This window comes from Myotis daubentonii, chromosome 20 (assembly GCF_963259705.1).
Source record: "Myotis daubentonii chromosome 20, mMyoDau2.1, whole genome shotgun sequence".
NCBI lineage: Eukaryota > Metazoa > Chordata > Mammalia > Chiroptera > Vespertilionidae > Myotis > Myotis daubentonii.
This window is the reverse complement of record NC_081859.1, coordinates 8,749,610-8,821,698: the sequence shown is the minus strand read 5'-3', so window position 1 is coordinate 8,821,698 and position 72,089 is coordinate 8,749,610. Positions and strand designations below refer to the sequence as shown.

The 72,089-nt window shown below is 43.0% G+C and overlaps 2 long non-coding RNA genes across 2 annotated transcripts; both read right to left on the bottom strand.

Annotated features, from left to right (window-relative positions):
* Window positions 1–4,924: 4,924 nt before the first annotated feature.
* LOC132222501 (uncharacterized) lies at window positions 4,925–9,947 on the bottom strand. Its single transcript, XR_009450243.1, has 4 exons — window positions 9,775–9,947; window positions 9,171–9,223; window positions 8,138–8,199; window positions 4,925–5,256 (listed from the first exon to the last, which is right to left on the bottom strand). It is a non-coding gene; the product is annotated as an uncharacterized LOC132222501 (long non-coding RNA).
* Window positions 9,948–13,415: 3,468 nt separating this feature from the next.
* LOC132222582 (uncharacterized) lies at window positions 13,416–46,755 on the bottom strand. The gene is made up of 4 exons (XR_009450265.1): window positions 46,668–46,755; window positions 17,813–17,894; window positions 15,300–15,396; window positions 13,416–13,644 (listed from the first exon to the last, which is right to left on the bottom strand). It is a non-coding gene; the product is annotated as an uncharacterized LOC132222582 (long non-coding RNA).
* Window positions 46,756–72,089: the final 25,334 nt, after the last annotated feature.

Sequence of the window (72,089 nt, the reverse complement as noted above, 5' to 3'; positions counted from 1 at the left end):
TCTTCATGCATCATGGCTGATGGGGCACACGGAACCCTCAATTAGTCTTGCTTTGCCATGGTGCGCACAACTCCATGCAGAAACGAGAACAAACACACCACAGAGCCGCCTGATGTTGGGGAGGGAGAGGTACCCTGTATGACCCTTAATCTCAACTTAGGTCAGAGTGTTACCAACTGAAGGCCTCTAAGTCCGGCATCCTATCTATTGGGGATCTTCCAGTTGGTGTTACCGGGGCGCCCAGGCCTCTGTGTGCTGACTACTTGTCTTAATGAGGTAGAAACCAGGATGTATGCAAGCTCTGGTGACCAGAAGTTAAAGGGTCACAACAGGACACTCAAGACAGTCTTTAGAGATAACCTGATTGACCTCTTCATTAGCATCAACCAAAACACATAGGAAATGTCGGTCTCTATAGCGCTGAAGTCATCCACATGCAATGTCTCCCTGTGCTTGCTTTCAGTCTTGAAGAGAATTTAAAAATCAAACAAATACAAAAATCTTGCCTTCCCACGAACTCCTAATCCCCACACAGAGCTTCATCCTTGCTTAGCTAAACCCGTTTCTCTTTGTCTCAGAGGGGGGCTTGTTTTGTTGTACCTAAAGGACATATGTGATATGTTATTACCGAGAAGAAATTAGAACTCAAAATAGTCAGAAGGGAATGGCCTAAAATACGTAAGTTGGCCCAGAATCTCATGCCAATATGTAATATATAATGTACCAGAGATGGGAAAGGGGGTCGATTTCTGTTAAGCTCAAGGCTTGATACTAGAGGCCCAGTGCACGAAATTCGTGCACGGGTAGGGTCCCCTAGTGGCTGCCGGCTGCCAGCCAGGGCCTCCTTCATTATGTGCCACCCCCTGGTGGTCAGCGCACGTCATAGCGAGCAATCAAACTCCCAAAGGGATGCTTTGCATATTAGGCTTTTATATAGATAGATATTGCATTGACCATACACGGCGTCTGAAGGGAATGACCCCCAGAAAAACAAATGTGGAAGCAGGCTGAAATGGTCACTGATTAAGTGACTCTGAGGATTCACAGTGCCTTCCCAGGAACGCATGTGATTTGAGGTGAGAGCAATTCCTAGGAAAGATGTGTGAGTGAAGAATGAGAGGTAGATGTCATGATAAGACTCTCTAACGTATTTGTCTGGCTCTCTCTAATATTCCCACTGAGAATAAAACTTAAGTGAGTTTTCTTGTTTCTTATGTTGGAGGGCTTTTGAAAATTATCTAATTTGTGAGACACACACCTGGGGTTTTGCAATGGGCACCCCGGGAAACATAAAAAGACGCACATATACACACAGAAATGGGGAGGTTTCACAAGATCCTTAAATAGGAACATATATCTAGTCCAGGGTGATAAAAGAAAATGTTTATGAATTAAAAATGGCACGCTGTTCTTTAACACTATTTGGATATTTCCTAATGCTGGAAAATAATCTTATATTAAAAAATGCTACAAAAGCATTCTTTACAGCCAGCTATGACAAATCTATTTTCATTTATCTGTATGGCTTTTCATTTATGTCCCTCTAAATTTGAGTTTCAGTCATTAGTTCAATCAATGGCAGAAGAAAAGTAACGGATGATAGAGGGAATGCTTTGTTTTTCCATCACCTTCCTGCCGAGAGTTGAGGCGTTTTTGTCGTTAGATGCTTAGATGTGAAATTGTTTTTACGGAGTTATTGATGACTGTATCTACGCAGAGCCTAAGTGAAATTATAGTGTATTATGGAAGCAATCGCTTCCTTCCATTTTTCTGCATTATTGTACCATAGGAGCCACCTAAGCCCATTACCAAGCTGCCATGAATATTGCATCTCGCCTATAAGTCATCTAGGTTTTAACCAAATTAAGTCTCGACTACATGACTCAGATTTAGTATCTTCTGAACATAGCAATGTAATCTGTGACCACGGACTTAAGATAAGGAAAAACGGAGACACAGTGCCTCATGCACAATGGGCGTTCGATAAATATTTGTTAAGCGGAGGATAGAACCGGGACCTACTGGAAATCTCTGCTGTTTTTCTCTTATATGTGAATTAAGAGCTCCCAATCTATAACACTTTTATCATGTCATCAGCCCTGATGTATGAAATGATATTCTCGAAGGGAATTTGGAACGCACATTAGAATAGAATAGACTAACACGTTTTCTAAAAGAATAATGTACACTTTTAATCTACACCCATAGGCAATCAGCTTCTTAATGGTCAATATAGGTGAGCTGTTCTTCTAAAAAATCGCTTCACTGGCAAGGATTACTCCACAAATAGTCACAAACAGACTAGAGAATAAACACTTTTAAACAATAATGTTGAGTGCATTCCATTCATGTTTAGGAAACTATATCACCCATTATTAAGGAGAAACAATATGTTTCAGAAGTCTCAACAATGAGTTCTACTTTCTCTAAATGTTTATAGTTTTACTTGGCAAGGAGTCTCGGACTTATCAAGCCATTGGTATGTTTTGTACCATGAGCATCTAAGGCAGTGGTTTTCAACCTTCTGGCCCTTTAAATACAGTTCCTCATGTTGTGACCCAACTATAAAATTATTTTCGTTGCTACTTCATAACTGTAACGTTGCTACTGTTATGAATCGTCATGTAAATATCTGATATGCAAGATGGTCTTAGGCAACCCCTGTGAAAGGGTTGTGCGACCGCCAAAGGGGTCGCGACCCACAGGTTGAGTACCGCTGATCTAAGGGAATTAACTTCCATCCACAAATGCTTAAGATAAACCTAATCATTTAATTTAAATGGTGTTTTACACAGAAATACACTTACTTGGAATTCATCTCCACTAGGAAGATGGATGGAAGGAAATGATTTGAATAAAAAAGACTAGTTTAGGCAACTGAATTTCTATCTGGATTATTATTTCATGCAATTACTTACCAGGGGCTTTTAAGAAACCCTCTTTTGGAAGGATTTAAAAAAGAAATCTGTTCTCTCTCCCTGGGACAGTGTAAGGGGGCCTTGCCTAAAGGTAGGGAAAAGAACTTTATTTTTGTACCTAAAGGTAGGGAAAAGAACTTTATTTTTGTAGTCATGCAAGTTTTAGAAGTTGGAATGGATTTTGAGTTCAGAGTTGTGATTTTCTCCACAGTCAGTTAATCAGTTCTGTTAGGTGAACTATCATTGTTTTTAAGGCCAAGAACCGCCCAGCCGGGTGGCTCAGTGGTTGAGTGTCGACCTGTGAACCAGGAAGTCACAGTTCGATTCCAAGTCAGGGCACATGCCTGGGGTGCGGGCTTGATCCCCAGTGTGGGGCGTGCAGGAGGCAGCCAATCAATGATTCTCTCTCATCATTGATGTTTCTCTCTCTCTCTCTTCCTCTCTGAAATCAATAATATATTAATCAATAATTATTGATCAAAAAAATGTGCAGTGTATAAGGGGATACTTATACACTCATCCAATCTTGAATAATTCCCCATTGCTTGTCCCATGAAATCTAAGCTGGTGTCTCCTATACAAGGTGACCCCAAACACAGACTGTACTCTCCAACATGAATGCCTTAGTTTCATCAGGACTACTTTATTATTCCCAATATATTGATCAATATATCAATAAAATAGGCCAAGAACCAGTGTGTCTATTTTAATCATATAAACATATTTTAATTCAATGGATATATACTTACAACCATAAATTCCTAAAATATTCAAGGGGACCCAGCCAGAAAGGGGTTATATTTGGAAAGTCTTGTGTGTTGTTGTGTGTGTTTTTTCTGGAATAATCCCTCTCACTTGTGGATTTTTTTCATTGGTGGTTTTTTATTCCCATACATACTAAGACCTTTTGTTTCAAACTCACCAACAGAGAGTCCCAGAGACTTTTCTCATGCTATTCCTGTTCGCTTTTCTAAATCCTAATGATTATACTATTAACCAGTCTCAATGACACAGTAAAGAAGCCAAGATCTTACCTGTCAGGCAAGAATCCAATGCCACCGAGTGTGAAGAGTTAAATGCAAAACACAAGAACTCAAGTTGAGCCGTAACAGCGATAGCTGCCGTACTTCTCTCTCACCCGGGACTTCTTACGTGGGAAGAAACTAGTGAGTTATGCAGACTCGAGGGGACATAAAGAAAGAAATTGTCCCGATGCTATTCAGTAATCAATTGGAGAGAAAAAAAAAAACAGTCAGTATCAGGTAATAAAATATGGGATTCGGGTAGAGTACCTGCCGGAGGATGTATCCTGCAGAAAAGGTTATTTTTCATGATTTACACGGGTTTTGAAAGAAGCTTGCGGAATGCCACGGGAGAAATGAAGACTTCGCCAGGCCTCACATTGTTCTGCAAGTGCTTCCCTAATGCTTGTTTATGTTTGGTGGGGGGGTGTGGACAGTGAGGTGGAACGGTTATTGACCAGATTGATCATGGGAACAGATCTGCCGGCGGTAACCTTGTTTAATGATATGTTGCTGGGCTCAGCACCTTGCTGGAGCTGTGATTCGTCAGGGGCTGCAGCCGCGTGATGGATCGCGGCAGGAAGCTGAAGGCGCAATCACTCACCTGCTGTCAACGGCCTGGCCCCGCCTGTCACCTTCCCCCAGAAGTGGGCGGCCAGGCTGCCCACCCCTGGGAGACAGGAGGGCTGCCCAGAGCCTTGCACCTTCCTCTGTAGGGCATGGCTGCAAGTTTGGGGTTTTGATTTTTTTGTTTCCCAAAAAAATACTTGAGTCCTCTCCTACCTTAGGCTTCTCAACCTCTTCCTCGCACACACAGCCCTTTAGGGTTTATGTGAATGTGGCCAGAGACCAAGCAAGGCCTGTTTACATCAGAAGATCTAAAGATTCAGGGAATATGATTATTTCTAGAAAAACACGAAATCCTATTTTATGACATTTTTCTTTTTTAAAATATATTTTATTCCTTTTTTACAGAGAGGAAGGGAGAGGGATAGAGAGTTAGAAACATCGATCAGCTGCCTCCTGCACACCCCCTACTGGGGATGTACCCACAACCAAGGTACATGCCCTTGACTGGAATCGAACCTGGGACCCTTGAGTCCGCAGGCTGACGCTCTATCCATTGAGCCAAACCGGTTAGGGCCATTTTTCTCTTTTTAATCAATGCCTTAGTGTGGTAGAAGTTGCACAGGGATTGGGCATGGTGGTACCTGGATGGAGGTTACTGGGCTGGAAACTCTCAACTTGGTTCTGCGTTTTCATCTTGGTATGTCCAGCACCTCACACATAATTGTTTGCTCCAAAAAAATAGGGACCTGTGTAATTTGGTTTGAGAAAGGACAGAGTAGAATAAGGGGATATTCATACACTCAACCAATCTTGAATAATTCCCTATTGCTTGTCCCGTGAAATCTAAGCTGGTGTCTCCCGTACAAGGTGACCCCAAACACCGACAGTACTCTCCAACTGAATGCCTTAGTTTCATCAGGACTACTTTGATTCCCACTATCCTTATTCTTTCCCTCTCTGAACCAGCCCTTCTGCAGCCAGCCTGGTGCCACCTCTCACAAGAAGTCCTCCTTGATTACAACAGCCTTTATTCGCCCCTTCTTTCGGAAGTCAGTTCCTTCTTAAGATTTGTGGTTCCAAGGATGCTGACTGCATCCTCAGCTCTAATACTGCCACTCGAAACCTGAACTAACTCATTAACACACTGATGGCAAATTTGGATTAGGGATAGACATACAAAATGTATTCATATTTTGCAAAAATGCTGGGGCAAAGATGTTCTCTTTTCCTATGCACGAGCAAGCACGCGGGTCTAAGAGCTTCTGCGGGACTAGGAGAAAGCTAGGCCTGGAATGAAGCTGGCACTGTTGAAAATAGGAAAAGAGAAGGAAAAAGACACTTGATGAATCACTGAGCTACTCAGGCCTTAACAGATGCCAGCCCAAAGACCATTCAGTTTTAACCTGAGTACGCTCTGGGTTTCAGCCAGTTTCTCTAGGATTCTGTTACTTGCAACTAAGAGCAGTTGCATTTTCTTGGAACTCCATTTTCACTTAGGACAAACAGACACTTCATTTTGGCTTTCCTATTTTTTGAATAAGCACCCATCCTCTCTTCCATGAAACGGAAAACTTTCTAAGTTACTCTTAAGCTAACAAGGAAGCGAGTAAGTCTAATATTCTGAGATGATGCATTGAATTGAAAGGGTAGAAAATCTGTATCCTGATTTGGTTACATGTTACTTGCCTCTTTCTCAGACAGGCACTGGGATCCTGTCTTTCTCACAGTCTCTATATCAGTGATGGCGAACCTTTTGAGCTTGGCGGGTCAGCATTTTGAAAAACCCTAACTTAACTCTGGTGCCGTGTCACCTATAGAAATTTTTTGATCTTTGCAACCATAGTAAAACAAAGACTTATATTTTTGATATTTATTTTATATATTTAAATGCCACTGAACAAAGAAAAATCAACCAAAAAAATGAGTTCACGTGTCACCTCTGACACGCGTGTCATAGGTTCGCCATCACTGCTCTATATCCTAATTATATTGCTTTCACTTGAGAAAGAGTCCTGTGTATATTATTAATCCTATTACTAATAAATCACTATGCCAGTCTTCAAAAATATTTGCACAAACAAGCTATGTGCATAATACCTTATGGAAAAAAATCAAGACAGCCAGCCTATAAGGCACAAAGAAATCAAAAGCTAAAAGACATTCAACAAAAAGAAAAAAATAGCTGCACGGGGATTTGGGGAAAACAAATGATGTAGGAAAGTGGGACTCGTGGCTTTCCGGTGGAGAGCTCGGCGGTGGTCGGTTCCCTCTGGCTTCTTGTCCCTTCTACCTGTATCTTTAAGGCATTAGCCTCGCTCTCAACCCAAAGTTGACAGTGAGGTGCTGCAGGCCCCCAAAACAAAAATGGAAGCAAACGAAAAATAGTATGAAGTTTTCTAGCAGACCAAATGCATTTTGAGGCTCCAGCTTTTCCTGTTTTATATATATAAATTTTTCCTTTTTTACTCCCACCAATGTGGTATTACAGCATTCCTTAAAGAATGCCCGTGTGTTTGGGGGGGGGGGGGATGGAAATGTATAGATGCTTTAGTCACTGAACAGTACTCTCTATCACTTTCCTGCCTCTGAGGTCATCTCACAACCAGCAGCGATGAAGACGATGAAAACATTTCCCTCTGACAGCTTCTGCTCTCTGCTGACACACCCAGTGGCCGGCCACTGTGGCAGCTGTGAACCAGTTTCTGAGTGTGTCACTGATTTATAAAGGCAAAAGGAGGTTCACTTCCCTCCTGTGTGCTATCTTTTTGGCTTCTCTCTCGACTTTTGGGTCTCTGTTTATCCTCTTTAAGCAAGATGTCAAAAACCCAGTGCAAAAAGGACAGACAGACTCGCACCCCACGCCGAAGTTTCTTTCACCCCCTCATCAGGTGTCTGTGTTGTTTAGCCTGATTGTCTTTCTGTCCGTACCCACCTCATTGGTAAGTCGTAAGTGTAAGTCGTAGCAGAGCAGAAACTCAATGCTCTTCTAGAAAACAGCAGGCGTTTCTCTACGTGTACATAAAAGTTATTTCTTATTGAACGAGAACCTTATTACAGTGATATTATAATATAAGGAAGAGGACCTTTTCATCTTATAATAATGGACGACATGCTCAAGGAACATTCTGTATCGTGAACACTATATAACTACTGGTCTTGCACGATGGTTAATATAAAAGAAATGGGCAGAATTAGCTATCAATCTAGTATAGCCTGATGCTAATTACAATAAAGTCGTGTGCATATAAAGTTGCTTCTTAAAGTGGACTGTTCTGATAGCTACAATTTGTAAAGGTCATCCAAATCATATTTAAAGTTCTGTGTGTGTAGGGGCAGGGGGGAGTCTTGTTTTAATGAATCGAATGCACTTCTTCTTAAAGACAGTGGTTGGCACTATCTGTACTACACTCACACATCATCTATCCACAAACACAGCAAACGGAATGTTTACTCCACATCACGATCACTCAAATATCACTAATTCTCTAGTCGTTCGAAGCTTACCAGAAAACATGTACCATTTTAAGCTCCTTTTTAATTCTTACTTTTTTAAACAGAGAAAATGGCAATATAAATGAACTTGATTTCTCAAGATATCTTCAAAAATGGTCTTATATAAATATTTACCCCAAATTGTGGATCAGTTGGCCCATCAGTTGTTTAAACTCCTGGATTACGCCAGCTTGTTGCTATAATAGGTGGAATATAAAAACAAAAATGCTTCAGAGGTACAGGCCTGCTTTCTAGAAAGATGTTTATCAGCTAAAATGCTTCATCCCTTCTACATATAATTTGCCAGTGTAAGACAACTACGCAAAAGCATAAATTTGTGTTTGGGAATATAATCTAATTGGCAAAATTTTTTGGACACATTTAATATTTGCTATAATTATAAAATGCAGATGTACTGCTGTAAAAGAATATTCTGGTGTCCAAAAAAGAGGGAACATTTTAAAGGTGGTCGTGTTGCCCACTCCAGCTCTATCATTTCATTCCATCTCTCAGGCTGAACCTAAAAAGCAGGAGGAAAAATGGTAGAGCATTTCAGCGGGCGTGTGAACATCTGTGGAAGCCACTTAATAATCCCAATGAAAGAAGTTCCACATTTTAAAATCTGAGACCTCCTCATGCAAATCATTTTGCCTTGAGCCATTTCAAAAAGAAATGAAGGACCTAGAGGGTTGTACAGAACACTGGTGAGACCGTTGTCAACTTTGATCTGACAGTAATTAGTTAAGATCTTGACTGATCATAGCGCAAGCAGACTCCAAAATCTGGTGCCCAGCTAATATGAAATAGGGCCGCAATTTCTAAGATAAAAATCCCTGCTTTATCTGACATGGTATTTCCTATGTTAGTGGATTATTGAGTGGCATATAATGAAACCATGAATCATTCAGTGTGTAGTAAAGTGATTCACCATGATGCAAGTACAGTTTTTACCTCATGTAGAGACATCAAGTTCAACATTAGGTAGTTGTTTACTTAAGCTTAAGTATATGTATGTAGGCATTAAGTATATATACATTAAATCAAATATGTCTAAGTTCTTTTTCTGTTTAAAAACTAAGATTTAATCCTAGCCGGTTTGGCTCAGTGGATAGAGCCTCGGTCTGTGGACCAAAGGGTCCCGGGTTCGATTCAGGTCAAGGGTGCGTACCTTGATTGCATATCGATGTTTCTCTTTGTCTTTCTCTCTCTCTTCCACTCTCCCTAAAAATCAATGGGGGGAAAAAAATCCTTGCGTGAGGTTTAACCAAAAAAGAAAACACAACAAAACTAAGATTTAAGGAAAATACCTTTTACACTTAATGTGATTATGGGAAATGAGGTGGTCAGCACGAAATGAAGTCTAAAGTTGATGCTGAGATCAAGCTCAGCGCTACACTGAACTTCTAGAAAAAATGACCTTCCTATTCTATATACGAGGAACTAAAATTTAAAACTCACGCCACAGCCAATCCCTGCAAAGCATTCCCTTCTCCCCACAGGTAGTGGGGAAGGGAGCCCAGATGACAGGACCCCCACCTGAGCCCCAGCTCCCCCAGCAGCCCAGACCCACTCTATCCATCACGGCAGGATAATGCATAGCGGTTGCACCTGTGACAGGCCATGATTGAGTGCTGAACACGGGGCCTGCCTCGCCTGGCGCCTGGCGCATTTGTATTTGTTTGAGAATTTTCAGCACTTGGGGGCAGGGAAGCAGGGATCCCCATTGTATTTTGAAAGAGAAATAATAATGCATTTTGATTATCGAGACGTACCACAAAGGAGAAATTAGGCAGCGGAGCGCCCCGGTCCGCTCAGGTGTGCGCGAGCATCCGTGCAGCACAAAATGCAATATTATCGAGCGGTAATTTAGCTTTGATGAGTCCGGGATGCTGACCACGGCCATTCCTTTGGAGACATCTCACTCACCCAGTCATGAAACAGATATCTGTTCCTTTAGGATCACATGTAAGAAAAAGAACAAAAGGTCAAAGCTCACCGATTGTCCGAAACGGCGATCTAATCCGACGTAGTTTAGGATGGCAAGGGATCCATTATTTTTTCCAGCTTGAAGTTCTCCCTCCATATTTTGGAAACCCTCTGGTTTAAAAGCATAATGAAGCTATTTAAATGGTTTAAGTGGCATCATCTGCTTTTTAAGAAATTGAAATTACAGTGTATACAGTTTAAATCATTTTCTGCTAATTCAGCCGGTTCCTGAAAGCATGTCATTGGTGAAAATGTCTTTTAAAGTGCCTGTTTTACAGCATTCAGGGTTTTGGGTTGAGCCTTCCTAGTAGAACCGTGTTTTTTCTATTACAGAAGAAAAACATATTGATACCATATTGTACTATATACAGTGTTCACATAATTCAAGTTGGGGTTCTTAACTAACTTACATGAATGCTTTTGTTAAAATAAATCAGATTACCTGTCAAGATGGTCTCACAAAGAGAAAAAACCCACCACACTGATGGAAAACTCACTCCCCTTCCCCAAAGGGGCAGGAGGGAGACCATTAACAATAAAAACACAACCAATCTGGCTATGTAAACTCCATTTCTCGGGTTAGCATTTCCACTTGGTCAGAACCCATTCCCCGGGGCACACACAACACATCGCCACCCGCTTGGACTTTTTAAAAAAAAATGTTGTGCTGGTGAGTGAGTGGCTGCGGGCCGCCGTCCTGTCCCGTTATCTTTCCTCGTCGGGACTGTGACCTTCACCCTCCCTGAGTGCAGGCCAGTGGGATGAGGAGGAAGAAATGGAGGGGCTGCGGGTGCGGAGCGCTGCGAGTCGGAGGACAACCGGGTTCCCAGGGTGGCGCGTGTGCAAACACAGGTCCCTTCGCGCCATTGTCCCCACCGCGGGGACTGGCCCAGGCTCCACGCCTTTGCTGACCCGTCGCGGCGAAGTTGCGCGAATATAAATAGACGGAGGCGGCTGATGAAGGGAAGGGGGGGCGGGTTTGCTTTCTCCGGGTGCCTGGGGGCAGGGGCAGAGGCTGAGGGTGTGGAATAAAGTCAAGTGCGGGCCAGTTTGGCGCAAGAACGCAGAGCCTTCGCCCCGAAGCCCTGGCGGCCAGCTGGGCGCGCCTCTCTAGACCCTAAGCCCCTGTCCTCGGCAGCGGGCCACCGGCCACCCCAGGTGGGAGGTCTGGCGCCCCGAAACGGGGAGCCAGGCGGGCGGATCCGCGGGCCATGCGCTCGGCTGGGAGTCGGGAGCTTTGGGGGCGCTCGCTCCCGGCCTGGCCGCGGGTCGCCCCCTCCTCCTCCTCCGGGGCCTGTCGCTCCCTTTCCCGGGAGGAGGCCTGGGGGGATGGATTGGCCCCTGGAGTTGGCCGCCCCCTCCCCTGCCGTCCAAGGTGCGGCAGTTTCCATCCCCAAAGTGGGGGCGCTCCGCCATCACCTCCGCCCCAGCTGAGCAGCCGGAGTCGGTGTCGGTCTGCGGGGCCTGGAGGTGCAGGCGTGGAGGGTGGAGAGGGGGCGGCCTCCGCTCCTTTCAAGAGGGGCTCCCAGCTCTCGGCGGTGCGGGGGGGGGGGCGGAAGGCCCCCCAGCTCACCCCTTAGAGGGTGAGGGCCCTTAGAGCTGGGCCAGCGCCTGACCGCCCCGCACGTCCTCTCCCGGGCAGCCAGCCGGGTGCGCCCCTTTGCGCCTCACTTGGGGGGACTCCCTTTGCGCGCAAAGTTCCCCATAAACCCTGAGGCTCAAAGGAACCTCACGGCCTTCCCCCTGATCACCGATCGGCTGAAAGGGGAGCCGGCAAACAAAAGCCTGGCGGGCAGAAAGCTACCTCTCCGCCGGCAATGAACTTGGGGCGCGCGGAGCCGGCAGGGCAGGCGGCGCGAACGGACCCGCGAAGGGGAAGGGGAGGCGGGATGGAGGGAAGGGAGACACATCTGGGGCCTGGACCATATGCCGAGGCTGCGTCCGTCCTTCAAAGCAGGGATGCCCTTGACGGGATCTGTCAGGCGGCCTGCGGGTGACGGCCAGGCTGTTTGGCGGGGAGGGAGTGGGGGCAGGCCCTGGGGGGCACAGGGAGGCGGGGGCGGGAAAGGAAGGGAGGAAAGAGGGAGTAGCTGCGGAGGGAGAAGCTGCGGAGGGAGAAGCTGCGGAGGGAGAAGCGGGGGCGCAGGGCCAGAGGCGGGAAGCTGGTGGCCCAGGGGGCAGCCAGGTCAGCGGGGATAGAAGCAGGAGGGACAGAGGAGAGGGGAGGAGGCAGAAAAAGAAAAAATGGAAAGGAAAAGAGGAACTCCATTGGAGAAGTAATCAAGGTGTCTTAAGGGTGCAGGTCTCCACTTGTAGGAGATGTAGCTTTGACCTGCCCCCCTGCCCCCCATCACCACCCCCTTTCTTCTTCCTCTCCTGCCTGCCAACCGCCGAACTGATTAGACTGTAATTAAGGCCATAAAGCCCTCAGATTATCCACCTGTTTATTCACCAAAGTCGGGGTCTCATCAAGCAAATTAGCTGCTTCCCGGCTGCACATTGGGCCTGGAGCTCGCCTGATTAATGGAGTTTATTGGGAGCTGTTAAAAGCATTAACTGGAGAAAATCTCGGCAATTCGTCATATTTAAGGGATGGAAATTAAATCTTGCTATGCAAATGAGAGAGAAAAAATGCCAACCATTTTGGGGGGCTCCTCTCTGCGTATTCTTTTTTCCTTAAAATCCTGCTCAGAAAATCGGCATGAACACAGGAAGCCACTGTGTGGACCTAAAGTTAGCAAACCTCTTCCGTGCCACCTTATGTGGCATCATGATGATGGGGCGTGGAGAGATTGCTTTAGGGCACCTATTCCCAACAAGAAATCCCTTTTTTTTTTTTCATTTTTTCAAAATATATTTCATTGATTTTCCACAGAGAGGAAGGGAGAGGGACAGAGAGTTGGAAACATCAATGAGAGAGAAACATCCATCAGCTGCCTCCTGCACACCCCACACTGGGGACGTGCCCGAAAGCAAGGTACATGCCCTTGACCGGAATCGAACCTGGGACCCTTCAGTCTGCAGGCCGACGCTCTATCCACTGAGCCAAACCGGCTAGGGCAAGAAATCCCATATTTAAATTAAAGTTACTAAATCTGCCTATAGAAATGAGACAGGCACAGTAACTTTCACGGGAGGAGTCCTTCAAGCGGTTCAGCATTTGATTTGGGGGGTGAGCGATAAAATCAACAGTTAACAGAGAGGGGGGGTCCCCGTTAGGTAAGAGCCCTAAGGAAGGAGCACGGGAGTAACACGGTAGAGGGACACGAGAAAGCACCCCAAATAACGCAAGATCCTTATGAGGTGACCATGGAAAATGTCTAGGTACCCGGTGTCTGTCCTCACCACTGTGGTTCCTGGGACAGATATGGAAAGGGGTGGTTAAGGAAATAAACCAGGGAAGTAGGGAAAATCACTCACGTGGAAAGAGGAAGCCTCGTGCAAACTGAAGACATAATCCAGACTTTGTCACGTACAGACCAACTGTAGGTGCTGCCTGGTGAGATCAGGGCCGCACAAATGCTTCTAAATGGTGGCAGTTACGGAAGGGAAGGGAGGATGGTTTCAGGATGGTAGTTATTCTTGAAAAGGGGGAAGTCTTTTCTACAAGAGTGAATAACAAAACTCCATGCAGGGGTGTCTTCTATTTCAACAAACTGTGGGAAATAAAAGTGTGCAATGAATACATGTTTTAGTCGATGCAAAACTCACAGTGATGTTAGTATGTCAGAATTTATTTTTCCATCTTTTAAATCATTTTTTTTTGAGAGAGGCATTTTAAGGATTACTGTACTTTGAAATGTTTACATTATATATCTGTTTAAGGGCAATATTACATGTTTCATAATTTCAGTAAAGTGTATTACATTAGAGCATATAAAACCTAAATGCTACATGAAACCAAAAGGACAGGCACAGCTAATAGAAAATTAGGTAAGTTTTAAGAACATTTTACCATGATATCTCTTAGGGATTCAGTTCTAAAACAATGGATGGATTTTTATAGTTTTTCTCACTAATGTTCTTCAAAATAGATTTCTAGATAATGCTAACTTTCGTTATTTTAAAAACTTAGTGTTGAGACTTATTACTTTCTCTCACATTAATGAAGTCAGTTGGCTAAGGAAAGTAACACATCATTTATATTAACATTTATCTTTTAAAAGTTCAAAGAAATCTCACTTTATATTGCCCTCCCCTTTGGTACCTATAACATAGCTTTGTGAAACTAAAAAAATGTAAATTTGACATCTAGAAAATTCAATAGCAACACCCCAAAGCATAAGTAACCTTGAAATATCATCTTCATTTGTCTTAATCTTTAAAAATCTTTACATTATTTGTTTACTGCCTCTGCAAAATTCCAATATATTCTAAATATGACTCACAAGAATCCCATTCTGTTTCTATCAATACTCTGCATAACATTACTTGGCTTATAACGCGATGATTTTGTAACAAATGAACTGTAAACCTTTTAAATGATGATTTTATTTGCAATATTAAATAAAAATAGTTCTAGATAGTGATTAAAATTTCCTGGTAAATGCATCTGATATTACTCACTGAATTATTTAAAATGCATTTTATACTCATGTTCTAAGTATTAAGAGATTATTCAGTAAAAAGGCATATATGTAAATTTAATTCATTTTTGTCCAGGCCTAAAGGACTTATTTCTCCCATTTTTTTCTGCTAAGGATTGTTCATTTGTTAGTTTTGCTTTTAATATTTGGCTTAAACACATAAATGAGAGAAGAGAGACAAGTAAATTCTCTAAGGACCTTTAAAAACACATTTTGCTATGAACGCCATTTTAGAAACTACTTTGTCTCACATTTTAAAAATCAAAACATTTACAAATAACATTAAGCTGGTCTGAGAATACTGGTCATCACGGTATCACGTGCCTAGCAGTTCATTTAGAATATGGGTCTTTCGGTACAGAAATAATTTACCTTTGGAGTTGGCTTCTGAGCTACAAACCGAATGGCTATCACTTATTGTGATTTGTATTTCTGATCTCTCGAGTGGTATAGATAAAGAAGGTCAAAGTGGTCCCGGATGAAAAGAAACTTTTAAAGCGTTAGGAAAAGTTAATGAATTAGATTTCCTTTCACGGGAAGATATGAGGATTGGGAGATGGACTCCCCTCAGCCAAATCAAGAATATTCACAGTTGACAGGAAAACTCCAAGTTTCTTTCTCCCACCAGATAAACGCCCTCCCATAGCAGGAGACGGTAATTCGCAGGAACCATTCTATTAGCTCAGAATACGTTTCATACGCAATAAACTTTAAGTGGACTCAACCTGATTTTTGCAGTGTTCGTTTCACGTAGCTCTTTGTGGCTGCTTCGGAATGCTTCTTAGAGAAATATCCCCTTCACTTGACAAAACATGTTTTCCACTGTGAAGAAAATGACAATGTTACTCTTAATTATTGCTTTTGAGCTTTGCAATAATAATGAAAGTTCCATGAAATGAACAAAAGTAAAAAAAACATCCCTTCTTTCCTTACTAGCCCTTAAATGATTTATGAAATAAAAATGCTACTTCAGTTTGCTTTGTATAACCAGACCTTCCTTCACCAAAGAGCCTCTATCTTATTAAATATTACTAGGATATAAAAGCAGCTCTGTCTGTATCCATTTTGGGGGATTTTGGTAAAAATTCAGTAAAAACATAGTGTTCGGGACAGTGATCATCGGTAATAGGATCAATTGGCTTTAAAAATATTTGTATTTGTTTTCATAGAACAGTATCTGGAATAAAGAAATAGGGCATCTACATGCTTTAAAGAAAAGCCAGCTTGTTCATAATATTCAGCCAGTTCACTTAAAATACTGTATTTCATATTTGGGGTTCTCAGAGCTTCTCTGTGGACTCTCACTTAAATCTAAGCATTTAAGTTCAAACTGTGTTTCAGTCCCTTTAACACTGTAAAATTACTAATGGAAAAATAGGTACAGAAAGATAATGAAGTTGGAAATATTTTCCTTCTCAAGCAGGCAAGTATGGCTCAAATGATGTATGTTTTACTCTTTTATATTTCCAGGGCAACATTTTGAGTCTAGAAAGGTCAGTACTGAGATTTTATTTTGATACATGATATGACCTAATTCTTTCACTTTTTGCAGGAATCTAAAGGGGGTAGGTGGTGTCTCCATCCTTTTTTTTTTTTCTTTCTCTGATGTAAGTGGACCCTGCCACAGCTACGATGCCTTCCCATAACTGTAGTGTGATCAGTGGGTTTGAAGTGTGGGATGCATCAATTATTGTAAGCAGAGCCCCTGCGTATATCATGCGAAAGCAAACTCGGGATTCTAAAATGAAAATCTGACCAGAGTCTCAATAATGAGGGTTAACTCCTGACTATCAGGAAAAGCAAAGTTTTATCCACGTCCTAAGGTACACGTGGATATTCGTTAAAAGAGGTCAGATTGAAAGAGGCATCAAAAGGGACATGTAGTAGTCCCATTACAGGTAAAAATCAGTGATAAATTTGTCTAGTTTATGTCAAAAAGAGGAAGATTCCAGAAGCATATTTCACGAAATGGCAATATATTTGTGATTGAGAAATAACGGTATGAACAATGAAAAATAACAAAGTGTTTTTTTTGTATTTGTATTTTGAACTCTTTCAAAATAAAAAACAATCAAGAAAGAAATTAGGACAACCCATGGTCAGTTTTAGCAATTCTTGGAAATGGATATTTTCCAACTGAGGAGAAAAACATTAATTTCACCATTTTTTTATAACACTGCCCAGAGGCAGGCAGATTCTAGCAGGATGGGGAGACTGGGTTTAAATAATGGAGTTCCCTCATGCACATTCCAGCAAGTTCTGCTTGATTTTCTTTCTTTTCACATAACCGTCCTTTGTTAATTTGTCATAACTAGTTATTTAGTAATTTTACAGTTTACTACTGTCAATGCCACAGCGGAAACATAAATTCTAGTGGCCATTATGTGCCCTTACCAATTTTCTAAGATACTTCAGTGCGTACGCTTATGACAGGGTTTATGTGTCATGTTAAAAGAAAAAGCACAAAAATGTTGTGAATGATCTAAACAAGACCTGCTTTTTTCCTGGTTTATCCTGTTTCAATCACACACTTCTTATTTAGATTATGCATCACATAGAATCAGATATTAATTAAACCAGCACCTATTAAAGTCTTAATATACATAAAAACTACAATACTGATGTTCTTTCATTATTTTTGCATATTGTTTCTTAGACTATATTACTATTTAATTTCAGGCTTTATATACAAAAATTAAAATCCTTTAAACACATGAAATATAGTCTTACACTAAATTCAATATTCTCAACACAATATAAATTTGTTTACTGAGTTATATATAATTTTAATAACTTTTATTTATTTGAGCTGAAGTATATACAAAATAAAAAGTATAGAACTCTGTTTAATTTTTGCCATTTAAAAATGTTAAATATGCTACATCAAATTATACTTATTTCTCCAATAAGAAAATTAGGAATTTTGGCATATATATTTTTAGATATTAGTGAAAAATAACACCCATGCAATAGTTAGATTTCATGTAAAAAAATATACTCAAATAGTATTTTCCCACCAGGTTTTTTCAAATTAAAAAAAAAACACTTTTTATATTCTTAAATTTTCATTTTCCATTTTTTCTATGTTGTTTTCAATATAGCCTTATTTTTTGCCATAAATTTATGTCACTTCTTTTCAAACGAAGAGCTCTCTTATTGATGTGCATGTATGAACAAAAACAGACATGTCAAAATAAATACAAATTGCACAAGAGGGAACCGGAAGAGGAGTACTTACATAGAGACTGTGAGTGTGGGTCTGAAACGGACTAAATCAATGTCTACGAGTTCAATTCAAAGGCAAGTTTTTAAGTCGTGTGCTGGAATTGAAAAAGAGAAATGATTTCGGGACAGTGAGCATTTACAAATAAAATACCTATATCGACACTGCCAGGCAGGAATTTAGATTTGCAGTAAAAGTCTGCCACCTGGTGGCAGGAAAGGGGAGTATCAGAAGAGAAGGCATCTCCTGGCTTTTATAGAATAAAAACCAAATAAAAAGTTAGAGAATTCTTTCTATTTTTTAGACACTGAACATAACCTCCTTTGAATGATTTTACCATGAGTCCTCTTCTATATTTCTATTTCCTAAGTATTGTTTGTATTCAAGATATTTTTTAAAATAGGATGGAAAATATTAGTTTGCAGTTATTTGTAAAATAATGTTCATTTAGAAATAGTTTAATACTTGATTTATAGAAAGTTATTTTTATACTACACCTTTGAAAAATAAATGAACCTTTTCTAAATCTCCCCAATAAACAAAAGAAAATATTTAAACTTCACCAAGACAGCTAAAGTCATTTTTAAACGAGAACATAATAACATGAAGATTTTCAACTTTCAGTTCAAAGTTAACCCTCGTTCCTGATAAACATTAAAAAGACAATTCATAGGAAAGAATCATTGAGAAGTAATGTGCTCTTAGCCATGATACTACCTTTTTATTAAACGGTCCACAGAATCACAAAATTGGTTCAGCAAACTATATCCTAAGACTACCAGCCCACTACAGTGAAATATGTTTATACTATCTAACAGTAACCCTGCTTCAATTATGCAGTAAGTAAATCACAATCACAATTTTAAAAAGAAAATGAATAAAAGTAATAGAAAAATCTAGTTTCTGAAATATTACTAATGCATTTCCTCTGATGACTGAACATTATTAATATTGTAATACTTTCTAAAAATATTGCTATATCAGAATAAGAACTTTTTAAAAAATGTATTTTATTGATTTTTTACAGAGAGGAAGGGAGAGGGATAGAAAGTTAGAAACATCGATCAGCTGCCTCCTGCACACCCCCTACTGGGGACGTACCTGCAACCAAGGTACATGCCCTTGACTGGAATCGAACCTGAGACCCTTCAGTCTGAGCCAAACCAATTCGGGCAAGAACAAACTTTTTTTAAACCCAAATGGTTCTAAGTTCTCCAGATCAGGGTGCTGCCTCCCTCTGTGGTATCCACCTAATCCACAGAACCAGCGTCCCAGAGATAATGTTAATGTTTTGCAGTGCCAACACTAAGTATGTCCTGGAAATTGTTTTTTCTAGAAATGTTACTGAAATACAATACAGACTATTATTAAACATATGTATTTCTTGTTTGATGGTTCATCTAATGTTAGCCGGCCCCAACCCCAGTCACTCTCTGTACAGTAGCCTATTTTTTCCCATAGCACTAAACACTATCTAAAATTATTTTGTGTGATTCTCTTACTTGTTTGTCATCTATCTCCCTTACTAGCAGCTAAACTCCTTAAGGACAGGGACCTTTTTGCCATTTTCAGAGGGGTATCCAAAATGGCTAGAACCATGACTGCGTATAGTAGCTGCTAATTTAACATGTTCATTTTTAATTAAACTAAATTTTTTTTTTGATTCAGTGGTGTCATTTCCCCTTATCCACTCCATTTAGAATTGACACCTTACTAGAATTAGATTCGTGGTGTCAGAAGGGCGTTTAGAGTTCATTTAATCTCATTCTATATCATCCCTGTGAGATACTCACGTGGCTCCTGCTAGCATCTCCACCTCAGGAGGTTCACAGATTGAGGCAACCCGAGTCATTGTGGGAAAGCTCTTGTTTTTAATAAGATCTTTCTTGTAATGACCTGAAAACCTGTCTTGCTGGTCCATTCTCACCAGGTCCAATTTGCTCTATGGGACTACAAACCCAGGTCAATTTCTACCTAATTCCTCTCCCAATATGTGTTCTCTCTCTCTTTCTCTCTCTCTCTCTCTCTCTCTCTCACACACACACACACACACACACACACAATTATTTCCCTCTTTGACTAAAACATTACTGGCGTTGTCTGTTCACTCTGCGAGGTGATAATCCTATCTCTCATGTCCACACAAACAGGAGACAGATCATTAAACATATTATGGTCATAACACATGTTCAGCACAATACCTGAAGAAGTACAAGATCAAAAAGAACCAAAGTGAAACCTGGTCCGGAAGAGAGGAAGCCCCAGGTGGTGGCGATTCAAACAGAAGGGGGTACAATGTTACCCCCTTCTGCATCACCCCACAAGAGGTCCGCGACGTTGAAACACCTGTGAAACTGGACTTGTGTGTGTTTGTTTTCGTAGATACGACAACATGGATGGCCTCAGCGGAGTCACACGGCATGAGGACAGTCTACCAAGAAGAGCCTATGACATCTCATTTACTTACAGATAAGACTGGATGTTACCACCGTCTGCTGGAATGCTGTTCCCATTTTGCTCTGATCTTTTGAAAGATTGGATTGATTTTGTATTTTCCTAATAAGATAATTCTCATAAAAGAGTTTTGTGTGTGCATTGAGAGCTTGTTTATTTCTAACATATACTTTTAGTTTCTTATTGCAATGGTTTTCTTTATAAACATTTAAATAATCAGATGCATAGCTTCTGAAATGAAATAATGCATGTCACCAGCCATATCACACAAAGTTGTTGATCATAACATTTTGAAGGGAGATGCATATATATATATAACTAGACCTAATCAGGGTGAAAATGAACTGTTATAAGGATTTGCTTTTAAAATTGTTTTCCCTCCAAGTTTGTTACTGACCTTCAATCTTAATATTTTTTGTTTTCAAAACATTAAAATACGCCTGCCCCTTCCTGCCTTGGTCTATTCCAAAAGGCCAAATGGCATTTCTAAAATACTAGTCCATATTGCCTATATGGGTGACAGAACTATCTGTGTATTTGTACATTCCACTTACGTTTCTACTTTCCCCCTAAATTTTCTTTAATGAGCGTGTTCTTCAAGTAGTTCTTTAAATAAAAAATAATTTCTTGTCAACTGTGTCCAGTTACATTACCTGCTGCCTCATCTAAATCAAATAAAACAAATTTATGGAGCCTGAAGTTCCCCAGTCTCAGATCATAGCAATGACACCTTTTCTTTTTTTTTTTTTTTTTCCTTTCAGTATCTTCCAGCTCAACCAAGAAATAAGCAATTTTAAATAGAGAGAAAGGACTCCCTGGTCAAAAATCTTCAGGTCAATGATAAGGAATAGATGATATTTTAGAGTTTAAATATTTATCAAAGATTAAGATGACTATCAATTCACTAAATATATATTCTTGCAACCATACTTGATTTTCGTCAATGCTAACATAGCCTATGTTTGAGTTAATTGATGATTTCCTGGAAATCTGTTTCACAGTATAAAGAGAAATAAAAATCTTTTCTTCAAGCATCTGTAATATATCATGCCTGGAGCCTACTAACATCAGACCTAAAGATAAATCATATAGCCCAGCCTGTGTGGTTCAGCAGTTGAGCATCAACCCAGGAACCAGGGGATCGCTGGTTCGATTCCTAGTCAGGCACATATCCGGGTTGCGGGCTCTATCCCCAGTGGGGGGAGTAAGGGGGAGGTGCGGGGGGCAACCAATCAATGATTCTCAATATTGATGTTTCCATCTCTCGCTCCCTCTCCCCTTGCTCTCTGAAACCAACAAAAATATATTTAAAAGTTAAACATTTAAAATAAAAGGTGCCCTAGCCGGTTTGGCTCAGTGGATAGAGCATCGGTCTGTGGACTGAAAGGTCCCAGGTTCGATTCCACTCAAGGGCATATGCCCGGGTTGTGGGCTCGATCCCCAGTGTGGGGCGTGCAGGAGGCCGCCGATCCATGATTCTCATCATTGATGTTTCTCTCTCTCTCTCTCCTTCTCCCTTCCTCTCTGAAATCAATAAAATATAATTTAAAAAAATAAAATAAAAGGTAAATCATGTGTAGTCCATCCATCTGTCCCTTCAGCTTTCATGGGGACCCGTGTCTGAGAGGATAACTGTGACCTGGAAGGGTAGCAAGACTCTGTATAATCCACAAACCACACTCAGTAGACAGTGTTTACAAGCTGAAAAAAATTGATATCAATTTCCCAGTCGCACTAACACACCTACATTCGCTAGCAGAGCTCGATTTAAGACTGTGAAGAAATAGTTACGGAACATGAGCAATTCAGTGCTCTGCTTTTTAGAGGCGACTACCCCTAAAGCAAAACCCTCGCGACACGCCAACTGACAATCTCGCGTGCATCGGAAGGACAGAGGCCCGTCTCTAGGGCACAGATGTCCGGGCTGCTGACCTCTCAGGACTGCTTGCAGGAACACGGTGAGGGCTGTAAGGACTGCTGTTCCCTATCAGGCTGACCAACAGCTCAGAGCCGATGGGACTCTCCATCCATCACCTCGATGACAATGGCCGTGTGGACGGGGGATTGGAGAGAGCCGATCTGCTCTGTCACCGTGGGCTCTGCGAAGAATACTGTTCTTTTTTTTTTTCTTCCTTTTTCTTTCTTTCCTACTTTTCTTTAGGCCATCTCATCCATCAACCCAACTGCACAACAATTGAGACCCAAGACTAAACAGCACACACAATGACACTTGGCTAAATGATGGGGCGCTGCGAGACCCCCAGGGAATCGCAGGAACCACTGCCTTTGATTTTAAGAATCACCACCAGTTGTTAGACACCCGTGTAAACAAATGAGAATCTGGCATCGAGCGCCATGTCCACGGGGTCCCAGGTATTGGCAAGACTTTACGTATCCAGTGTAACAGTATACATTTCCAAAACGAGATGCCTGTGAATCAAGAGCACTCTGAATCAATCAAGATGATGTGCTTAGGAAAGAAACAGGCAATGCAGAAGGAAGTTCAAGGTAGAGACCAGTTGCGGGCGTGTGAGCGGCAGACGGCGGTGACAGCCCAGGATAGAGCCATGCGTCCTGAGAGATGCACGCAAGCTCGGTTTCTGCTTCCCAAGGGACAGTGTCTGATGCCTGGAGGTCGCATTGCCCTCAGAAGGCTGAGGTGCCTTATTTTGTCTTTTACGTCCGTGAATATGATTAAACTCCTGCTGTTGCGTTAACTTTTCCAAGATTGTAAAAAGTCGGGGGAATTAAAAAGGTCGCTGCAGTATTTCATTTCCCCTGCAAATCTGTGAATGTTACCCGAGGATGGAGGACAAGGCATTCCAGGAGACCCTAGCGGGGAAGCCGGGGGGAGGGGCAAAAAGACCTTGCAGCCCTAGCCGGTTTGGTTCAGTGGGTAGAGCATTGGCCTGGGGACTGAAGGGTCCCAGGTTCGATTCCAGTCAAGGGCATGTATGTACCTTGGTTGTGGGCACATCCCCAGTGGGGGGTGTGCAGGAGGCAGCTGATCGATGCTTCTCACTCATCGATGTTTCTAACTCTCTATCCCTCTCCCTCTCTGTAAAAAATCAATAAAATGTATATTTTTTTAAAAAGACCTTGCAGGTGCCCTTTTCATAGCAGAAAGAGGCCTGATGATGGTCACGTCATGTGAAGATTTGCCAGGAGTTCGGTGCCATTTCCATTTTTCCATAAGCAGCTGATGCTGTTTCTACATTAAACATATTGAGTCTAGATTTGAAATGGCATCAGAGTACATGGAATAAACAAGGATGGAGACTGGAGACGGAATGGAGAATGGTAGGAAGTGCAGAGGTGTGAACGGGTTGGCCAGGCTCCCACACACAGCAGCTGAAGTCCCAGAGGGATATCTCAGCTGCGGGGGTCCCCACTGAGAACTCTGGGGTCTAAACCCCAAGCTGGGCTCCCCAGCCCAGAGCATCAGAACTGAGAAAGGTGCCCACAGAACATCTGGCTGTGAAAAGCAGCAGGGTTGCTGTCTGCCAGGGAGGGACGGCTGGAAATGCAGGCATCCTCTTAAAGGGCCAACACACAAAATTTCGTGTGCAGCCACTCACCTTGGACTCCCGCAGAGGGAGGGCAGAGTGGACTGGAGCTGTGTGAAGCGAGTCCAGGGTTGGGGGTTCTGGGATTGGAGCTCAGAGGGCAGCCACCCCGTCTCCTGGGCTGAGTAATTCCCTCATCCTGTCGAGGACAGCTTTCTCCTTCTGACCTTTGCTATCCAGGCAGTTTTTTCCTGGGGGGAAGGCAATTGCCCCACCCTGTGGTCGATAGCCTGGGACCGATGAGAACAGTGAGACTGCAGGCAGAGGCAGATCTCTGGAGGCTTTCAGTCTTTGCCTGACCTCCTTCTGGGCAGAGGGCTAAGGAAAGCAGGCCCCAGGGCATCTCTTGGTCCTTTCCAAAGGCACCCAGCCCCAGCAGAGGGAGCCACGAGCTGTGGGCCGCTGAGAGCCCAAAACAGGGGACTCAGGTTCAGTCAGAAACAGCGTCTAACGTTGCCCTGCACCAGAGGTTGAGTGTCATAGCAGATCTACCAATACATAGACACAAACCCCAATAGGCAGCCAAAATGGGGAGACTGGACTACCAACTTACACCAGACACAAGAATAAACTCAAAATGGATAAAAGACTTAAATGTAAGTTGTGAAGCCATAAAAATTCTAAAAGAAACCATAGGCATCAAAATCTCAGACATCTCATGTAGCAATATGTTTGCACACACATCCCCTAGGGCAGTGGTCGGCAAACTCATTAGTCAACAGAGCCAAATATCAACAGTACAACGACTGAAATTTCTTTTGAGAGCCAAATTTTTTAAACTTAAACTATATAGGTAGGTACACTGTTATTAACTTAATTAGGGTCCTCCTAAGGCTTAGGAAGAGCCACACTCAAGGGGCCAAAGAGCCGCATGTGTCTCGCGAGCCGCAGTTTGCTGACCACGGCTAGGGCAAAGGAAACTAAGAAAATAAACAAATGGGAATCCATCAAATTAAGAAGCTGCACAGCAAAAGAAATCATTAAAAAAATGAAAAGGGAGCCCATTGTATGGGAGCAGATATTTGGCAATGATACATCTGATAAAGGGTTAATCTCCAAAATATAGAAGGAACTCATACAACTTAACAAAAGGAAGACAATCCAATTTAAAAATGGGCAAAGGACCTAAATAGACCCTTCTCTAAGGTGGACATATAGAAGAACAAGAGACATATGAAAAATGCTCCAAGTCACTGATCATCAGAGAGATGCAAATGAAACAATGATGAGGTATCACCTCATACCTGTCAGAATGGCCACCATCAACAAATCAACACATGACAAGTGCTGGCGAGGATGTGGAGAAAAGGGAACCCTAGTACACTGCTGGTGGGAATGCAAACTGGTGCAGCCACTATGGAAGATAGTATGACGTTTCCTCAAAAAATTAACGATGGAACTGCCACTTGACCCAGTGATCCCAATTCTAGGAACATATCCTAAGAAACCCAAAACACCAATCAGAAAGAAGGTATGCATCCCTATGTTCCTAGCAGCACAATTTACAAGAGCTGAGATCTGGAAACAGCCCAAGTGCCCATCCGTAGATGAGTGGATAAAAAGCTGTGCTACATGTACACCATGGAAAACTATGCAGCAGTAAAAAAGAAGGATCTCTTACTCTTTGAGACAGCATAGAGGGACCTGGAGAGTATTATGCTGAGTGAAATAAGCCAGTCAGAGAAAGACAAGTATCACATGGTCTCACGCATAGATAGAATCTAATGAACAAAATAAACTGCTGAACAAAATAGATCCACAGATAGAGAAGCATGGAACATGGACTGTGGAATCTCAGAGGGTAGGTGCAGGTGGGTGGGTGGGTGGGAAGAGATCAACCAAAGAACTTGTATGCATATATGTGTAACCCATGGACACAAACAATAGGGTGATGAAGGCCTGGGGTGGCAGGTGGGATCAGGCTAGAAGGGGCCAATGCGGGGACAATGGGGACATATGTAATACTTTCAACAATAAAGATTTAATTTAAAAATGTTGAGTCTAGCCTGGCCAGTGTTGCTCAGTGGTTGAGCACTGACCTCTGAACCAGGAGGTCACCTGCCTGGGTTGTGGGCTCAGTCCCCAGTAGGGGGCAAGCAGGAGGCAGCTGATCAATGTTTTTCTCATCAATGTTTCTATCTCTCTATCCCCTTCCCTTCCTTACACTAAAATCAATAAAGACATATTTTTAAAAGTTCACTGTCTAGACCTTAGAGCCATAAAGTGACTAAACAATATAACCCTTCCTATTTTGGTTTAAGACCACTGTTTTATACATTTAGAAGTAAAATGTTAGATGTAACTATAACATTAAGAAACAGTGAAATCAACCACGGTAGAATAGACATGTCAATGACCAAGTCCACGTCATTCAGGACAAAATGTAAAACGCTGTGATGTTTTATGCATCGCATTGATGGGGGGGGAAACATTAATCAAAATAAATATAGACAATCTCTCAATGTAATTCCTAAATCTTTTTAAAAATGGGCTTATGGACAACAGAAAAGCAGCTTGTGAGTCTAGCCCAGGGATCCTCAAACTATGGCCTGCGGGCCACATGCAAATACAAATATTGTATTTGTTCCCATTTTGTTTTTTTACTTCAAAATAAGATATGTGCAGTGTGCATAGGAATTTGTTCATAGTTTTTTTTAAACTATAGTCCGGCCCTCCAACAGTCTGAGGGACAGTGAACTGGCCCCCTGTTTAACAAGTTTGAGGACCCCTGGTCTAGCTATTTGGGCATCTTGAGGAGTGATGTATCCTCCACTTATTGCCAGAGATGGGTGGATCTGCTAGGATGCTAACTGACTAGTGGTCCAGACCACTCTTACTTTAAGGTAGTGATGACGTTACCGTCACATCATTCACGTCCATACAACAAACGTCTCTAACAAGTTCCAGTGGTGGTGGTGGTGGGGAGTGGGGACTTCAGTCAAAGATTATGAATAAATGAGAAAATATCGTAGCTCACACACTCGTTAAGGTAAGGGCATGCCTCTTTGGAGGGAGGTCCTTAAAGCCCTCATCTCTCTCTTCGAGCCTGAACTACTGGAGGAAATAAGACTCTACCAGGTTCTAGACGTGCACATTCTTATACACCCCAAACCCTACATTTCCGGCGACTCTAACTCATTGTGACTCACCAGGACAAAAGCAGAGACCTGGAAGCCTGGTGAAGACTTTATCTCCATGGTAGGAGGAGGGATTGCTGGGACTACTGAGAGCTAGCATCCTGATTTGGGGCAGGAAAGGAAACGTTAATATTCAAGTGGCTGCCTGGTGGATGTTGCTCAGTGGTTGAGTGTTGACCTGTGAACCAGGAGGTCACAGTTCGATTCCCCATCAGGGCACATGCCTGGGTTGTGGGCTGGATCTCTAGTGGGGGGCATGCAGGAGGCAGCCGATCAATGATTCTCTCTCATCGTTGATGTTTCTTATCTCTCCCTCTCGCTGCCTCTCTGAAATCAATAAAAAAATATTTTTTAAATATATACATTCAAGTCACTTAATGTGCTTCCTAAATGTCCATGTCATAGCGTGAGGATAATCCGTTTTCAGGCTCTGAAATTGAAATCTTGGTTACTAAGTGGTGTCTTGCCATTCCCTTTAGCATCCTCTCCTCATTGGGGAGGAAGCAGAAGCTGGACCCTCACCTCCATCTCCCTCCTCCCCGCAAAGTGCCTTTCCTGTGTGTCTTGCAGATTCAACCTTGCTGATTGCAGAGAGTCAAACCAAGCAAGGGAAGCAAAGAAGCCACTCTAAGGATTGAGTTATCCATCTGAACGATCTGTCTGCAGATAAGAACAGGCAGTGGATGGGGGAAACCCTATATGGGGAAGGCAGTTTTAACAAATATTTTGGCTGCTTCTATTGAAATATAGCGATGTTTCACAGAGACATATAGGCTCAAGATTACCCACTTTATCTTGAAAAGAAATCTCCATTTTTGCACAAAGGCAAACAGTGGCTAGAAGAAGGTAGCAACATAACAGCCATCGTTATAAATGTTTATAGACGTTCCCAAAGCCTTATCTAAAGTTCATCCTGTTTAAGGACATGTTTTATGTTGTACAATTCCTCTTAGAATATCAATCTAATAAGCACCAAATGAGGCTGAAGACAATGCTGTTATAAAAAATGGAGAAAAATGATTAAAATATGATAATTATACTGACAACTTATATGCTCAATCTAATCAGCCAAGCTCCCAATTTGTCATAATGTACACTCACTCATACATTATTGCTTAATTATAGCAACACTTCTATTTGGAAAGGTTGTCAATCATGTGAATACCCATCATTTTTCTTCTCTCTTTTTTTTTTTTCCTCAGAAGGGGCATATTTTAAACAAGGATTTGAAACCACTGTGCTATTCACTTAACCCTTGGAATACTTTCCTGCAACAACTATAGGTCCTACTGAATATTTTTATGCACATATTAATGCAAGTTTATATTATATAACATTATTCTTTTAAGTCAGAACTGATATACCATATTATAAAATGTAATTCAATACTGGCAGAATTTGGTGATTTTATGGTTCTTAATATACCTATGTGCTTGCACTAAAAAACAATAGATGCAGCTTTAAAAAAAAAAAAACACGTCAAAATTTGACCAGAATGTCTCCCAATTTACCTGCAATTCATATTGATCAGGATGAGAGTAAAATTTAAATAGCTCTTTAAAAACACACACATAAGCCCTAGCCGGTTGGGGTCAGTAGATAGAGCGTCAGCCTGCCTCCTGAAGGGTGCCAGGTTTGATTCTGGTCAAGGACACAGCCTGGGTTGCAGTCTCAATCCCTAGTAGGGGGTGTGCAGGAGGCAGCCAATCCACGATTCTCTCTCATCATTGTTGTTTCTATCTCTCGCTCCCTCTCCCTTCCTCTGAAATCAATAAAAATATATTTTAAAAAACCCCCACAAACACAAGTGTTTATGGGAGTAGGCTGTACCCACAGCAAATTTAAAGTTTTCTCTGGCCTTTTACTTCATAGCCTCTGGCTCCATCACCCTTTCTCCAATTGGTGAAGATGTTTAACACATTACTAAAGTAATTAGATAAGAGCATCTGCCAGGGCCTCCTACGAAGAGTTCAGTAAGTGGACCATATAACCAACTTTACTAGCAATATGAAGTGATAAACTGAAACTAGTCGCTTTATTGAAAGACTGACACGTTATCTTAATCAATTGCTTTGAAAATATGGACTGTATAAGCTACATATATGTATTTGTATACATGTATTCAGATCCTAGTATATACCATAGGATATATACTATATCGTCCTATATGTATACTATAGTATATATGCTACAGTATAGATTTAATATCATCTACAAGTGTATACATAACTATATATGTATACAGTGAATTCTCAGTTTTTTAACCTGGATTATTTAATAGACCATTTTGTCAAGAAAGGGAGCTTATTAGCTAAGAATTGACAAACTGTTCTTACTGAATGGGGGCATTTGGATCCTTAGGTATCTGGATAAATTGCTCCTAAGACTCCATTCAATCACTATGGTAGGCAAGTCTATGGGGCTTACTTTTTATAATTAGATAGAGACATTTCTCTCCTTCATGTCTCTAAAAATTCACTTTTTATAATAAGTGTATTATAAAACATGTATAATATTTATGTTAACATCTGCAAGCCTCCATTATTCCTTAAGAGCTAGTTTGGTGGTGATGAAATGTCCTGATATACATACAATTGCAAATGTGGAGGATGAGCCCATCTGACAGTGGTACCTTACTTCTATCACTTTTATGAGCTAGGCCTCAAACAATGATGTCACATGTTTTATTCTTTAAGGCCTCAGACACAATACAAGCTGCCCCCAAGGAATTAAGGACACGGGGCACACATGTGGGCCAGGCCCAGGTTCCGGGCCCATCTGCACTCTGCCTCGAACCCTGCATCTCCATCGTTCATCTGGTTGCTTTCTGCCGATATCACATGTTCAGTCAACAGCCAGATTCAAGCATCCACAGGAGAACTGGGAAATTTCATAACTATCTAAAGCAAATAACATCCCTGAACAAGTAAGGAGGTGGTGAGTTTAGATGGATGAGACTAGCCCCCAAAGCAGTTTTAAGTCAACATTTCTTTCATACAACAACACAGCTGAAAACACTGTTTACTATAAAAGAAGGCAGGAAAGACTGAGGAGAGGACCACACAGGAGGGTGAGGATGGTGCGTAACTGAATTCCACAGTTGGGAGGGTGGCTCTTCACTATGTCCCTGAAGACTTACAGAGCCCCGTTCCCGAGCTCCTGCCTGACAGAGACCAGAAGAAATATTCAAGAAGGTGTCAGAAAGATCTAGGCTAGCTGTAAGGAAGAAGAGCCTGACAGGGAAACTGTTTCAGCATGACACTCCCAAATACATTTCGATCAAATTTTAGCCAATTGGATTAAGAGAGAAAAAAATCCAACCAGGCCATTTATGTGGTGGTATCTATATATATAAAAGCCTAAGCAACCTAATGACCGAACTACCAGATGACCAAATGACCAGTTGCTATGACACGCACTGACCACCAGGGGGCAGACGCTCAGTGCAGGAGCTGCCCCCTGGTGGTCAGTGTGCTCCCACAGCCAACCTCCCAAGGCCCCTCCCATGCCAAGGGACCCCACCCGTGCACAAATTCATGCACCGGGCCTCTAGTTAGATCTATAAAGCCTATTCATGATTTACTGAATTCTTTATTGACCTGATTGAATTTTCCACACAGTTTGCTATCAATGTGGGTGTCATTAGGTACTAAAGAGAATCTAGCCCGGCTGGTGTGGCTCAGTGTTCGAACTGAACCAGGAGGTCACGGTTCAATTCCCGGTCAGGGCACATGCCCGGGTTGTGGGCTCAATCCCAAGTAGGGGGCATGCAGGAGGCAGCCAATCAATGACTCTCTTTCACCACTGATGTTTCTATCTCTCTCTCCCTCTCCCTTCCTCTCTCTGAAATCAATGAAAACATTTTTTAAAAAAGACTCTATAATCTCACTCTATGGAGAGGTTGAAAAATATAACTGCCTTCTTGTCTCAAAGAGGCTACATCTTTCTAAAGAGAAAAGAATAAACTAGTTTATGCATTCAATTTTTTTCTAGTTCTTCAAATCCATAACTAAATATATATGTAAAAGTAATAGAAAAATATATATGCATCTATATGAAACAGATATAGTGACCTTTTTCTCCTTAATTAGATACTGATTTTAAAAATTCAAGACGTTTATCGCAAGCCTACTAGGTGCCAGGTGTTGGAAACAAGGACTTCCACATCCTTGAACTTATTTAACATGTTATTAGATAGTCATTTTCATTTTCCTTATAAAAAATAAAACATAATCCCGCTGCAGCCGGAGGGAAACCACTTAACCTTCATTCTCCCATTTTATTTAAAATTGAGATGATAATATTTACTTCCCAAGGCACTATGAATACTAATTAATTAACACTGGCGAAAGATCTTGAAGACCAAAAATGTGGAAGTTCTAAACCTAATATTATTATGCTTTTATTCCTTACAGCGCCTTCAACGAGACTTTCCTTTTCCGTTCTGTCCCATCAGTGAGGCAACATTGAACTTGGAACAATTCGACGTGGCTATACCCACAGGCTGTTATCAAGATCACCTGGCTAGGGATAGTATTCATATTAACAATGTTTGTACATACAAACCTTCGTGTACGTATTTGTGCATGAAACACAGGCGAATTTAGCTGAAAATAAGATGACATTTTTTTAATGTTGTCTCCCATGAGTTTCAAATAGATCTGAGCACATAGGATAAAATCTCTTTTTACATGATTGGCGATATGAAATACAGTTGACCCCTGAATAATGTGGGGGTTAAGGGAACCGACCCCCCTCATCGTCTAAAATCCACATATAATTTTTGAATCCCTCAAAACCATCGGCACTGCACCCCACTCTCCAAAGCCTTAGATCCCAGGTCACTGGCTGCTGAGCCCATGTCCTGAGCTCCCTGGCTTTCTGTGTCGCCTTGATAAAAAGGCCTGCCACAGGGAAAATGAAAAAACACAGACAAAATCAAGTCCACAGAATTAAAGAGTTAAATCACAAACGGGGAGGGGGCGGGGGGGGTGAGTAAAACTAGAAAAATAAAGGTCAACCTGTGTTTAGCCTCAGTATACCTACGTAAAGGAGAAATAAAGAAACAATAAAGAACATGAATATCTGACTAAATGAAGATGTGAACTATCTGGGCTAAAATACCCATAACATTAAAAGGCAATTGAAATTTGCAAAAATATGAAGAATGAAGTGTGTGGTGTATGAAAATGACTTTCAGATCACTGAGAAAACCACCAGCATGCAAAGAACATGAACAAGCAGAATGGAAAGCTACACACAGCCAGAAGCACACGGCGAAAGGACACGTCACAAGTAAAAAAAAGAGTGAACACCTTTCAAATGAGCTGTCATTCTTCACGTCAATGATCTAAAGTAGTAAAATCTGAAAATGTGATTAAATATTATGGAGGGTGAGCCCTGGCCAGTGTTGCCAAGTGGTCAGAGCATCGACCCGCACACTGAAGGGTACGATTCCTGGTCATGGGCAAGTTCCTGGGTTGCAGGTTCAATCCCAGGCCTTGGTAGAGGCACATCTCGCTCTCTCCCTCCATCCATCCTTCCCTCCCTTCTTTCTATTCTAAAAAATAAAAATCAATGGGAAAAATATCCTGGGGTGACGATTAACAAAAATAAAATATTGAGGGTGCAATGAGTTGAGGCTCCTCAGGTACTGTCAGAGTATACAGTGGGGCCTTGACTTACGAGTTTAATTCGTTCCGGGACGGAGCTCGTAACTCAAATTACTCGTATGTCAAATCACTGTGACGTTCGCTGCGCCAACTAGCTGAAGCTGGCTTGTAACCCGAATTTTAGCTCGCAACTCAACTCAAAGCAAAAAAATTGGGTGAGAGACAGCTGGTATCTCAAAAAACTCGTTAGTCGGGACACTCGTAAGTCAAGGCCCCACTGTACTTGATATGACTGATCTGGAAAGCAAATGGAAAACATGAATTCCTAAAAGGGCACCGCCTTTGACCCAGTAATATGACTTCTGGAATCCTAATCTTAAAAAATAAAAATAAAAATCAGAGCTACATACAAAGGCATATTTTTTATAACAGCAAGTTTGGAAACAGCCTAAAAGTTCAACAGAAATGAAATGACCATTGACAGTGTTGTTGGTTTTTTGTTTTGTTTTTTTCTTTACAATAAAATTGTTTCAAATTGTTCCATTGGTTGGGGAAGGAGGGAGCAGGGAGAGAAAGAAAAGTTAAAGAAACCAACACGTATGCTGGGAATTTTCTCAATGGGGTGAATGAAGGACCCGTGGGGTGGGTGAGTTTCTCTAGCCAGTCTTCGGGTTATGCCCTTTCTTTGCCAGTACGGATACAGCTTGTCCATCCTACTTCACCCATGGCCCCCAAAACGGGGGAAGGAAAGGAGAGACCACAGAGAGTGACAAACTGAAGATGAACTATCCCTCTGTAAGTCTCTATAACATCTCATTGGATGAACTACAGATAAATAGTTGGAACGCGTCATTTTAATTACTGCCTTGCGAATACAAAAGTATTTGACTCAACACTAATGATCTCGATACTGCCGCTGAACCATCACTAATGTCAAAAATTTGCAAAATTTCAGAGACCATCACCTATCATATCAATGTGTCCTAACATCAAGGTCATTCGCTAATGAGGAGGATTTTATCCACTTCTATAATTTACGTGTAAATGAAGAGTATGGGCGCTTTATGTTTCTGCAGAGGTGGAGGGGGAAAAAGAGAGGAAAAAAAAAAAAGAAAAAGAAAAACTTCTAACCAATTCCAACATTTCTGATGCCAGGCGGTGCTCTTATTAATCTAATTCCAAATGATAGCACGTTTCCAAAGACCTCCCTTGAGAGCGACTTGGGAGCTGAGCCACTCTCTCTAAGAATTACCAATTACTGTCTTGCCCACTTCCTCCTGTGCAGGACAGAAATTATCCATCTCCAATTTATCAGCAGCTACATGAGAGTTCTGGGGCCCAGCGTCCACGCATCAGCCTTTCCTCCACTTGCCAGCTCTCGGGGGCCTGGCCTTTTCTAAAGGCTGGAAGATTGAGCTTCCGTGACTTTGGCCTTGATCGGTTTGAAGACTTTATCTGAGAGAGCGGTCCGGCCGCGTCCCCTTTACCTGGGGTTCCAGGGTCTTGTGTGTTACCTGTTTTCTTTTATAAATATATTGTTTATGGATTTCAGAGAGGAAGGGAGAGGGAGAAAGAGAGAAGAAATATCAATGATGAGAGAGAATCATGGATCGGCTGCCTCCTGCATGTGGGACAGCGACATCCTGGTTCATAGGTTGACACTCAACCACTGAGCCATACTGGCCAGGCTGTTTGTTACCTGTTTTCAATCAGGGAAAACATGTGCCTTTCTTTTTCCTCTTTTTTATAAATATATTTTTATTGATTTCAGAGGGGTAGGGGGAGGGAGAGAGCGATAGAAACATCAATGACGAGAGTCACTGCTCAGCTGCCTCCTGCACGCCCCCTACTGGATATGCCCTGACTGGGACTTGAACCGTGACCTCCTGGTTCATAGGTTGATGCTCAACCACTGAGCCACACCGGCCGGGCACATGTGTCTTTCAAACCAGCGTCCAGACATTCAAATGGGACCTTGAGAGAGAAGTCTAGTCCTGTAGACGGGTAGGTTCCACAGAGCTTCAGACCCGCTGAAAACGGCCGTGACCATGAGACCAGGCTTGTAAGCAAGCCCCCTCGGCTCCTGCCTTCCTTCCATCCGACTTTCTAGGATCCACTGCCAAGCTCAAAGCCCTAGTGGCTCATGAACATCAAGTGCAAGGGGAAAGCCCGTCTGTTCAATTACGGGGGTAAAGAAAACACCGTCAGCTCCAGGCGCTGAGAGGCCTACTATGCGGCCGATACACACGATCGATCACACTTGCTAATGTTCACTCTAACCCAGCGGTTCTCAACCTGTGGGTCGCGACCCCTTTGGGGGTCGAACGACCCTTTCATAGGGGTCGCCTAAGACCATCGGAAAACACATCTATAATTACATATTGTTCTTGTGATTCGTCACTATGCTTTAATGATGTTCAATTTGTCACAATGAAAATGCATCCTGCATATCAGATATTTACATGACGATTCATAACAATAGCAACATGACAGTGATGAAGTAGCCACGAAAATGATGTTATGGTTAGGGGTCACCACCACATGAGGAACTGTATTAAAGGGTCGCGGCATTAGGAAGGTTGAGAACCACTGCGCTCACCCTAGCACGAGAAACGAGAAACGTACTTATCCCTATCAGGAGGCTGAGAAAACGAAGGCTCCGCAAGGTTGAATACCTCACCGCAGGCCACAGAGCTGCAGAGACAGGATGCAAACCCTCCTCACTGTGGCTCCAGGACCCCTGCCTTCCTACCTCCCACCTGAGGAGGAGTGATGGTCCCAGCGTGGGAAACTGTGTTCCCGCCGAGAGGTCAAAGAAGGAAGAAATCACCGGACCCTGGAACTCAAACGCTCAAACGGGGCCATTATGGTAAAGAACGGGTGCGTGTGGTTTGCTGATGGGAGGCAGGCGGGCGGGGCAGAGGTGAAACAGGGGGGGAGGGGGCGGGAGATAGGGTGGGAATGAAGATCGGAGTCCGAGAGGAGCAGGAGATAAGTAACAGAGCGACATGGCGTAGGATGCGTGGGGAACAGATCCATGCAGAGCGGCCAGCTCAGCAGGGCCTGCAGCCCTGGTCTCTGGAGCAGCCAGTCTCAGGCCGCAGGGAGCCCTGGCCAAGCTTTCACCTTCACGTTCACAGCCGGCTGTCCCCCCCCAGCAGATCATTCTTTGAGCTGGAAGAAATAGGAGCGAGGCGCGGTGCAGCGGTGCATGCCTGGCTCAGCTTATTAAAACATGGGCGGCAGGCAATATTTCACCCCCCCCCCACCCCCCACCCCCAGAAATAAAAAAAAAAAAGATAGACAAGCGAGAGCAGCTAATCCATTGGAAGAAATTAGCAGGCAGAGGATGTCGCTGTGTGAAATGATGGACGAGGCTGAAATAGCGACACAGGCTAACATCCAGTGGGATAATTACTCCACGCTCTCAGGCTAAAATCTGTCTTGGAGGAAACTGGGCAGCTTTGATGACTCAATTTCAATGGGCCCGGCTTATGAAATACATAGTAAAACCCATTAAAATTGAAATTGTTCTTGGTAGGTAGTCTGTGACTAGGCCGCTGACCCCGTCGGGCGGCTTTTAATAAGGTACACACCATTTTTATTCTGCAAAGTGGCCTGTGCTTCAGCGGCCCACACACTCGGGGGTTAACCCTGTCGTCACTTGCCCTGCGGCTGCTCCCTGTATGTGTGGTATGCACACTTCTGTTCTTTCTTCTAGAACAGTGGTTCTCAACCTTCCTAATGCCGCGACCCTTTATTAATACAGTTCCTCATGTTGTGGTGACCCCCAACCATAACATTATTTTCGTGGCTACTTCATAACCGTCATTTTGCTACTGTTTTGAGTCGTCATGTAAATATCTGATATGCAGGATGTATTTTCATTGTTACAAATTGAACATCATTAAAGAATAGTGATTAATCACAAAAACAATATGTAATTATAGATGTGTTTTCCGATGGTCTTAGGCGACCCCTGTGAAAGGGTCGTTCGGCCCCCATAGGGGTCACGACCCACAGGTTGAGAACCGCTGTTCTAGAAGATGGTGAGTTTCCAAATGAATGTAGGTAGACATGGTTGGCTTTGGCTCAACAAAAGCTGCTTCCTTTATCATTCTTGCCGAACAGTGTTCCAGCTTCAGAGAGAAGGATCCGGTGACAAGACTGATCAGACTTAATGTTCATGGAGGAAATGTTTCCAGAATATGTCCTTGTTGATCTAAAACGACTTTATCCCCTCCCCCCCGCGCCCCGGTGATTACTGTGTCATGCCATGACCATCACTGGGTTATTCATGTGAAATGTATCCAAGAACGATCCGAATTAATCCCCACAGCCACTCTAAAATGACCTGGAATGAAACAGAACCACAATCTACATGCCTGGCCATAATTGCTTTAGGAAAATCCTGAACGTTCAGAAACTAGAGCAGTGGTCGGCAAACTCATTGGTCAACAGAGCCAAATATCAACAGCACAACAATTGAAATTTGAGAGCCAAATTTTTTTAACTTAAACTATATAGGTAGGTACATTGTTAACTTAATTAGGGTCCTCCTAAGCTGGCCTTTGCTAAAAACGTCCTCAATCTGATTGAGGTACGTTCGCTGAGGTCGACCCCTTCCAACTCTCCCATCCACACTCGTCTTGTAGACTTGTTTCGTCCATCTCCTTTCGTTCATCCTCTCTATGTCCAAACCATCTCAACATGCCTTTCTCAATCCTCAACACTACATCTTCTTTCACTCCACAACGTTCCCTAAAATTAACTTAATAAACTTTACTTAAAGTTTTAAGTCAACTTCGCACTGTACGTGCGTGCCCGCACGTGGTATTTTGTGGAAGAGCCACACTCAAGGGGCCAAAGAGCTGCATGTGGCTTGCGAGCCGCCGTTTGCCAACCACTGAACTAGAGGATCGCTGGGGCCATGGTACTCAACGTGTGATCTTCGGGGCAGCTATGTAGGCATCTTGTTAGAAACTGAAAATCTCAGGCCCCTACTCAGTTAGAATCTGCGTTCATGAGTCCCGCAGGTAACACGCTGCACATCAAAGTTGGAGAAGCACCGTTCTCCTGCACAAGGGATTTGAGGTTTCTCTCATCATTCATCATCCAAGCAATTCTTCATTCAGCCAAACCTGTCCCAAATAACGCCTAATTGGAGGGGGGAAATAACTACAAAAAATCAGACTCAAACTCCCTACATTAATAAACCATTCTTTCATTCAAAAATATTTAAAGAGAGTCAATGAATCAATATTCATTCAAATATTGATTTGAGGAACTCAAACAGCACACACAGATGCCAAAGGAAACATGTAATTCAGAGAACAGAAGACAACACTTGCAAATGTTGAAGCCGTGTCTTTAGAGAGAGCTCAGGCAATACTGCAATTCATAAAAGAACGCGATTCTTTGAGAAAAGACCAATGAAAGAAAATGAATGAGCTCTCGTGAATTAAAAATAGGATTACTGAAATCAAAATACTATTAAAAAAAAAAAACTGGATGTTGCCCTGGCCCGTTTGGCTCAGTGGCTAGAGCGTCGGCCTGCAGACCAAAGAGTCCCGGGTTCGATTCTGGTCAAGGGCACATGCCTGGGTTGTGGGCTTGATCCCCACTAGGGGGCGTGCAGGAGGCGGCCGATCCATGATTCTCTCTCATTGATGATGTTTCCATCTCTCTCTCCCTCCCCCTTCCTCTCTGAAATCAATAAATATATATATATATAAAAAACCCTGGACGTGAAGGCTAAAAAATGCAGAATGTAGAGCATTGACGAGTGAGGGGGAGTCCATCCCTTTACTCCTTGGCTGAACAAGCATTTCCTGTGTAACTACTCCGAGTCAGGCAAGGGCTGGAGATGTTGCAATGATGACGACGCAGAGCCTGTGCTCTCAGAGCTGATGAGATGCAAGTGAGCCAGGTAAACGTTAAGAGCTATGGAGAAGCACCAAGGAAGTCACATGCTCAGTCCAAAGGCGTTAAAAGCAAAACCAAACCCAAAAGCCCAGAAGCGAAAACAGATAGAAAAAGCTAAGTAAGAAACAGATAAGTGATAACAAACATTTTCCAGAGCTAAAAAAAAAAAAAAACAAAAAACATGATTTGCACACTGAAAACGCTCATTAAATTCCTTATAGATCTATCTATCAATCAATCTATCATCTATCTACCTACCTATCTCCAAGTACAACCCAAATTAATCCCCATGTGCATTCAAAATGAAATGGAATTAGCTAGATAGGTAGATAGATAGATATCCATAGATATTCAGATAATAGATAATTTTTTAAAAAGAATCAATGCATGAAGGCCTAAAACAAACAGTTAAAAGTGATTACCTTGGTAGGATCAGGGAGGTGAAAAGGTAAAGCAGACAATTTTTATTCAAAAGATTATTAAACTTTGCATACCCCCCATTGAGTTCCCCGAGCTCTCCTCTGCACCCCAGATTAAGAAACCCTAAATTAGAGAATTGCAGAGAGAACTGTTCTATGGACACAGGCACTGGTCCCGACCTAATAAAAACCTGTAACCACTGTGCAGAAGTCTCCCACTTTCTGTGCCATTAACAACCCAAGAGACTGTCCTCACAGTCTCAGTCTAAACAACGAGAACAAGAATTCCCTCTGCCAGTCCTAAAATTCCTGACACAAGAAAACAGATGCCCCAGTACAGGTTACAGAGGAGAAAAATCAATGGAAAACACAAATTGAGATGATGAGAGAGAATACAAGCAGATTCACATAAGATGGGGCCAGACACATTTTCTCTCATGGCTTCTAGGTTAGAGTTGCACCAACCTGGCAACGTGAAGGCACGAGGAGTTGTCTGGGTCTATCATACCGGGTGTTTGTAGATTTGGGGAGCAGGAGGAGCGGGGCTCTCAATATAGAGCACAGATCTAGTCATTCTTTTTTTTTTTTCCAAAATATATTTTATTGATTTTTTACAGAGAGGAAGGGAGAGGGATAGAGAATTAGAAACATCGATGAGAGAGAAACATTGATGAGCTGCCTCCTGCACACTCCCTACTGGGGATGTGCCCGCAACCAAGGTACATGCCCTTGACCGGAATTGAACCTGGGACCCTTGAGTCTGCAGGCCAATGCTCTAGCCACTGAGCCAAACCGGTTTCTGCAGGTTGATGCATCAGCCGGCCCTTCTAAAAATTAATCATACAGTCCCCCCTGCCAAATTATGAGGAAAATGATTTAAAGGTGCTTATATTTTTAAAAAAATTTTAAATATGTTTTTACTCATTTCAGAGAAGAAGGGAGAGGGAGAGAGATAGAAACATCAAAATGATGAGACAGAATCATTGGTCAGCTGCCTCCTGCACACCCCCTACTGGTAATCGAGCCCATAACCCAGGCATGTGCCCTGACTAGGAATCAAACCGTGATCTCCTGGTTCACAGGTCAAGGCTCAACCAATCCGCCACACTGGCCAGGCGAGATGCTTATATTTTATAGACTCAGAAAAGCTTATTTCAATTTATTTATCTTCATACAATATTTGGTTTAATAGACATTATCTATAAAAATTATCCTGCTGGTTAGTTCAATAAATATTTGTTGAGTATGTATGTGTCAAGTATTTTTCTAGGCATTGGTCATAGAAAAATAAAAACTATAGGCCAATAAGTTAGAAAAATAGGTCATTTCCATACGATTAATCAGAGCTATGGAAAGGTTCACAAAGGGTTATCTATATATATAAAAGCCTAAGTGACTGAACAACCGAATGTTTGGTCTACTGGTCACTATGACATGAACTGACCACCAGGGGGCAGACATTCAATGCAGGAGCTGCCCCCCTGGTGGTCAGTGTGCTCCCACAGCCAACCTCCCGCAGCCACCCAACCTCCCGCGTTCCCTCCCCCTGGACGGCTGGCCCTGATTGGCTCTGATTGGGACTGGGCCAGATGGCCCCAATCGGCCCTGATCGCCAGCCAGGCCAAGGGATTCCATCCGTGCACAAATTCGTGCACTGGGCCTCAAGTAGGTAAAAGACAGATGACGAACATGGGGTTGGGGGATCAGCCAAACAGGGATGTTCAGGGAAAGGACCACTCAGCTGGAACCGGAAAGAGCATATTCTGACCCAACCCTGACTAATTCATCTGTTACATTCATTTACTCTTATATTCTCAGTGGTAAGAACTACTCATGTATTTTTAAGGTGACAGATAATATTTCTTAAAATATTTTGTATTGATTTCAGAGAAAAAGGGAGAGGGAGATGGAAACATCAATGATGAGAGAGAATCATGGATTGGCTGCCTCCTGCACACCCCTTACTGGGGTTCGGCACATGCCCTTGACCAGAATCGAACCCAGGACCCTTCAGTCCACAGGCTGACGCTCTATCCACTGAGCCAAACTGGCTAGGGCAACAGATAATAATTTTAAATTCTCCATTAACCTGTGGAAACCAGATGAATCTAGAAGGATTCACTGCCACACAACTGCTTGCATCCCAGTGTCTTCGCCAGGCGAAGGGCCATTAGCATTTGAGCCTACAGTCATAACGAACATGGGAAATACCATAAATGTGATGAGTGGAGCTCAACGCGAATATTTTATACTTGTGAGCTGCGTACGTGTGTCAGGTAATTGTACATTTTCTACTCTCGGACCTCAATTAATTCATTCAGGATGATTGGATATGCGTGGGGGGCAGGAGGATGCAAACACCATCACCATGTTACCTGAAAGGGTGTTTCACTGCCTGTAGAATGTAGGAGACATTTCTCTCATTAGCCTCTCAACTAAATGAGGGCTTGATGCTGGTCGAGTATTTGTGGCTCAGCCAAAGCTCATAAAATACACAGTAGCCAATGAAGGGGAGGAATGATTTATAGGCCAGAAGCCACGTCTCTGTCTTTTTTTTTTTTTTTTTTCATAGTCACATAGTCAGAAACCACTCAGACACATTTTCCCATATTTCCTTCAGGAAAAGGGGAAGAGTAGATTATTTTTTAAGTCATGGGTTTTTTTTTCGTTTTTTAAAAAAATATATTTCTTTATTGACTTAAGAGAGAGGGAGGAAGAGATAGAAACATCAATGATGAGAGAGAATCATTGATTGGCTGCTTTCCGCACGCCCACTACTGGGGATCAAGCCTGCAACCCGGGCATGTGGCCTTGGCCGGAATCGAACCCGGTACCTTTCAGTCTGCAGGCCAACGCTCTATCCACTGAGCCAAACCGACCAGGGTGAGTCATGGGTTTAATAATAATAATAAAAAAGAATAGATGTAGCCGAAACCGGTTTGGCTCAGTGGATAGAGCGTCGGCCTACGGACTGAAAGGTCCCAGGTTCGATTCCGGTCAAGGGCATGTACCTGGGTTGCGGGCATATCCCCAGTAGGAGATGTGCAGGAGGCAGCTGATCAATGTTTCTCTCTCATCGATGTTTCTAACTCTCTATCTCTCTCCCTTCCTCTCTGTAAAAATATCAATAAAATATATTTTTAAAAAAAGAATAGATGTAAATTTAAAGACCTCTGACTTCCCTTTCTTTTAGGTGAATCCTCACCAGAAGACATTTTTCCATTGATTTTTAGAGAGAGTAGGAGGGAGGGAGGGAGGTAGGGAGGGAGGGAGGGGGGAGAGAGAGAGAGAGAGAGAGAGAGAGAGAGAGAGAGAGAGAGAGAGAGAAGAGAGAAACATCAATGTAAAAGAGACACACCATTTAGTTGCCTCCTGCACATGCCCCGACTATGGCTGGGGATCAAGGTGCCCCTGTCCGGAATCGAACCTGGGACCCCCGGTCTGAGAACTGACACACTATCCACTGAGCCAAACCGGCCAGGGCAAGACCTCTGACTTTTTATACTGGCCACTCACATTTCATTTATACTGATCCAAGTACCAAAGGGAGAGACATATGTAGCATAATTTTTAAAAATCATGTTTAATTTGTTCCTCCCGTTATAGTTGCCAATTCGGCCATCTAGATAAGGAAATAAGATGGGCTGAATTATTATTGAGTGTGTATTAGCCAACAAGACCAAGAAGTGGGAGCTCTAATAAACCACCCAAGACACCGTACTATTATCCCTCTACAGTAGAGGATGGGAACAGCTACACACTTATCTGAGCGTCCTGAGAATTTCTAGATTTCTTTGATTTGTGCCAGTTCCATCATCCTCAAACACTGAACTTCTGCCTGTGTCATACAGATGTGTTGGACAAATACCCAGTGACTCACCTAGAAATCAATATACAGCCATGTGTCACCTGAAGACAGGGATGGCCTGGCTGGCATGGCTCAGTGGTTGAGCATCAATCTATGAACCAGGAGGTCAGGGTTCGATTCCCGGTCAGGGCATGTGCCCAGGTTGCAGGCTCGATCCCCAGTAGGGGGGTGTGCAAGAGGCAGCCGATCAAAGATTCTCTCTCATCATTGATGTTTCCATCTCTCTCTCCCTCTCCTTTCCTCTCTGTATCAATACAAATATTTTTTTTTTTTTAAAAAAAGAGCAGGGACTATAGAAATGTGTCATTAGGTGATTTCATCATTGCATGGACATCAGAGAGTGCACTCACATGAACCTAGATGGTCTAGCCCAGTGATGGCGAACCTATGACACGCGTGTCAGAGGTGACACGCGAACTCATTTTTTGGTTGATTTTTCTATGTTAAATGGCATTTAAATATATAAAATAAATATCAAAAATATAAGTCTTTGTTTTACTATGGTTGCAAATATCAAAAAATTTCTATGTGTGACACGGCACCAGAGTTAAGTTAGGGTTTTTCAAAATGCTGACACGCCAAGCTCAAAAGGTTCGCCATCACTGGTCTAGCCTACGACCCAGCCAGGCTGCATGGTACAGCCTATTGGTCCTGAGCTGTAAGCCTGCCTGTTCGGCATGTTACTGTACTGAACACTGTAGGCAACTATAACACAGGTGTATTTGTGTATCTAGACCAGCCGTGGGCAAACTACGGCCCGCAGGCCGGATCCGGCCCGTTTGAAATGAATAAAACTAAAAAAAAAAAAAAAAAAAGACCATACCCTTTTATGTAATGATGTTTACTTTGAATTTATATTAGTTCACACAAACACTCCATCCATGCTTTTGTTCTGGCCCTCCAGTCCAGTTTAAGAACCCATTGTGGCCCTCGAGTCAAAAAGTTTGCCCACTCCTGGTCTAGACATTTCTAAACGCAGAAAGGGGGTAGTGAAAATACTGTATGCAGCACTTCATGTCAGATTGGCAGTGCAGTTGTTTGGTTTACACCAACATCATCAGAGACACATAAGTAGTAAGTTGCACCACACGTTACAATGGCCTCGATGTCACTGGGAAATTACAATTCTTCAGCTCCATTATCACCTCACGGGGCCACCATCGTAGATGCAATCCGTCACTGATCAACATGTCATTATGTAGTTAGTACATGACTCTATCATACAGGTGGTATTTCGAGTCAGTGAAGAAACGGCAGCCTATTTATTCACTAAACCCTTCCTGGCACCATCGAAATAGGTCATCATTACCCTCATGTTATAAAGGAGGAAACTGAAGCACAGAGAAGATAGGTAACTTGTCCAGCGTCACACAGCGAGGCGACAACAGATGCCAGACTCAATCTCGGGCCGCCCTACTCCAGAGCCTGAGCCTTTACCCACTACACTGTCTCTTCCCAATGCTTTACTTTTACAACCACCTGATTTTACAAACAAGAAAACTGAATGAAAGAAAAGTAACTTCCTGAGATCACAAACTGAGCAAGAAGTAGTTCTGGAATTTGAAGTCAAGTCTTCAGGGCAGTTATTTGGTGTGGGTTTTTTTAAAGTATTTTGTATTCATTCAATCCCAATTCCTAACCATCCAGGTGTTTTAAGGTGAGCGTATTTTCTAACTCATGTCTGTGGACCACAGCCCCATCCCCGCCTCGTGGCCCAAATCAGAAACCCCAAGTCCTGCTTGAACCTTCTCTCTCGGAACTTTTTGTTCGAATCCCTGCATCTCTCCTCTTCCCCACCTTTTAAAAGACGTACCTGGTATCCGGTCGGTGTCCACCCTGCAGCTAAGGGCTCTTTCCAAAACGCTCCTTCGCACACATTTTTGAGAAGCCCCTCCTTGCCTCGAGGTGGTGAATCAGGAAGGCAAACCTTTTAGGTTTTACAGTTCCCCCTCCCCCTCGCCCCGCCCCCAAGCCTTCTCCTACCCACCCCACCTGAACCGGCTGACAGCCCGCTGCCTTCCGGCCACAATGGCAAGCACCAAACTGTCTACCTCACTACCGGTACATATTTATGCTGAATACCTTCTGAAACACAAACACATGTATTGCTTACCTGTCAGTCCCTCCCAACTTTAAAGGGGCCTTCGCCTCCAAAACACGAGAGAATGTTGGTGTGGCCACATGGGGAAAGCGAGGTCTGCCAGTTCATCCCTTTGGTTTTGCCCTGTCCAATGGATTAAACATTTGAATTCAAATTCTCAGTCCCAAAATTAATTTTCTTAAACACTCACTACATTGATTTCTATTTATCTATAATAATAAAAGCATAAGATGCTAATTAGACCGGACGTCCTTCCAGACAAAAGCCTGGGCTGCGAGGGAAGTCTGGGCCCTGGGTGCCAGAGGGAAGCCGGTGCCAGCAGCGAGGGGAAGGAAGGCCTACACTTGCACAAATTTCGTGCATTAGGCCTCTAGTCCAGTGATGGCAAACCTTTTGAGCTCGGCGTGTCAGCATTTTGAAAAACCCTAACTTAACACTGGTGCCGTGTCACATATAGAAATTTTTTGATATTTGCAACCATAGTATAAAAAAGATTTATATTTTTGATATTTATTTTATATATTTAAATGCCATTTAACAAAGAAAAATCAGCCCTAACCTGTTTGGCTCAATGGATAGAGCGTCGGCCTGTGGACTCAAGGGTCCCAGGTTTGATTCCGGTCAAGGGCATGTACCTTGGTTGCGGGCACATACCCAGTGGGGAGTGTGCAGGAGGCAGCTGATCGATGTTTCTCTCTCATCAATGTGTCTAACTCTCTATCCCTCTCCCTTCCTCTCTGTGAAAAATCAGTAAAATATATATTTTTTTAAAAATCAACTAACAAAATGAGTTCACGTGTCACCTCTGACACGCGTGTCATAGGTTCGCCATCACTGCTCTAGTCTAATAGAAAGACTGAGTACCTACGACAGGCCAGGCACTTCGCTTGGTCCTACGGCTCAGCCAAGATTTACAAAACAAGATTCTGATCTGTAAGCCCGACAGCGGAGGGAGGTGATCACAGTCACATTCCCCAGGACACATGAGGGCGTGCGGTTCAGTGTTTGCTACAGGAAAGGCACTCCGTTGCTGTGTTCAAAGAAGTCATCAGGATATAGTAATCACTCCCCTACTGGCTTATAGAGAAACCACACTCTGCTTCCTCTTGGCAGCTGAAATCATCTTACAGAACACAAAGCTCGGATAGAGGTGCCCAAGATGTTTTGATTCCTCCCAACCCACCCCCCCACCCCCGCAAAAAAAATAATAGCATCTCTAAGTCTACATGCACCTGACACAGTTATCAATTCTCATCAACCATAACCTATTTTGGAGGGAAAAGCAATTAATGCCGTATGAAATAGCAGGCAACTGATGGGTAGAAGCCAACTCGCCACACGAGAAACTATACTCATCTGAGCCCTTTGGCTTTTGTTTATTCTGAGGCGAATGTCACTGAATTGCTTTAAATGGCTGATTCCCTGGCCACAGATTAGGGAAAGTATGGTTTCCCGGCCAACTCCCTGACCTTCCAAGATCCCGAGCTGAAACCCCAAGTTCTTAGCGCCAGTTGTTTCCTTGTGAACTTGGCTCAGGAGCCCAGAACCCGAGGAAGGAGACCTGAAAGGCACCTTTCTCAAAAACAATTGATTTGCTTCATTTCATTGCAATGGCTACTGCTTTGATGGCTCCTATTTACCATGGCTTGTCCCGCTCTCCGACGGAGCTGATAGGTTGGAGACTTTCACACTATAAACCTGATCAGAGCTTCCTCCGTCATAAACAGACTGGGTTTAAGGGGGCGGGGGGGGCCCTCCCTCCAGGGCCCCCGGAGCCCAATTGCTTACCAATTTGTAGCTAAAGACATAAGAATGTGCTCTTCATGCCCAGCTGCTCCGGGTAGTTGAAAATAGTTCTGGAAGCTCAATATGCAAACCAGGTTGGGCGCCTGAAAGAGTTCAACGAGAAGAAAATGTGACCTTCCTCAGAGAAAGTTGCTCGGATACATTCATTTTTTTAAAGCACGGAATTTCCGGAACACTAGCAAGCTGGGGTTCGAGTTTGCAATGTTTTTTTTTCTTCTAAATGCCAACGATGGGTCCAGTTTCACAGTGACTCAGGTTGAAGCTCATCATGGAAACATGTTCCCATTACAAAACCAGAGCCCCACGCCCCCACTCATCCACATTAAGGCCTACAACGCTGAGGCTGAAATTTAGCAGCTACTGAGGGGTCTGGGGTGGATGGATTTCCCTTTCCAACTCCACTCTTTGGGGCATGTGCTGGGCGAGTTTATTTCCGTTCTTTTCTTTTGAACAGCAGTTCCAGTTGAATTGAGATCACGTCAAAATCAAGCCATTACATTAGGGCAAAATGCTTCCCCCCCCCCACCTTTTTCCGAGTAGAATAAGGTTTTCATTGAACAGGTATGTCCTATGACAAGGTGCGGAGTCTCACCCTGGGACTCTCCTATCAGTTTGCAAAGCGATTTTGCCAGAGCAGCGCTTGGATCTGTTACAGTGAGTTCAGAGTTGACCTAAACAATAAATCCAACCAAAACCTTCGAAGACACAAGGAGTCAAGTAGGGTCATTCCTCAGTACCCAGAGATAATTTATCCTCTGCAGGTCTGAACAAAATGCTTGCCAACTAACCCTAACCCAACCCATGCACACTCCTGCCTACGAAGAGAATGACATGAATTTCTTAGGGAAAAAATCTCAGGCCCAAAATTAAAAAATCTTTTTCCACGTTACAGTGGATCCCTGCTGGACTTCTCCCTCGATTTCAGCAAAATCCCTCCATGATGCCCAGCCCTATTTTTCATGTAGTTCTTCTGATTTCACCTATTTTTTTCTTTCATGATGAAAAGTAACTGATTCACGGGTTCTTCATAAAAACGATGGCAATCGTGGTAAGAGCATGATTACGAGGAAACGTCACTTGTGCAGGAGACAGAAGACAAGATGAGGTGATTGTATGTCAGGATTTCTTAACTATTTTTAATTGGATTCAAAATCAGCAGCCTGAGCATTGCTTTAAATCACCTTTAAAAGCAAATCTCAACCTGAATGATGGATTAGAAAGCTTTTGTGGGAAGCTGTTCATTAGCGAGGGAGCATTACCAAGGAAAAGCTGTACCTCTTGAAAAGCAAAGTCACATTTTAAATAAAATGAAACCATGAAATTGTAGATTTGTTTCACTATTCTTATATTTATTATGTATGTATACATGTGTGTGTGTGTATGAGAATAGCATAGACTGCTTTCCCATGGTTCAGTTATCTAAACTGTCCGGGAATTGATAAAAATGAAAAATTTTAAATCTCCTTATTTCCAAATATTTCTGTATTTATTGTCATAAGAATAAAACATGCAAATGATCTTTTCCTCAAAAAGTTTTTAGAAGCTTAGCTGCCAGTTAAATGAGAGAATATCTACATAGACAAAAAAAATTAGAGGATAATCAATTAAAGTTGAAGTGTCCATGTTGATTTAATAATCTATTTCAGGCTATGTAGATTCGAAGAAATAAATCAATAGATATTAAAAATTAGTCTGGTGCCCTGGCTGCTGTGGCTCCGTTGGTTGGAGCATCGTCCTGTACACCAAAAGGTCTCAGGTTCGATTCCCAGTCAGGACACACACCTAGATTGTGACTTTGGTTGCCGAATGGGGTGCAATTATTTCTCTCTCTCTCTCTCTCTCTCTCTCTCTCTCTCTCTCTCTCTCTCTCTCTCTCTTTCTCTCTCCCAAATAAATAAACATTTGGATTAAAAACCATGAGGATTTTAAAAAATGGGGGGGAAGCCGAAACCGGTTTGGCTCAGTGGATAGAGCGTCAGCCTGTGGACTGAGAGGTCCTGGGTTCGATTCCGGTCAAGGGCATGTACCTGGGTTGCGGGCACATCCTCGGTGGAGGATGTGCAAGAGGCAGCTGATCGATGTTTCTCTCTCATCGATGTTTCTGACTCTCTATCTCTCTCCCTTCCTCTCTGTGAAAAATCAATAAAATATATTAAAAAAATAAAAAAAAAATGGGGGGGGGGATTAGTCTGATGACTCCAAATGTTTATATACTATACAGGGTGCGGCAAAAGTAGCTTTGCAGTTGTGAGTACGCAAAACACAGCTAATTCTTGTATGATTATTTACTAATTGTTGTGTAATCTTTCCATACAAACTGTAAACCTACTTTTGACCCACCCTGTATGTACATGTGTATTTATCTAACTTACGTAATACTAGAGGCCTGATGCACGGAATTCGTGGAAGGGGCTCGGCCCTCGCAGCCCCGGCTTCGTCCGGAAGGTTGTCCAGAAGGACATCCGGAAGGTCGTTCGGCTGTCCGGTCTAATTAGCATATTATGCTTTTATGATTATAGATAATCTCTCAATTCAATAATGGCTTGGCAGAAAAATCATGGAAGCCCTTTTGCATTCAACAAGGGTTCCTAATCGCAACAAAACTGGGGAGGTGTGGGATGGAGGGGGTGAATCAGGGAAGAAAAGGGGACATCTGTAGTACTTTCAACAATAAAATAAATTTTTAGAAAATTTCAATTCCACTCCTGACATCTTCTTGAATTACAGAAGTCACTTGTCTTTCCTGTGTCCGTCTCAACTAGAAACCTGTACCAAAATCCTTCCCTCCCAATAGATTCGGTATACAAAATGCTCAAATTAAAAGCTACATTATCAAGTACAAAATAAAGTCAATTGCCACAGTCCTCTGCAAAAGAATGCAGGCAAAACACAAGCTACCCAGCTGCAAATAAAGGCGGAAATTTAGAGTCCTCACTGATCGCTGCGGAATCCCGTCAGCCCAGGGAAGAGTTAAAATCTGAGAACTCCCCAAAGCTTAGATGACTTTGGAAACACAGATCAAAAACAAAGAGACGGAAAGTATAATTAACTCCATTACTGCTCAGTCAAATGAAAACAGCCATGACATCCTTTCTTATTTATGACCCCGGCAAATGGCTCAATTCCAGGCCTGAATATTGCTGTCGGCCTGCACCGGCTCCCTAGCAGGTGAGGCAGCAACAAGCTCCTGAAATTTATGTCGCCGGATCGTGTTATCCGGAGAAGATTTATGCGGAAGTCCCATAAAAAAATAAGTAGCTTTTCTATCTTCTTATAACAATTCTTGCTCTCAGCAAACAAAAGCTGGACTTTTCTAAAGTGCATTTAGAACAATGAAAAGTCTACTGGCTTAAATATACATGTTGTCTCAGATGCTGGAATTTACCAATAGCAATTTAAAAAAATATCCTTAATCAAGCCATCTCTTAACATGTATGACATATTTTCTTTTTACAGTTGTCCTGCGTGGTAACTGAAGAATTCATCAGTGTGGTATATTATTCGCCATTCTGAATGGTCATTCGGAACGCATCTTCCTGGGAATTCCTTCCAATTACTTTCCACCTCTGTCCTCACCTTTCTGCCCAGATCTTGTCTTCTGAATCATTTTGGTAATTCTAAAGCCTAGGACAGTACCCGGCATGTAGTATTTATCCAACAAGCTATTTATCCATAAAGAACTCCACGGGGCATATATCTCCTATTGCTCTAGCTCAGATGGCAGGGACTGACTCCCTTGTATTTCTTTGTATTTTATCATCAATGCCTAGGACATGATCCTTATTTACAGTAGGTGCTCAATAAATATTAGTTGATCGATTGATTTCCCAAGTTAAGTAGGTTTGCAATGATATAAAATCATTCCTTCAGGGCTGGTGGGCGTATGCATTGGTACAGCCATTTGAATGGCAATTTGCGTTTTACACTTTTGGTCAAGACTGTTCATAGCAACAGAGTTTGTAAGGACAAAAAGAAAAGAATGGATAAATAGTGGTATATTCCCATAAGGCGGGGTTGTAGTACAGTGGGAAAGCATTAACCTTCCTTCCAGGGGTCATCACACATGCCTCTCCCAAATAAAATATTGAGAAAACAAGACCCAATTGTGCATTATTTACTAGCATATGTATAGTTTTAAAGAATGAAAGCAACACTCCCTATTGTATGATATACTATACGTTGCATATGTTAGTTTTTAATGTATGGAAATGCCCCAACCTATGAGCTTCAACCTATGAACCAGGAGGTCACGGTTCAGTTCCCAGTCAGGGCACATGCCCGGGTTGCAGGCTGATCCCCAGAAGGGGGCGTGCAGGAGGCAGCCGATCAATGACTCTCATCATTGATGTTTCCATCACTCTGAAATCAATAAAAATAGATTAAGAAATAAATGTGTGGCAATGGAGAGCACTACACTTAGCACAGTGGTTGCCTTGGGGTAAGGAAAAGATGGCATTCATGGGGAGGAACACAGGGACATCACAGTATCCAGTACTGACAAGGGCATAGGGTATACAACAGCAATACCCAACACTGATTGAGAACATGTGCCATATGTTAAAGGCTTAAAATGGGTTACCTCACTTCATCTTCGCAATTATCCATAACTCACTATGCCTCATTCTAGATGAGGAAACCAAGATATTGGGAGGGCATGGAACCAGCCCAGTCACCTGGCTCGTAAGTGCTGGGCTGAGACTTGCACCCATAGATCTAACTCCGAGTCCCACCTTCTGAAATCAGCCACCTGTTCTGCCTCCCACATGAACGCGATGCTGCAGGGAGTATAAACTAGTACAAGTGTCCCTGTGGCATTTTGACAACATGTATGTACACTTTTAATGTGCATACTTTCTGACTCATAAATCCCATGTCTATACAGAAGGCCAAGAGACATATGAAAACATGCTCCAAGTCACTAATCATCCGAGAGATGCAAATCAAAACAAGGAGATACCATCTCACACCTGTCAGAATGGCTACCATCAACTAATCAACTAATGACAAGTGCTGGCGAGGATGCGGAGAAAAAGGAACCCTCGTGCACTGCTGGTGGGAATGCAGACTGGTGCAGCCACAGTGGAAAACAATATGGAGTTTCCTCAAAAAGTTAAAAATGGAACTCCCATTTGACCCTGTGATCCCACTTCTAAGAATATATCCCAAGAAACCAGAAACACCAATCAGAAAGGATATAGGTACCCCTATGTTCATAGCAGCACTATTCACCATAGCTAAGATTTGGAAACAGCCTAAGTGCCCATCAGCAGATGAGTGGATTAAAAAACTGTGGTACATCTACACAGTGGAATACTACGCTGCTATAAAAAAGAAGGAACTTTTACCATTTGCAACAGCATGGATGGAACTGGAGAGCATTATGCTAAGCGAAATAAGCCAGTCAGAGAAAGATAAATATCACATGATCTCACTCATATGTGGGATATAGAGAACAACATAAACTGATGAACCAAAACAGATCCAGAGGTAAATGGCAGGGGGGGTTAGGGATCAATCCAAGGACTTGTATGCATGCATATTAGCATAACCAATGAACACAGACTCTGGGGCGGTGAGGGCTTGCCCTCGGGGGTGGGAATGGCTGGGTGGGGGGTCAATCGTGGAAAATGGAGACATATGTAAAACTTTAGATAATAAAACAAAAGAAATCCCATGTCTATCTATCTGTGCTAAGAAATAATCATAAATACATCCCAAGGGATATGTTGAAGGGAGTTTGTCCCAGCAATGCCTATGAAAGCCACAAACAAATCAATAATCGTCAATAGAGGATTGATTTTTGAAAATTATGGTATAGTCATGCAATATTGTCCTCTCAATCTACACTTATTTACATGGAAGAGTTACATGAACATGGTTATACTGAGGGGCAAGTTGCAAAACAATATGCGTATATGATCTTGGTTTTGTAAAAAATAAAAGTGTCCAAACATATACGTAGGAAGCAGGATGCCGGCTCTCCGCTGTTGATTTCCCATCATGACTCTCTGTTCTCAGCCTTCATAAAAGTGTAATATACATTCATTTCTTTGCTTTCTTGTTTATTACTCGTGTCTTTCACCAAGTCCACGCTACCTAAAGACAGGGACCACATCTGTATCATTTACCGCCAAGCCCCGTGGTACAGAATGTGTGCTCCAGAAACACCTATTGAACGAGTGCTCAACAAACTCACGTCCCGGTGATTTTTACTTTCCACGTTATGCCTTCACCCACGGATTCCCCTTTTACAAGGGGACTGGTGTGCATTCTTTTTTTGTAATTAGGGGGGAAACAATACAGCTATTTTTAATGCGGTAAAACAAATCCATTAATTCCTCAATCAAGCAATGCGGAGGTAGCGCTGATCAAGTTAAAACTCCCCTGGGTTTGCATCCCCAAGACTTGAACCTGCAGCCTGCCTTCTGGTTCAGGCCTCAGTCCATGAAAATTCACCCACATGTTTCCCCTCTCTCCCCTCCCCTCCCCTCCCCTCCCCTCCCCTCCCCTCCCCTCCCCTCTCCCTCCCCTCCCCTCTCCTCTTCTCTTCTCTCTTTCTCTCTCTCTCTCTCTCTCAAGCTTTAAAGCATAGTTCTGTCACTTTCACTAAGAAATGTATTCCACTATTCTTTGCAGAGTAAGAATTGGGCAACCTGTCTCAAGGAGACTAGAGAACCATCAAGTTCATGTCCCCAGGAAGACTCAAGGATCAGAAGCAACAGAGATAGGGCTGCTGACAATTTGTGTGGTTTTTTTTGTTTATTTGTTTTGGGAATGCCTGCAGGAGGTGGAAGCCATAACTTCCAGGGCTACCAAGCCTGCTTTCCCTCGTATTCTTCTCAAAGAGATCAGGCTGACCCAGCCCCAGCCTCCCACTGTCAAAAGAACAGCCATTCCATAAATATTTGTTGCAAAAAAGAGAATGAAGAAGTGAATACATAAGACAATTTCTTCCACCAGTGGTCTTGCTGTGGCAGTAAAAGCCATAAAAACCACAACTGAAAAATGTAAGATTTGATAAATATTGAGTCCGGGGAAGGAAAAAAAAAATGTATTTATAAATTAATTTGTTTTCAATATAAGACCTTGTATGCCAGGTTCCAACACAGTGAATTTTTACAGTGAAGCTATAAACTCTCAAATGGGGCTGATGAACGTGGACGATATAATTTATAATACTCGCATCGCTTTCAATTATTCAGGTGCTCAGAGCCCAACAAATTGAATAATGAACAGGGGTAATGAATCGAACCCTGAGAAGACGATCGCAGGGAACGCGGGGCCGTCAGCACCTAGGAATGCACACGCAGAGGTAACCCTGCAAGAAACCAACTTGTTTGAAGGGCACGTTTTCGCTTTGGAGCCAAAACATTTACGCACGGTCCTGCAAGAAGGAATTGCCTCTAAGAAATAACCTGTGAGAGGCATAAAGCTGCCCAAATCGTATATTTCAGATGACCAAACAGAGAATTAGAATCATAAATTGGCCTGCTACGTTCTTGGAGAGCAGCGGTACTCTATGTCATTATTTTGAACAGCAGTGGTCACATACCTTACTCAGCCCCAGGCTGGGAAAGTGTGTTGCTATTCCACAGATCCTGAAGCACAGAGCTCTGAACAGTAGTTCATACGACACCGCAGATCAGAAATTTAAATAATGAGATAGCGTCGGAGCTCTGGGTGAGGAGATGCGTGTTTTTGTGACAGAAGCGTGTCTACTACCCCTTGCACCTGCACCTCTGCCTCTGGGATACGAAAGGCGGGCGTCATGGGCCAGTCGCAAAAATCCTGGAAAGACTGTCATTAAATACACTTAGCTGGAGTCAATAACAATGAACCACTCCCCTCACCCAACCCCTATCACCGTCTCACACACTCCTCACTCTTCATGCTCACCCAACCCCTACATAAAGCATGTTGACCACAGCAACTTAAAAATAATTAGCCTATCGCAAGCTGGGCGGCATTACTGTGTAATGGTTAGCGTATTGTCCATGAGGTTGACATAACTGGCTTTAAATCTCAGCTTTCGTGTTTTCTAGGTATGTCTTAGGCAGTCGATTGAACCTCCTAAACTTCAGGTTCTTTAACTGAATAATGGGGATCATGACAGTACCCACCTCATAAGATGACGGGGGGCATGGAATGAGATAATATATGGAAAACACTGAATAGAGTAAGTTGTAAGCTACTGTAAGTGCAGGAACCTCTGTTCTTTTTTAATCGCCTCTAATACGTGGAACACATTCGCGGTAGGTTCCCGTTAAATACTGAATGAATCAGTTCTCAGGAAAAAGCATTTCCAACTATGATAGCCAATGAACTCTGAACTCTTAGAAACCTTGGGGGAAAAAATGTTTTTGTTGAAGGGTGAGCTGGAACAACAAAAGGACGATAACTCCCAACAGGACCTTGGGTGAGTCCATTAACCTCTCTGGACCTGGGTTTCTCACCTGCGCAGGCCAAGGGGCCCAGGGCCTGCCGTTCGCCGGCCTGTGTCGCTTCCTCCCCACAGTTTCCCTGTGCGGTGTTAGGTCATGCCCGTCGCCCCGTCTAATAGCCGTTCCATCTTACTTCGAAGAGCCAGGTCCCCTGGTGTCGGAGGGCGCTGCTCGCTCCTCGTTCGCAGTGGAGGACTCAGTGGTGGGGAACAGATGAGGATCGATGCCCTGTTATGGCTACAGCTGGGAAGCAATTTCAACCCTTGTGTGGGGTGGGAGGGGGGCATGTGCTCTCGGGCTGAGAGCATTAATGACCACTGGCAAGTACAGGCGTGTGTGGGGGGGGGTGCTTTGGGCAGGACAGCCCTCTCCTCTAGTGAGTATTTGGTCTTAAAAAAGAAAAAACACACACAAAAACATGTGTATCTGTGGATGTTCTAACATCTGAGGCTTCCTTCCTGATCAGCAAAGTAAAAAAATAGGTCCTGCAAAATTAAGAGAGAAGGCCCTGACCGGTTTGGCTCAGTGGATAGAGCGTCGGCCTGCGGACTCAAGGGTCCCAGGTTCGATTCCAGTCAAGGGCATGTACCTTGGCTGCGGGCACATCCCCAGTGGGGAGTGTGCAAGAGGCAGCTGATCGATGTTTCCCTTTCATCGATGTTCCTAACTCTCTATCCCTCTCCCTTACTCTCTGTAAAAAATCAATAAAATATATATTTTTTAAAAATCGAGAGAGAAGTAGGATGCCCTTTGCCCTCCATCCCCAGCTCTTCATTCAAACAGGGATTCACAGCCAGCATCAGGAGTTGGTTCTAACCCCAGGAGGCTCGCAAAGGGCACAGGGATTTCAACAGAACCAAAACCCCCTCCCAAATCATAGGACTGCGTCACAGGAATGCCCCTGCATCAGGGAAGGAAAGAAAGCTGGTCTAGGTAAGGGCATTAAGAATATGCTCCCCAGATAAGTCTTATTGGGTAGGGATGCAGCAAAAGAAACAGCCAGAGGCAAGAAAACTAGGGAGACTTTAGCCCAGTGATGGCGAACCTATGACACGCGTGTCAGGGGTGACACGTGAACTCATTTTTTTGGTTGATTTTTCTTTGTTAAATGGCATTTAAATATATAGAATACATATCAAAAATATAAATCTTTGTTTTACTATGGTTGCAAAGATCAAAAAATTTCTATATGTGACACGGCACCAGAGTCAAGTTAGGGTTTTTCAAAATGCTGACACGCCGAGCTCAAAAGGTTCGCCATCACTGCCTTAGACCCTGACCTTGACAGTCTTCTCATAACAGCTCATTTTCTTCAGTTGCATTTTCCCAACCATTTTAGTTACTTTTCTCTGAAATGTCTTTCATTCTATGTATTCTGTATGTACAATAATGGCCTCCAAGTAAGTACACCACCCAATATCCAGCCCCCTGTTTAGTCCCCTCTTAAGCTGCCTATGGCAGTGGTCGGCAAACTCATTAGTCAACAGAGCCAAATATCAACAGTACTTCTTCAAAACAGACTCGCCAGGCGGAAAACTGACTCCTGCGCATGGGCCACAAAGTTTCAATCGCACTGTACGTGCGCACCCACACATGGTATTTTGTGGAAGAGCCACACTCAAGGGGCCAAAGAGCCGCATGTGGCTGGCGAGCCGCAGTTTGCCAACCACTGGCCTATAGACTTGGCCATGACTTGCTTTGACCAATAGGACATCAGCAAACATCGCCCCAGAGCAGTGGAGTAGAGAAGGCTTGGGCTTTGGAGTCAGCAAGACCCACGTAAAAGTCAGAGATCTGCCATGTGTTCGCTGAGACAGTGGAAAAGTGATTCGAGGCCTGTGGCCCTCATCTTGAGAGGTAGGTTACGGTGCCAGAATGAGACCCAGGTTTGAATCCTTGCTCAATTATTTACAAACTCCAGGGAATTGTACACGTTATTTAATTTCTCTGAATTCAGGTTCCTCATCAGTCAAGTAGGTATAATAAGATTTACCCTAAACGTTTTAATATAATTCAATTAGCACCTCCCAAGCAGTAGGCACCCAAGAAATTGCAGTATTTGTTGAAAGGTTAATTCATATTACTTTTTGTTCTATTTTTTAACAAAATGTTGCCCAGCCAGTGTGGCTCAATGGTTGAGCATTAACCCATGAACCAGGAGGTCACAGTTCGATTCCCCAGTCAGGGCACATGCCCAGGTTGCAGGCTCGATCCCCAGCAGGGAGAGTGCAGGAGCCAGCTGATCAATGATCATCATCATTGATGTTACTCTCTCTCTCTCTTTCTCTCTTCCTCTCTCTGCCTCTCTCTGAAAACAATAAAAACATACTTAAAAATAAATAGAACAAAATGTGCCAAAACCGGTTTGGCTCAGTGGATAGAGCATCAGCCTGCGGACTGAAGGGTCCCAGGTTCGATTCCGGTCAAGGGCATGTACCTGGGTTGTGGGCACATCCCCAGTAGGAGGTGTGCAGGAGGCAGCTGATCGATGTTTCTCTTTCATCGATGTTTCTAACTCTCTATCTATCTTCCTTCCTCTCTGTAAAAAGTCAATAAAATATATTTAAAAAAAAAATAGAACAAAATGTTCACAAATATATCAATTCAATGTTGATAAATGTCAATTAAAATTGCAAAATGCCTAATTACAGTATTCATTGTATTTGTGTATTTAGCTTGATTCAACATATCTTTCATAAACATGTTTCATTGTATAAAAATGAGAACATGTAAAAAAACACACACACAAAAAATATCCCATTTCCTACTAACTTCAATTAATAATAATAATTTGGTGTCTAGATACTCAGATATTTTTCTGAAAGTCTGGGACCATACTGTAGATACTGTTTTGTAATTTCCCTTTTTTTCACTTAAGAACGTACTTCGAACATCATTTTGTGTCTACAAATATATTCCCCAGATTTCTCTATTAATGGCCGTAGTATGGATATATTGTAAGTTATTTAATCAGTCCCAATGTTCACATTAAAAAGTAGCTGTAATTTTGTTTCCAGAGCAACAAATATAACAAATATATATACAAATCAAACCAGTCACCAGGCTCTAATAGAAGAAAGACTCTATATTACATTTAATAAACATCTCCAATTTACAGATGTCACACTGAAAACTAAAAATATGGACTCGGTCATTAAATATGCATTTGGCTTGTGCCTTACAAGTAACCAAGCCCCTGCTGGGAATGTTTGTTGACTGGAGAAGTAGATTAATACGATCACACTGATGAGACTCCTGTTGCTCTGGGAAACAAATCAACCTCGCTCTGTCCCTGAGAGGCACTGTGAGGAAATCAAGTTCATGTTTCTCTTCCTATGGACTTGGAGAAAAACATGTTTTCCAAAGCTGATTTATAGCTTGCAGACAAGTGGAGCTGGAGATGTTAAGCTGAAAGTGAGAGAAGCAACTTGATCCAAGCCAGGAGGAAGTTGGAGAAAGGGCTGCTTGGGCTTCTGGTCGACCCCTACCCTGAGAAAGAAGCCCATGACCTACAGAGCCAGCTGATGAGCATCTGTTTTTTATAATAAACCTCTTCTTCAAACCTCACGAAATCATGGGAGCTCCCTGACAATTCTCCAGAGAGAAACCAGAAATAAGAGGCCAATACAACTCAACCAAAGACTCCATCAAAAAACTACTACATTTAATAAAGGAATTCAGCAATGTATCAAGATACAACACCACCCAGAAACCAATGGCATTATTATACACCGATAATGAATTCTCAGAATGAGAAACTAAAAAAGTAATCCCATTTACCATTGCAACGAAACAAACCAACCCTAAGATACTTAGGAATAAACTTAACCAAGGAGGTAAAAAACTTGTACTTGGAAAACTACAGGATATTGAAAAAAAGAGACAGAGGAAAATATAAACAAGTAGAAGAATATACTGTGTTCATGGACTGGTAGCATTAACATCAGTAAAATGTCCACATACCCAAAGCAATCTGGAGATTCAATGCAATCCCTATTAAAATACCAACAACAGCCAAAACCGGTTTGGCTCAGTGGATAGAGCGTCGGCCTGCGGACTGAAAGGTCCCAGGTTTGATTCCGGTCAAGGGCATGTACCTGGGTTGCGGGCACATCCCCAGTGGGGGGTGTGCAGGAGGCAGCTGATCGATGTTCTCATCGATGTTTCTAACTCTCTATCTCCCTTTCTCTCTGTAAAAAATCAATAAAAAATATTAAAAAAAATACCAACAACATATGTCACAGATCTAGAACAAATACTCCAAAAATTTATATGGAACCCAAAAGACCCTGAATGGCTGCAGCAATCTTGAGAAAGAAGAACAAAGTTGGAGGGACCTGGAGAGTATTATGCTGGGCAAAATAAGCCATATATGGAATCTAATTGACAAAATAAACTGATGAACAAAATAGATCCAGAGACATAGAAGCATGGAACAGACGTGGAATCTCAGAGGGAAGGCGGGGGAGGGTGGATGGGTGGGTGGGAAGAGATCAAACAAAGACCTTGTATGCATATGCATAACCCATGGACACAGACAATAGGGTGGTGAAGGCCTGGGGTGGGGGACAAGGGTGGACAAGAAGGGGTCAATGGGGGAGGGGGAGACACATGTAATACTTTCAACAATAAAGATTAAAAAACAAAAACAAATTGAAGGTATTGGCAGTTTCTCCTCCAGGGAAACATAGAAGTATTCTAACGACCCGTGATGCTTTTTCTCAATAGTAATGAAAACATGTGCTCAAAAAAGAATGTTCATAGCTTTACTAACAACAGTAAACAACCAGAAACAACCTAAATCTCCATCAACAGGTGAATGGATAAACAATTGCGATGAACGCGTACAATGGGACTTTGCACAGCAGTAACAAGAAATGAACTACTGGTAGGCACAGAAACTGGTGTAAACGTAAAAATTAATGTAATCAGCAAAAGTATGCCCAGAGAGGCACTGTGAGGACATCAATGATTACATCTACAAGATGTTCTATACAATAAGTAAAATTCTGTGATGGGGACAGGATTCAAAATCGTCGGGCAGTGGTGGGAAGTCGAGGGAAAGAGGCAAGAGGCAGTGTTAGGGGTGATGGAATTGCTCCATAACTTGATTGAGGTGGTCGTTATATGAGTATATACTTGTGTCAAATCTCACTGAACTGGGCACTTCACCCTGCGTACATCCTCAAAGTAAAAGAAACTCAAGGTGAAATGAAAACTTTAAAAGCGTAAAGAGGAAATGGTCACTGGTATTCAGACTGAAGTCACTCCATGTTTTTTTGTGCTAACTTTCTGTCTCTTCAAAAACTATTTTACAGATATTTTAGCTCCCCCACCTCCCTCCCAACTCACGCTAAGGACGAACAGTGAATGGTCTCTTGCTGATCGTTTTCACTGAACGGCTAATATTCACTGAAAATACGGATGGCGATTTGCAGTCCACTCACACTTTTCCGTCATTTCTACATAGTTTTTATAACTTTTTTTTTTTTTTGCAGGTAGTCTACGGTGACGAATGGCTTTTCAAAGGGTAAACAATCCGTATGTAAGATTCGGTGCATTAAACAGACTTCAGTGTCTCTTTACTAATCTTGAACTTGATCATTGCTGTGAGTTTGGAATCAATGGTTTTTTTTTTCTTTCTGGTTATTGTCCAATGACATTTAACAGCGAGACTTAAAAATACAGAGGAAAGCATTACAAGTTTTATCCGAAATGATTATGGCCATCATTTGAATAAAATACAGACTTTGCAAGCTGTAAAGCATATCATTACAACACGCCGGCCTCGGTAAGGTTTGGTTCGCAAACTACAGAGCTCTAACCAAGTCATTAAATCTATGTGAAAGGGCCTCATTTGAGAAGCAATAAAATTTTTAATCATTTTATTATTAAAAGAGTGTTTAATATGTAGCTAATTAAATGCCAAAGGCAGGTTATCTGAGTTTAACCTTCAAAAAGAAAATGATGTATCAAAGTCTGCCCCTGGCATCCTGGGATAGAAATGTCATCTTCATAATCATTGCATGACAACTAGCTGGTGGCCTTTTCTGGAGCTACAGTTAAATTACCTGATTAAATTAATAGCCATTTAGCTGTTTTAGGAACTGCACGGACCTACACTAAATGAAAATGAGGTCCATTACATCCTCTGAGTGGGCTAGAGAGGCCCTAAAATAAAACATGTCTGCCATGGCCCACACTGCTGAGATTCAGCCATTAAAAGCTCTTTCTGAAAAGCGACACATTCCCCCTAATGCAGACAACTGGATTTACACTAATGACCAGCGGTAAGGTTGTTTTTGTGTGTGTGCTTATTTTTCCCTATTCTAGGATAAATTTTCTGTGCGTTTATCCTCTATAATAAAAGGCTAATATGCAAATGGTCGTCATGCCCTCACGCGTAATGACCGGTCAGCAGGAGGCTGCGTGCGCAGCAGGCACGGGTGGGCGGGGCTGTGTGCATGGCGAGGCGTGTGCAGATGGGTGGGGCTGCATGTGCGACCGGTCACGAGGAGATGCATGGAGCACCTCTCAGTCCCTCCCCGCCCCCAGCCTTCCCTGTGGCGGCGGCGGCTCGCTCCCGCCAGCTCCCATGGAAGCGACGGGTGGCCTACTGTGCGCAATTTCGCACGCTGGGCCACTAGCTTCAAAATAAAAGAGCAAACCTTGAAAATATCACCTAGATATGTAGCGAGGGCACACACTGTGTGATTACTATTTTTCTTTCAGGCAATGAACGGCGGTTAAATGTAAGGAAGACACTAAATTAGAAAGAGTACAACATCATCATACGTGGGAATTCACTGATACACCACTGGAGCATTCTAGAAAACGGCTTTCAACCCATTCCGTCTCAACTATTTGGAAAGAATACAAAAATAATCCATCATTCTTTCCTTACGAAGTTAATTCTTTCCTATGCAATCCAATCATCAAATAATTAGCTATGTCAAAAAACGCAAAACAGAACATTTAGTAGCTATGCCTTCCATATTCCTCCAGTCTCAAATGAATATGTTGGATGTGTATGTTTTAAGGACAGAAGAAGGTTCGGTCACTGCTCTGTCCCAAGTACCTAGCATAGTGCGGAACACACAGTAGGTATTCAACCAATACTCACTGGATTGTAGGCAAGCCTGAAATTTTTTTCTCAGTTTTCATTCCTATCACTGAAAAGTCACATTGAAATGTCGAGATCCTTTCTATGGGGCAGCATGTTATAAAATTAAATATTTGGCAAGGAATGTTTGGGCCAGTGCTATTTCAGATGCTTCAATGTTTCTCTCTCTTCCTCCCTCACACTCTCCCTCCCTCCACCTTGCCTCCCTCCTGCCCTTGCACTCTCTCTCTGAAAATTCAATGGGAAAAATATCCGTGGGTGAGGATTTTTAAAAATGAGTATGGCCGTAACTGGTTTGGCTCAGTGGATAGAGCATCGGCCTGCGGACTGAAAGTTCCCAGGTTCGATTCCGGTCAAGGGCATGTACCTTGGTTGCGGGCACATCTCCAGTAGGGAGTGTGCAGGAGGCAGCTGATCGATGTTTCTCTCTCATCGATGTTTCTAACTCTCTATCTCTCTCCCTTCCTCCTTGTAAAAAATCAATAAAATATATTTTAAAAATAAATAAAATAAAATAAAAATGAGTATGAACATATGTGTTCTTTCGGTGATTTTCCCCCAGGCAGTTCCCTTCGTATTCAAAGTTGGCTGCCGGCTGAATGGGAACAGAAGACTCCATGGCCTTTTATACCCACATGTTCTACAGTCAGTTCCCCACCACTTAGAATTTAGTGCCTCTTTGGGGAAGCCTGACAGGTACACAGAGGGTCAGTGGAGGGAGGTTGGAAGACGGTAAGAGGTTCTACAAAAGCAGCCATATAATTTACAACCCTCACACCCAGAAAAGCATGGCAAGCAGATAAGGTCCAGTGCCCTGTCACGGGGGTGCTAGCCAGGCCTTAAAGCTACAGGGTCTCATTTCCTTATCCCAGGACCTGCACCCCCCTATAGGACCGCAGCCAATGTCTATGACAGAGCAGGAAAGACACACAACACTATGGCTTGGCTTCCCCCAAACCAGGAGGCCAAGTGCAAGCGACAGGACTGGCATGGCCTGGTGGCCAACCTTGTTCCGGAGACCCGACCCCAGTGACGGGTGACAATGCCCAGAACTTGGGATCGGGCTCTGATTCTGGGACTTCGTACCTGATACCACAATGCCACAGAGCTGTTAGCTGCATGAGGCTCTGGGTTCAGATTCCAACTCTGCCATTGTGAGCCGGATGACCTGAACAGCTACATCTCTGCAGCTTCCTTAACCATGGAATGGTCAGAAGAACAGGGTCAAATGCTTGGGACTATTAAGAGAAATGAATAAACAAACAAACAAACAAAACCAAATCCCTGTAAAATGCATAGTACCAGGGTGGCCTATGTGAGCACACACTAAACAAGAGCTTAGAAAGTTGATTAGCTTAGTATTTATAATTATGATAGACTAGAGGCCCGGTGCACGAAACTCATGTATGGGTAGGGTCCCTAGGCCTAGCCGGCAATCAGGGCCGATCTGTGGGGAGACTGGCGGGGCAATCGGAGGGGTCCCCCCCGGCACCTGCCTTGGCTGGCCTGGGGCCTGCGGGCAGCTCCTGTGTTGAGTGTCTGCCCCCTGGTGGTCAATGCGTGTCATAGCGACCGGTTGTTCCACCATTTGGTCGATTTGCATATTAGGCTTTTATTATATAGGATACCTCACCAGTGTATCTTTGATATGTCAGGCTAATTTCTTTAGGTCAACCTATAATATTTTGGCCATTTGTCTTTCATATGTTTTTATTAAAATATCTATATTTTATTGATTTCAGAGAGGAAGAGAGAGGGAGAGAAAGATAGAAAGATCAATGATGAGAGAGAATCATTGATTGGTTGCCTCCTGCACACCCCCTACTGGGGATTGAGCTCCCAACCTGAGCATGTGCCCTTGACTGGAATTGAACGTGGGACCCTTCAGTCCACAGGCTGACGCTCTATCCACTGAGCCAAACTGGCTAGGGCTAATATATTTTTATTTATTTCAGAGACGAAGGGAGTGGGAGAGAGAGAAACATTGATGATGAGAGAGAATCATTGATCGGCTGCCTGCTGCACACCCTCTACTGGGGATTGAGCCCAAATCACAGGCATGTTCTCTGACCGGGAATCAAACCATGACCTCCTGGTTCATACATAGGTTGACGCTCAACCACTGAGCCATGCTGGCCAGGCGGCCATTCGTCTTTAGCTATTAAAGAGACTCTCCCGAGTTTCTATAGGTTAAGCCAGTGGTTCTCAACCTTCTGGCCCTTTAAATACAGTTCCTCATGTTGTGACCCAACCATAAAATTATTTTCGTTGCTACTTCATAACTGTAATGTTGCTACTGTTATGAATCGTAATATAAATATCTGATATTCAGGATGGTCTTAGGCGACCCCTATGAAAGGGTCATTTGATGGCCAAAGGGGTCGCAACCCACAGGTTGAGAACTGCTGGGTTAAGCTGATCAACCTGGCCTGTCACAACTGTTAAAAACTCACCATCTGGTCATAATTATCTGAATAACTGAGGAAATAGTTGCAAATATGTTCCGGACAGGAAAGCTTAACAAGGCATTTCTCCTGGGCATCACGCAGTCTGTGTAAATTTCCTTTTTTAAAATTGGATGAAGTGCATTGGGGTGACAGTGGCTAATAAGATTATATAAGTTTCAAGTGCACAACTGTATATAATACATCGTCTTTGCTAATCAGCTCTTGCCTTGCCCTTGACACGGCTCACCTCAGAACAGTGTACAACAGCAATGAAGATACAACTAAAGGAAAATAATTCATCTCATGTGCCGTTCTGCTATCCATCAAACACCACACCACTTACAGCCGTTCACACATCATAATACCTTGGTAAGCAGTTCTATTCACATCAGAGAAATGCCACACGTAGGCTCTGAGAACGGAACCCCTCGCTCAGGTCAGCCTCTGCAGCAATGATTCCTTCCGTTAGTGAACCAGGAAATAAGGGAGGCATCAATCCGCATTCACTCTTTATTCCTTAGGTTTTCAAAGCTAAAGACCCACGGGGATGCGTTTCATCTACAGTGAAAGCGATATTCTGTTCGGGAGTTGACATGAGGATCACTGTATTGAGGGGGGAGAGGGGGCAGGGGGTTTGCATATGTTTTGCTCATTTCCCCTCTCATCAGCTGGAAACGTGACTACGGCAGCAGCAAACCTCCCGTCCGATGTCTAAACACCAAACACTTGGGTGTTTTTGAGTGATTAATTCAAGAGGATTAAATTACACGCGTGTGACGGCTCAACCTCACGCACGAGGAGCCTTTTAGTAAACTGTTGACAGTTCTGTCCGGGAGGTTTCTTTAATTTACCAACATGTAACGACACGGGGAAAGCATTCGTCAACTAGATGAAGACGAATCCGCGGGTCTCGGGGTGTTTCACGTTAACACCTGACAACCTGAAAGGGTTTTTTGTCACCAGCGCTATTTAGCCCGAGGCAGGGACAGAATAACGGGAACCTGTGTGTGTGACTGACGTCCCAAAGCCATGAAAGGAATTCTCTACAAGAGGCTGAGCTGGGAATACGTCAGAGACGTTGCATCTCCTTCCTGGTAACAGGAAGCGGGTTCCTTGCAAAGTGCCTGATGGCTGCAATAAAGTGGACAGGATGTTTCACGTCTTTTCAGGTGGCTGCACCCACGCTTTCATTTTTCAAGTTGAGTTTGTCCTTATCGATGAAAAAAATCTGTCGGCATATGTTTCCAGCCAGGTGTTGATTGGGAATAATGTAAGATTATCCTTGCCCAACGAAATAATGTATCCCAAGCCCCCAAAGGGAGAAAATACAGGGAACATGAAAGAGGAGTAAAAGGAGAGACAAGGAAATCTGCTTATTAAGGCACGAATGCTTATTGAAAAGCATTCCTAGCGAAGATGATACCAGCCCATAAGAAGAGAGCAATGCAATCATTTGTATCCTTCGAAAAATATTCTGAATGAATGTTCTTCTCCTGTCTGGCTCAATAACTCCCGGATGAGCATGGTAACCAGTAGGGGGCGCTAGAGATTCTGAAATAGATACTACTTGGGTTCCAAGTTACAAGATCTGCCTGTTTCAAGAGTTATTCCTTTTGTTTTAATATACTTCATTGATTTTTACAGAGAGGAAGGAAGAGGGATAGAGACTTAGAAACATTGATAGAGAGAAACATCGATCACCTGCCTCCTGCACACCCCCCACCGGGAATGTGCCCGCAACCAAGGTACATGCCTTTGACCGGAATCGAACCCGGGACCCTTGAGTCCGCAGGCCGACGCTCTATCCACTGAGCCAAACCAGTTAGGGAAAGAGTTATTATTTATGCCTAATCATTCTAAAAAAAATTTAACTAATAGATGTACTAGAGGCCCGGTGCACAAAATTCATGCATGGGTAGGGTTCCTAGGCCTGGTCAGCCATCAGGGCCAATCAGGGCCTTCCTTCGTTCCCTGCCGCCCCCTGGTGGTCAGCGCACGTCATAGCGAGCGATTGAACTCCCAGTCTCCCAGTCAAACTCCTAGGGAGACAATTTGCACATTAGCCTTTTATTATATAGGAGGATTTTCAAGATAAGGTGTGCCACAAAAGAGGTGGGAGCCAGAATGGAAATACTATCTTACCACATCTGTTGGCCAGAAATTACCTTAAACAAGGGAGCATTTCAGAAGAATTAGGAGAACTCGAGACACAAGCCAGCAGTGACACCTTTAACTGCTGAGTATCAAACTTATTAGAGGAGACTGTCGGTTTAGTTCATCTGAACTGTCCACTAACCCATTCACCACGTCTATTCAGCTCTGAATGCAGGAGTAAGCTTTATCGAGCTTCTCCGAAGCCAGCTGCCTCTCTCATTTCATTTCGATGTGGCTGCTGTTCTAGCGATTTCGCATTTCCAGAACACGCAGCGATGTGCTGGAGGCCTCGGGGAGACAGGCGAGGAAGAGAAGGAAACGGAGCTTGAACAGCTCCCGCTGAGCCAGCTCAAGGCATGTTACCCGAGTGGTGACAACGGTGAGAAAACCATTGAGCCACACTGTCAACTCAGGCGTCCATCAAGTTTCAAGTCGGAAGAAAGTGCGTTTTCCCAGTAGAAAGCTCTAGGACAGCGGTTCTCAACCTGTGGGTCGCGACCCCTTTGGCGGTCGAACGATCCTTTCACAGGGGTCGCCTCAGACCATCCTGCATATCAGATATTTACATGACGATTCATCACAGTAGCAACATGACAGTGATGAAGTAGCAACGAAAATAATTGTATGGTTGGGTCACAACATGTGGAGCTGTATTTAAAGGGCCAGAAGGTTGAGAACCACTGATCTAGGAGGTCTTACAGCACCAAGTGGCTGCCTAACAACGAGAAGAAGTAGTTAAGTTTGGGGTTTGGGAGGAGTTGAGTAGATTCAGGGGAAGCCAGTAAAAAGGCTAAGTCAGTATTTATAGATTCTCTCAAGGCAGAAGAGACAAGGAGAATGAGAGAGATTGAGAGAGAGAAGCACAAGAAAGTCTAACCCTAGGGCATTTCAGAAATAAAGGAAAGAGTCTTGGACCATCACCTACACGGGTGGAGATCTGGGCCAGGTTCACTGTATTTTATTTATTTCATTTTATTTTTTAATCCTCACCCAAGGATATTTTTCCATTGATTTTTAGAGAGGATGGAAGAGAGAGGGAAAGACAGAAACATCGACGTGAGAGACACACATAGATGGGTTGCCTCCTGCACTCGCCTGACCAGGGCCCAAGCTGGGGAGGAGCCTGCAATCTTGGTACGTGCCCTTGACCAGAATCGAACCCGGTACCAATCAGTCCATAGGCCGACACTGAGAAAACCCGGCTAGGGCCCAGGTTCACTTTAGCCGTCTAAGAGGCAGGGCCCTGGCTGACTTCAGGGTGTCCTACTATTTCCCCAAATGGGTAGTCAGCCGTGGAAGTTCCATGCACCCGGATGTTAGCCGAGCTTACAGAATGCACCTGCAGTGAACTGGGCATCCATAATCACTAGGAATGTTTTCAGGTGAAGTGCCAATTGCCCTCCTTGGTGCCTGGCCCTTCCAAACCATAATGACCATTGTTACCGTGTCCTAAGCCGGGTTTATGAGCAACACGGGGTCCCGCCCTCCCCTTAGGAAGGTTCCCAAGTGGTAGGGACCGCATGCATTTGATTGTGACAAGTGACCAGTTTACGTGTTCATCAGTGCACCGTAGTAGGTATTTGGTCCTCTTGCCTCAAGAAAAGAAAACCAACAGCTTCTATCTATTTCTGGTAAGAAATGAAATCGGTTCCATTTTAATCCCCAAAGCAGCAAATCAAATCTCAGCTTTAAAACAATGAGCTACTACGGAGAGCCTCCTCGAAGTCACTTAGCATTGATAAATTAGTCATGTATTATTAAATTATTCATATCTTCCTTTTCCTCCGCGCTGTAATGATATACTATACACAGCACTGATAATTTACTTAGGCCGAGTCCATTCATTTAATTATGCTGCTAAACTTGGTAGGCCAATTGGTCATCAGGAGAGTTTCCAGGCAAGCTAATCACAAATATATAGAACATGTCCCTTCTCGTCCCCAGCGGCTAAGTGCTAAAATGCTATTTAGCGCTCAGAAGGTTAATGTCCTGCTTATGTAAATTGTCCAATTTAACATTCAGCAGCAGTATCATAAATTCTGGCTCCAGAATTTCATTAAACGTATGTTCCAACTAGTTGACCTTAAAGGTTAACAAGCACAAGTTGAACAGGACAATTATTTAACTCACTTCTTATCAAGAGACTGGAGCGGACTAGCCATTTAATAGCTCCGCACACTTCGCCTCAGAATTCTTCTAAGGTCCCCGATAAAACTGCAGGTCATGAATTTTCATAAGGGTGTCAGATGATAACTATTTATCTGAACTTGTTTTTCTTTCTTATAAACTTCAACTTTGATCTTAACATTCAATTAGGAGCGATTCCACAGAGAAGGACGAGGCGACTCAAGGAGCCTGTGTTGGTTGTGTTGGCTTTCCTTTGAGTCCGCACGGCGAGGACTTAAAACACCGTATCTGCATTTTCATTCACGGGAATGAATACAAATGGGTCGGACACTCACTAGGCCAGTGACGGCGAACCTATGACACGCGTGTCAGAGGTGACACGCGAACTCATTTTCTGGGTTGATTTTTCTTTGTTAAATGGCATTTCAACATATAAAATAAATATCAAAAAGATAAGTTTTGTTTTACTCTGGTGGCAAAGATCAAAAAATTTCTATGTGTGACACGGCACCAGAGTTAAGTTAGGGTTTTTCAAAATGCTGGCACGCCGAGCTCAAAAGGTTCGCCATCACTGGCCTACGATGTGCGCGCAGCTCACATGAGGCAACCGGCCCAACACTGAGTTACAACGTCGCCGACTGTTTTTGGACATTGGCCCAAACATTTGATTCTTTTCTTTTCTTTTTTTTAAAAAATATATTTTATTGATTTTTTTACAGAGAGGAAGGGAGAGGGATAGAAGAGTCAGAAACATCGATGAGAGAGAAACATCGATCAGCTGCCTCCTGCACACCCCCTCCTGGGGATGTGCCCGCAACCAAGGTACATGCCCTTGACCGGAATCGAACCTGGGACCCTTGAGTCCGCAGGCCGAGGCTCTATCCACTGAGCCAAACCGGTCAGGGCTGATTCTTTTCTTAAAAGACCCCCAAATGCTTATTCACCTAGTGGAGAGCACGCGTTCTCTTTTGCATTTCTGTCATGATGGGGTTTAATGTGACAGAAAAGACAGATTATGCAAAGCACCCTTTTTCTCGCCAGGCTTGTTTTCCCTCCTGGCTCACTGGGCAAAGCTCGGGGAATGGTGCCCACAGCCCTGCTGCCCATGGCTGGGGTGATGCACTAAGACCAGTCCCTGGGCTGACTTTTCCACACACTCCCCGCTGGGGCAGGACCCGCTAGGGCTTTGAGGGTACATTATCTTGGTACCCACACACCAGCAGCCTCAACAGTTGACAGCCACTGAGCGCGCCGGGAAAGCCATGGGACACATTCTTTGAAGTGCCAACTGCCCAGGCTGCAGGCTATGACAAAGCAGCGGCAAGAGCAACGGGATTCTACGAACCAATCACCAGCTGGGTTTCTGTTCGACGCTGAAATGGAGCGAAATATCTCACAATTGCCTACAGGGATGTTGATTGGGGGCGTCATAAGTTTTTCTGAAATGTGGTAATGTTCGTTAAAAGTAATGAATGCAGTAATAGAAAAGAGAAAGAGGTGCTAGATAGATATATACATGCATCCATAATAGATAATAGCTAAACACATAGAGACATAATAGATAGGTAGATAATAGGTAGATCGCTAGATAAAAGATATAGGTAAAAAGATAGATACATACATGTGTAGATAATAGATACATAGATATTACGATAGGTAGGTAATAGATAGATAGATAGATAGATAGATGATAAATAGATAGATATTAAATACTGCCTATCCTCAGCCCAATTCCTCATTCTGCTCTCATTCCCCTACAGCAAGCACGTGAGACTCAGGGCCCGCGGGCCACATGCGGCCCACAACGGATATTTTTGCGGCCCAGCCAATATAATGGTATATTGGAAACGTTTTAATAAAGATTTTGTAACTTACTTTTTACAATATCCTGTGATACATAATTATTAATAACGAACTACAACATCCGCTAATGACTGGTTACTATAATCGCGTTTCAGTCATTTCCCTCACACGCCTTAAGCATGCGCCTTACGCACAGGCACACCATTTCTCCCCACTAATACCAGCAGCGAATATTTTAGCAGCCGATGGCCACGTCATTAGTCTTGGACTGACTTGGTGTGCGCAACAGAAAATATCTCGCTTTTGGAGAACAAGAAAAATGGGTTTATTGGCGTTACACTTATTAATTTGTGCAGTTATTCAGTGTCTGGTAAGTTCATGTTCAAGAAAAAATATTAATTTTTATTAAAATGCTCTATGATTTTATGTTAACGATGACTCCTTTATTTCAGCCCTTTGTATTCTGCATGTCTCTATCGAGATAAACCTACGTTTCTATGAGAATGGAAGCGTTTGTTTTTTTTTGCGGCCCACATACACTTACACCTTGCTTATTTGGCCCGTGTCAGCCTTTGAGTTGGACATGCTTGCCCTAGGGCAGTGATGGTGAACCTTTTGAGCTCGGCGTGTCAGCATTTTGAAAAACCCTAACTTACCTCTGCTGCCGTGTCACACATAGAAATTTTTTGATATTTGCAACCATAGTAAAACAAAGATTTATATGTTTGATATTTTATATATTTAAATGCCATTTAACAAAAAAAAAATCAACCCAAAAAATGAGTTCGCGTGTCACCTCTGACACGCGTGTCAGAGGTTCGCCATCACTGCCCTAGGGGTTACTGGACTGTTGGGAACTGTGTGAAGAAATAACATAAGGAAGAAGTATTTCCCAGCCTGAAAGAACGTGATAGTGTTTTATACCCTCTTGTGCTGCTCTCCATCCACACCCCATCTTTGGAATATTGGCCTCGAATCCTGCCTGAGAGGGGACATAAATAAAGGGAAATGGCTAATGGACTAAAAACACTTATGATCAGGTTTTCATAACTAACGTTATTGATGGCCTGGCTCGCGCGTGCGCTCGCACACTGGGCAATATCCATTTCCAAAGTAAGATTTAGAGCCCTATTTGCAATAAAAAGGCCAGCGCATGCAAATAAAGCGCAGGGAGAGGGAGGCCGGGTGGCATTCCCTTCCCGGGGAGAGGGAGAAAGGAGCTACTTGGGAAGCAGAGCTGACCATGGAGGGGTGGGGTTGGGGGGGTGGGGGGGAGGGAGAGGGGGTGGCGGGGGGCGCAGGGTGGGGG